Genomic DNA, 71,226 nt, shown 5'->3' on the forward strand with positions numbered 1-71,226 from the left:
GCCTCATAAGCCCATACATCCTTGACATATAAAGGATAAATGCTTAACCTGCTCCCTAGCACTCATCACTCGCTGAGTGGAGATTCCCATTAATCCAAAAATGGGAGCATCTCTGGCTTGTGCATGTCCAGGAATGGGAGTACCGCCCAAGAGTTTTCTCCTGGTGGCCATACTTCCCACACACAAACACAAGCACATTTGTTTATTCAATATTTAGGGTTTATGAATAGTTTCTAGACCTGTGCCTTCAAAAGGGCTTGCATTATGTGCCAGGCATGGAGAGGGGCCTGAATCATAGCCAAGGTCCATCAGTAAGGACACTCTGGCAGCACCAAGGATACAGTGGCCCTTGGGTTGTTATTCTACCTGGGGGTAAATTCTAGTGAGGAGCTGGGGGCACTTTCCACTTATCCCATTGCAGAGTTTGGCTGAAAATGTTATCCTTTTAGGTCACTGGCTTTCTCAAGCCACTTTGACTGTGGAGGTAAGAACAAGGAGAGGAGGAAATAGAGTAAGTTGTAGGGAATTGGAAATAGTCTCTGAGGGTTTCCTCCAGTGGAGAGGCCTGCCTTCAGCGAAGCTTCTGCAAATCCACCTCTTTCCAGCTTGGTGCTGGGAGGTAGGGCAAACAGAGATCAGAATCCAGGGAGACAACTGAGATTATTGAGTTGCATCAGAGATTATCTGGAGAGAAGGAAAAGAAGAGGCGGTAAGAAGTGGGAAGGGAATGACTAAGGGGGGTTTTTACAGCTCTGATTTTTTCTTAGACAAGCTCACTGGGGCTTAGATGGTGGGATGAGTGTGGCCTAAGAGCCTGTTATCCAAAAGATGGTTCACAAGCCTCAACATCAGCCTCACCTGGATCTTAGGCCACGACCAAAACCTATTGAATCAGAAATCACCTTGTAATCCCTAAACTGTTAGTTTGCCCACTGAAGTTTCAAAAGCCTAGGATCCTAGGATGGGAATGACTACTTGCAATGACCCACCAAAGTCTGTGCTGGATGAGCTTTCCTTCCTTTTCCTCCCCTGTTCTCGATGCTAGTGCTGGGAAGTGACCCCTAAGAACTGCTTCAGCAGGCTCCCTTGCCCTCTGATTTCTGGTTGGGTTCAGCCAGTGTTCAAGAAACAGTGCCTTTACCTGAAGTTTTTGAAGGGGAAAGTGAAAGTTGCTTAGTCATGTCCAACTCTTTGAGACCCCATGGACTATATAGTCCATGGAATTCTCCAGGCCAGAATACTGGATTGGATAGCTGTTCCCTTCTCCAGGGGATCTTCCCAACCCAGGGATAGAACCCAGGTCTCCTGCATTGCAGGTGGATTCTTTACCAGCTGAGCCACCAGGGAAGCCCAAGAATACTGGAGCGGGTATCTTATTTTTTCTCCAGGGGATCTTCCCGACCCAGGAATCAAACTGGGGTGTCCTGCATTGCAGGTGAATTCATCACCAGTTGAGCTACCAGGAAAGCCCTTTTAAAGGGGAAGGAGGACACACATTTACATCATGCAGTGAGTCCCCAGAGAAGACTGAAGATAGGGAGAGTGGGAGATGGGGGTCCTTGTTCCCCCAGGTCCCTGCCAACTGGGCCTCAGGTTGGCAGTGACTGAGTTCCTCAACTGAAGGCCACAGCTCCTGTGGGGCACCCTCTCTACAGCTATCTTCAGATTCTGGGGAATGGGTTCCCCACTTGGTTTCCTTCACCACCCTGTACCTTTCTCTGAACCTTGCCTATATCTTCAGAGATACGCCTTCATTAAACTCTTGGTAAACAGGGTCTGTCCGAATGTGCCATACCTTTCCCAGGGGGATCCTGATCAATACAGGGCCCTGGAAAACAGACTCAGGAGGAGTTCTTGTTCATGATTAGGGAAAGGGACTAGATGAGCACCTCCAATTTGAGGATCTTTGAGACTGAAGGAGCCATTTTCAATCCTACATACTATTTGTTGTATGATTCTTAAAATAATTTTTAAAGTTTTTTTGAATTTGTTACAATATTGCTTCTGTTTTCCACTTTGGTTTTTTGGCTGTGAGGCATGTGGCATCTGAGATCCCCAACCAGGGACTGAACCCGCACCCCCTGCATTGGAAGGCAAAATCCTAACCACTGGACAAGGGAAGTGGAAGTCCCTGTTGTGTGATTCTTGTTTCTGGAATAGAAAGATATATCACAGGAGCACTTGGCACTTTCTCCAACATGCCTTGGCTTCTGTGCGACAGTCTGTTTTTGTGTTCTCATGTGAGCCATAGAAGGGTAGACTGGAGCTGCTTTGTGAACACTGATTTTTTAGTTTTCAAGAATTTTACGAAACAGTTATTTAAAAAAACTAAAATACAGCTGAATTAAATAAACTATATTTTTAAACATAAATAGTAAAAAACTCATCCCTTCATAATTATTTTGCTAAATTTTACTATAACCTAATGTTTTGGAGTTATTTGTGTCTGACGCAGCTATATGGTAGAAATACTGCGTGATGATGTGCTACTACACATCTCTTCCCAGTTCTGTGCTCAGTGATGTCATAATGATAGTTTGAAAGAAGGCATGGTGGGAGTATTTACACCGAGGAAATTGGCAGGTGCTACAGATCAGGACAAGACTTTTTGTTTCTGGAAAGCTGTTTATTAAACATTTTCTAGCCCATCACGGGGGTTCATCCCTATCTTTGAAGGAGGCTAGAGAGATGAATGGGAAGAAGGGAATCCTTTGATATGGTCATGGTATTTGGTCTTGGGTATTTTTAGGAGGGGTCCATACGCTGTGTTTCTGCAGAGAGAGAGCGAAGTGGAACAGACTTGGCAATTGACAAGAAAGGATAAACAGAGAGGGAAATGTCCTCTTGGGCTTCTGGGGGCAGGATGGATTAAGCAGGCTTTTTAGCATGTGAGATGTGGTATTAATAATAGCTTACTTTCACAATGGGATTGTTTGTTTAAAAGCTCTCAGAGTACTTTACATCTATTACCTCTTTCATCTTTCAAGTATTTGAGTGAGCAAGGGAGAAGCAATAAAGACATTTCTTCTTAAAGATGGAACTTAACCAGGGAGGTTAAGCAACATTTTTAACCTCAGAAAAGTGAGGCCCTGGGGCAACAAGGTCCAAAACCCAGAACTGGACACTGATCAAAATCCCTGCATTTTCTAAGCAGAGTTTCTTTCCTATGAGAAATTCTGTCAATGAAATGATTTACAGTATAATTATATTTTCTATTATACATTATATTCCATTATACATATAGAGCAATTTCCAGAAGTTTATCCCACCACTTTTTCTAGGAACCTCAGAACCCTTTTTCTATGAACCCTGTGGCAAGAATTACAATTATAATCACTTTACATTGAGAGAAACTGAGGCCTGGCAAGTTGCCCAGGGTCTCGACTTGTAAGTAGCTGAGTCAGGATTTGAACCTGGCATTGTACACTGCACAACACCATGCTTGGTATGAGTTTTCCTTTCTCAGAGCAGACATGTTCTAGTCTGCCTTCTAGTCAGTTCTGTCAGTCGTGTCTGACTCTTTGTGACCCCACGGACTGCAGTACGCCAGGCTTCCCTGTCTATCACCAACTCCCGGCACTTGCTCAAACTTGTGTCCATCGAGTAGGTGATGCCATCCAACCATCTCATCCTCTGTCGTTCCCTTCTCCTCCTGCCTTTAATCTTTCCCAGCATCAGGGTCTTTTCCAATGAGTCAGTTCTTCATATTAGGTGGCCAAAGTACTGGAGCTTCAGCTTCAGCATCAGTCCTTCCAATGAATATTCAGGACTGATTTCCTTTAGGAACTCTCTGCCCTCGAGAGGAAACTTCTAATTCTGCTCTGCCATTCAGTTAAACTGTCTAGACTGAGAGCCTGTAGTGGGTAGACTCCTGAGCTAGATACCAGGTCCTGGATGAGAAGTTAGGAGATCTCGGTTGGAGCTCTGATTCCTTCCCTGACTTGCTGTATAGCTTTGGGCAAGAAGAAGAGTCAAGAGGCAGGAAGGTACCATGTTGTGGATGATGCTATGTTCCAGGCAACTTTACATCATTCTTTCATGTAGTCTTCACTACCACTCTGTGAGAATCATTATTTTAATTTTAAAGATGTGGAATCTGAGTCTTAGAGAGCTTAAGAAACTTGTTCAAGGTCATCTAGGTGGTAAGTGATAGGGCATTTGAACCTGTGTCTCCAACTCTAAGCACCACCTTCACTTCCCATACCACCTTGCCCCTCTAGGTCCTGTTTTCTGAGACAAATCCAGGCCCCTGACCTCTCTGGATCCCAGCTCACACTTCATCAGCTGCTAGGTTGTGTCCCTAATCTGGCAGGAGGCACAGAGCTGGGAAACTTTCTTGCCATCATCAATCTTCTCCCCAGTTCAAAGGTCAAAAGTTAGGGATTTTGATTACCCCAGCCCTCCACCTCCGGCATGACACCACATTTTACTTGGGGTCAGCAGCCACACCTCTCCACTTCTGCAACATTCTTCAGAATGTGGGCTCCCCACCCACAACTCATACCTACCCTGGGGCCAGAGTGCTCATTAAGGGGCAGGCGGGGCAGAGGCGAATCTCACAGAGATCCATCAGGGTGCTGAGCTGACAGGTGCAGGCACTAGCCTCCAGCCAGAGGAGAACCTGCCTCATCCAAGAGGACTTTGTCTGGAAAAGGAAGGAAGGATGGAAAAAGAGAGAGACAGAAAGAGAGACAGATATATCAGATCACTCTAATTATACGGTTCTAAATCACCGAGAACCTTGGCTCAAACACCCAAGTGGTGGAGGATAGATTTTTCACCTTGACTCCTGATAATTTTCATTGATTTATGTGGCCTGAAAGCCTTTATTTGCTACTTAGAGGCAGCCTGCTTCTGCTTGGGAGGCCTGGGACTCCCCTTGATGCTCTCACCGTGGAGAGGTAGGAGGTAGAGCTGGCTTTCCGGGCAAGGGCTGAGTTTCCTGCTTGGTTTCAGTTGCTGCCTGAGAGCCATGGGGCTTAATGGGAGCCGCTGGCCCGCTACAGCCGCCTCCCTACTCCCGTCCCCTGAGCCTGCCTGCTTCTGGTCACAGCTCCTTGAGTTTAACACTCCTGGCAGCTTAGCATTCTGGTTTTTATGTGCTAGGCCATAATATTTGGTGAGCTGTGAGATGAGGTGGGAGCATTTGCAACTGGCACTTCCCTTCCGGCCCTGACCTGTGATGTGGGCCAACGGTGTGACAAAGCGAGGCCAGCCCTCCCCACCACTGTGACTCCCACCGGTGGCTATTTGGCCCCAGGTCCTTCCTTCGTTTTCTCCTCTTCCCCATGATCCCATGGCGGCTAGACTCCCATAGCTCCTGGCTCTTGAAAGACGGTATTCTGTCCACGCATTCTAAATCATGAGCTCAGTTTAAACGTTTCAAAGAGCAATTATGAGTCTGCCCAGGACCACATTCTAAACGGGGAGGGGTGCGTGTCAGGAGGAAGGCTTTCTAAATGTCACAGGCTATGTAAAAATCTTGACTGATGATGAGAAACCGATGAGGAAGCCAGTGAGTCAGCCAGCAAAGGTCAAGTTTTCCTGGGGATTCGAAGCGTAAGAGAGCAGTGGGCAGACTTTGAAAATTCCACTTCCTCTATCAGAGGCCCTGGATGAGTCATTTGGGCACCTCTGGTCCGTTTCTCTCGGTTCTTTCAGATTCCTGTGGGTCCCTCAGGCATCTTCCATCTACAGTTCTCTTATTTTCTGCTCTGTGTTCCCCGACCATGGCCTTCTACTTGCAGCTACTTTTCAGGAATAGAGTAGGTTTTGTTGTGACAGCATGGTACAAGAAAATGTACTTGTTATTGTTAGGGAATATATAGAGCTGATTATTCTTAGGGGGGTATATAGATCAGGAGTTCTTTAATAAAGTTATTACCAGAAGATGACGCCCACCTAGATGCAGACCCAGCCTTCAGAAACAACAGGAACAGTGGAACCTCCTAAAGTGTCTTCTTTGGCACTTTGACCCAGACATAATAGGATGGGTCAGGAAATTTCTGGATTCCTGGGGGAGAAGCAATGCAAATATATAATTAGTATGAGCTATTTAACACATAATAAAGATGTCTCATGATAGAAGTTTAACAAGATTAACAAGATCAAAGTTTATTTTTCTCTCTCAGAACACTCTAAGTTCCAGGTTGGCAAGAAGCTCTCCTTCATGCTGTCATTCAAGGACCCAGGTTCCTTCATTCTTGCTTTTCCACCATCCCCACCATCTTGCTTTTCCACTGTGGTCTTTGTCTGCTTGATCCAGATGGCTTTGAGGGTACATGCGTGTCCTGGGTCCCAGGAAGAACAAAAAGTATAAAAGAGGCATACACATTTGTTAAGGTTCCAGCCAGTAAGTGGTCCACATCTTCCCCATTCCCTTACCGAGAACTTAGTCACTTATGTACGTTTATGTGTGTGTGTATATATATATTGGAGAAGGCAATGGCACCCCACTCCAGTACTCTTGCCTGGAAAATCCCATGGATGGAGGAGCCTGGTAGGCTGCAGTCCATGGGGTCGCGAAGAGTCAGACACGACTGAGCGACTTCACTTCTTCACACTCATCTATGTATACATATATATATATACAGACATGACTGAGCGACTTCACTTTCACTTTTCACTTTTATGCACTGGAGAAGGAAAGGGCAACCCGCTCCAGTGTTCTTGCCTGGAGAATCCCAGGGACGGGGGAGCCTGGCGGGCTGCCATCTATGGGGTCGTACAGAGTTGGACACGACTGAAGCGACTTAGCAGCAGCAGCAGCAGTACATATATATATATACACTCATCTATAATGACAACCTGGTGGCTCAGACGGTAAAGCCTCTGCCTGCAATGCGGGAGACCCAGGTTCGATCCCTGGGTCGGGAAGATCCCCTGGAGAAGGCAATGGCACCCCACTCCAGCACTCTTGCCTGGAAAATCCCATGGATGGAGGAGCCTGGTGGGCTGCAGTCCATGGGGTCGCTGGGAGTTGGGCATGACTGAGCGACTTCACTTCTTCACACTGATCTATGTATTCATATATATATAGAGAGCCATGTGTCCAACCATTTAATTATTCTGAAACAAGGAAGAATGGATTTTTTAGAGTGTTACCACATCAACCTGTATATGACACAAACACCACCAAATAGAGAACCTTCATTTATTGTAAGGATGGAGGTTTCGTTAAAGCTGGAACCCAGAAAAGTGTGATTCATAGAAGACATAATGTCTCACGGGTTTGAAAAGAAACTATTTGATTTGTTTTTCCAGACATGAGACCTGGGGGCAGTCAGCAGTAAGCAAGAGTGACCAATACCTATAATATCGCTTATATTTGAACAATGCTTTATATTTGAATAATGATTTCTATCTTATGAGGACCTTTTCCATACATTACCTGATTGAATGTGAAAGCATTCCTGATTCAGAAAAGCAAGGTTCAGAAAGGTGAGGGGTCTTGCTTGAAGTCACTCAACTCATAAGCTGCAAAGGTGGGATCAGAACCCAGATCTTCCAAATTCAAGTCCTGGAACTTTTTACACAACAATATGCTGCCTTTTCAGGTTATAGTCCAGGAAGGTGACTAGTTGGATGTCCTGTGGGGAATCAGGGTTTTGCTTGTTTTTTACTGGACTACTTTTTCAGTCTCCATGTGATTTAGGTGCCATTATTAAGATATCAAAAGTCAGCTGAATAATAATAGTGTACTGGCTCTTACTTGTCAACCATAAATCTTATCTCTTGTCATGATGACCCAGGAAGGGAGACATAATTATCTTCCAGAGAAGGAAACTGAAGAGGTTAGGTAACTTTTCCCAGACACACAGCTAATCAGTGATTGAGCCAGGACGCGAACCCAAGTTGATCTATGTCCTTTCTCTCTGTTCTGGCTTGAAAGATGAAAGGTATTTGCTGCTTGGGCCTTAGGAAAGGACACACCAGCAAAGCTTGGTAACCACAAGCCTGAATTAGACCAAATTATTTAAGCTTATCCCCAACTCCTGACCTCCCATTGGATATCTTAGAAATTGAACCTATAGTCAGGTCTTCACTTGCCATGACCTCCAGATGCTCTTGTCCATTGGACTCACAGACGTTTTTGGTGTCAGAACTGGAAGGAAACAAAGTTCCCCTGATCCAACATGTCCTCTTTACAGATGGCGAAACTGAGACCCAGAAGGAAAAAAAATAGCTTGCCAGTGGTGTCAGGATTAATTATTTGGCAAAACCAACACATTCATTTGATTCTTGAGGCTCCAGGCCCCTGATGACCTCCTGGACTAAGCACTGGCCTTGGCTACCACCTGTCAGAGCTTTCTTCAAGTGAGGAAACAGGCGCAGAACTTACCGGGCTCTGTGTAGCCGCAGCTGGAGCTGTCCCTTCTCCCTCCTCCATCCCCACCCGGCTGGGCGGGCTTGCAGTTTTTCTGAGGCAGGGCCAGCCTGTCCTGAGCTGCAAGATGTATTAATCAATTTGATGAGGATGTTAAAGCTTTCTCTTTGCAACTAATTATGGCCTGATTTATAGGCCTGGCCTTGGTTTGATAGAGCTCTCCTCCTGACAGGGATGAATGTGGTACTGGCATAGACCCCTTCATCTCTTCCATTTCTCTCTCTTCCTCCCTCCCTCCTCCCTCCCACGTCTCCGGCCTCCTGCCTCTGCTCTTGGTTCCCACAGGAACAACCTAATGACATGTTGACAAGCTGGGGAAGCATAGCTCCCTCTCTGGTGCATCCACCTAGTGTATTCTCTGACATGGGCAGATGGAGACCCTGGCAGGCCCCAGCCACCACTCAGGTGCTGAGCTTGAAGAAGCCCTACACCCCTTCCTTCTGGAAACAGAAAATATTAAAACTATTTGGGGTTGACATAGCATCTTCCTTCCCAAACACTTGAAGAGCTTGTTATAGTGAACTTCATCCCCAGTTGAACTGGGTTGAATGGAGGGTTTCAGATAGGTTTATTCTGGCTATTTTACAGATGGGAAAACTAAGGCAGGGAGGTGACTTGCCTGTGATTGCATACACAGTAGAAGAGTGAAGATGAGAATGGATTAGTGTCCTGACTTCTAGCTCCAAGATCTTCCCCCCGGTGTACTGTTCCTAGGAACCCCTGCCTCCAGGTTGGCTTCCTGGTGTCCACAGCAGTTTGACAGAAGAGGAAGCCTTGTGCATACATTGGTTTCCTAATCTTAGGCATGAGGGGTTTTGTGACTTTGGTATGCAAATAAAATATGAGATAAGATCTAAATATCAGCACAGCATACATACACCTGTACACACTTACACATGGGCTGATTTCCAGTAATCTTTATGCCACACAAAAAATAAGGAACAACCCCAAATGCTCCCCTTCCTTAGATTTGAAGGCCACACTTGAAGGTGCTGCTCATCAGTCCCCTCTCCCCAGAAGAGAAATTATTAAAGGAGATAAAATTCAGACTTGGTTGACTAGCTAGCTATCTCTGAGGACACTGGTGAAGGAGGGTGGGTTTAAAATATGTTTTGTATAATATATAATAAGATTGGTGGGAAATCTTAATAGTGATGCTATTTAGTGGCAATATTCTTTTTTCCCAATATTATTTTAAATTAAGAAAAGTTTGGTTTTTTGGCCACACCACACAGCTTGTAAGATGTCAGCTCCTGGACCAGGGACTGAACCCGGGCCATAGCAGTGAAAGCCCAGAATCCTAACCACTAGGCAATCAGGGAACTCCCAAGAAAATTTTTAACCTGCTATTCTGCTTAATCTTTCAGTTCAGTTCAGTCGCTCAGTCGTGTCCGACTCTTTGAGACCCCATGAATCGCAGCATGCCAGGCCTCCCTATCCATCACCAACTCCTGGAGTTCACTCAGACTCACGTCCATTGAGTCAGTGATGCCATCCAGCCATCTCATCCTCTGTCGTCCCCTTCTCCTCCTGCCCCCAATCCCTCCCAGCATCAGAGTCTTTTCCAATGAGTCAACTCTTCGCATGAGGCTTGATCTTTAAATTATGTTAAAGGTTGATGAGATAGGCCATATTATCCTCACCTGAAAAGTAAGCACAGAGATGTTACAGATTTTGCCCAAGACCACTCAGCAAGGTAGCAGGAGAGCCTAGCCAGAGGGCTTGATTCATCACCTAGTTTCCACTCTTTTATCCTATTTGTGAGCTCCACCACTGTTATCTTCCATTTCCTCCCATTTAATGCAGATATCCAAGAATCCTCTACATTTCTCATTAGAGAAAAACATCAGGAGTGTGTTCAGGGTTTAAGAAGCAGAAACAGAGCCAGTGGTGGGTGTGTAATTAGGAGCATTAATCCAAATGACCAAGTTAATCCAATGGACCAATGACAAACATTTCTAAAAGCTCCAACCTGGAGACTTCCCTTGTGGACCAGTGGTTTAGAATCCACCTTGCAATTCAGGGAATGCAGGTTCCATCCCTGGTTGGGGAACTAAGACCCCACATGCTGTGGAGGAACTACGCCCACGTGCTGCATCTCCTGAGCTCACGTGCTCCAGAGCTCGCATCACAACTAGAGTCCCTAGGATGCACCGAAAGACCCTGCAGGACTCAACCAAGTTCCTGAGGGTCACGACTAAGATCCAAAGCAGCCTAAAGGATAAATAAATAAAAGCTCCTGCTTGAATTGGGGGAGGGGATAAGTGGAGAGAAGGTAACCAAGAAGACAGGAGCAGGTGAAAGCCCTGGAAGATGGGGCTTGGTGTTGGGTTGAAGAGCTGAAGAGCTGAAGACCCCTTGGTGCAAAATGAGAGGAACGAGTTAAGAGCCTCAGGAAGAACTCAGGACAGTCCTGATTTGCCTACATCTTTCTCTCTAGAAGGTCAATGCTCCCTTCTGGGGCACAAACTTTCCCAGGATTACTGTTTCATGTGGAACCTGGAGCCTTACGTCCACAATCCCATGAGCATTATTACAGAGGCTTGTGACAAAGCAGAGTTTGCTCACATGGCATTAAATAAGAAAGCAGTGAACAGCAAAGGATGAGGGGAAACCCAGGCCAAAAAGATTGAGACTGAGGAGGAGCTAGCTGGGAGGAGCAGGGTTGGTGAGTCCTGGTGAGTTGTGCTGAGTCTGTACACCTAAAATGTAGGGCAAACCAGACATCTAGAGATCAAATGTAAAGGAAAGAGCCCTGGGCTCGGGCCAGAAGGCCTGTATTTGAATCTCATCTTTGATGCAGACTTTAGACAAGTCACTTCTCACAGTCTCTCCTTCTGGAAAGTAACAGGGTGGGACTAGAACTTAAAGTCACTTTTGACTTTGACATTCTAGAATTTCTGACTTCCCAGTCGAAACCACCCTGTGCCATGGAAACAACCTCAATGTCCATTAACAGATGAATGGATACAGAAGATGTGGCACATGTATACAACAGAATATTACTCAGCCACAAAAATAATGAAATAATGCCATTTGCAGCAACATGGATAGGCCTAGAGATTAGGACACTAAGTGAAGTAAGTCAGAAACAGAACACAAATACTATGATATCACTTATAAGTGGAATTTAAAATATTGCATGAACTTATCTATGAAACAGATACATAGACATAGGGAACAGACTTGTGGCTGCCAAGGGAGAAAGCTGGTAGAGGAGGGATGGCTTGGGATTAGCAGGTGCAAACTATTATGTATAGAACGAGTAGCCAACAAGGTCCTACTATATAGCATATGGAACTCTTCAATATCCTGTGATAAACCATAGTAAGAAAGAACATCGGAGAAGGCGATGGCACCCCACTCCAGTACTCTTGCCTGGAAAATCCCATGGATGGAGGAGCCTGGTAGGCTGCAGTCCATGGGGTCGCTAAGAGTCAGACACGACTGAGTGACTTCCCTTTCACTTTTCACTTTCATGCATTGGAGAAGGAAATGGCAACCCACTCCAGTGTTCTTGCCTGGAGAATCCCAGGGACGGGGGAGCCTGGTGGCTGCCGTCTGTGGGATCACACAGAGTTGGACACGACTGAAGTGACTTAGCAGCAGCAGCAGCAGCAGGAAAGAACATAATAAGTGTATGTATATGTATAACTGAATCACTTTGCTATACAGCAGAAATTAACACAACATTGTGAAATTAACTATGCATCAATAAAAACAAACAAACAAAAAACACCCTGTGCACATCTTTTTCTAATTCTGTCTTCCCTCTGCGCTCCCCACTGATCACTTATTGGATTTGCTTTTTGGTGGGTAGAAGTCCCTGGTTTCTCCCACTAGACACAAGCCTCTGAAAGACAAGAACCATCTGGATCTCCTAGCTCTCGGAGCCTCCAGTAGAGAGCTTTGCTTGCCAAAGCGGCTCCATGAGGTCCTCAGACACCAACGCCTCTCCTGTCACGTGCCTCTCTGTGTTCCTGAAGCTGCCCCTGCCCTGGGCCCAAGCCTCAGGGCTGCCTGGCCAGGAGCAGAGGATTCTGGGAGCCCTCCACGACTGCACATTAATCCCGCTGGCGCTGGAGGCCCCTCCACCCTGAGGAGCTGACGTTTCTTGATGAGGAGCCTGGCTGCCCCGAGTAGATGAAAAGTTGCCTTCACAGTGGAGTGAATTCCCTCAGACCCAAAGCAGCTGTTCCTCAATGTCTCCAAAAACAAAAATCCTTATGAATAAATATTAGGGGGGAAATGACGTTTCCCAAGAACAAAAGCAAAGTTGAGGAAGTTATTGAAAGAAGATGGGATCTTTCATCTCATGAAATATGTCACTTGTATGTCGCCCCAGACTCCCCTTGCCAAACCCCCTCCCATTCCACTGACCCGAAGCCACATCCTGCTTCCCTCACATGAAAACAGGCAGCACCTAGGAGATCATCTGTTCAGACTTTCCTTCAGAGGAAAAGAGAAACCACAAACAGCTGCCCCACCGGCCCTCCTGCCAAATTCCAGCTCAAACTGGGGATCTCGATGACCTCATCAGCATCTGAGCTGGAACTCATTTCTCCAGAGACCGAGGGGCTGCCAGCATCGCTCCAGAGTCCCTGGAAGGAGAGGAGGATACCTGGTGGGTTAGCACCTGGGCTACACACGCAGAGGTATGCTGAGATCTGCACCCGAGGGCTGAGTCATAGACCAGGCCCTGCCTTGCCAGTTGGCATCTGGACTGGGTCCCTCCCCCGCCTCCCCCCTACCCCTTCAAAAGTCCTTTGCTCCTGCAATCAAAAGAAGTCCAAATTAGAGCCTCATGCCCTCTCATCTGGGGCCCAGTGGAAATGCAAATACTCCTGGGAGAAATTGTACCTCTGTGAGAATGAACGTATCAGAGCCTGTCCAGACTAGTTTTGCTGAAACAGAAGGTCTGACAGAACATGGGGACCCTGGGGAAGCAGTGGAGTGAAGGGGCCAGGGCTTCAAAGCTCCTACAGGATCAACAAGGCAGGGGGAGCCTCAGACACCCCGTAGAACAAACCCCTCATGTGGCAGATGAGGAAACCAAGGCCCAGAGAAGGCAGCTGTCTCTCCAGGGTCACACAGCAAGTTAGTAGCAGGAGCTGCAACTCAAGGCTCCTAACTCTTAGCCCTGTGCCAGCTGCAGAAAAGGAAAGCCCAAGGCCTGAAAGAAAAACGTTGCCTGCTTCACAGGTTTGCCTGGGGCTTCACACCTCCACCTTCATAGAAGCTGGCTCCACTAGGAGTGACCTCTGTTCTTAGCTGGGAGCAGTTGCAAAGCAGCATGGGTGGATAGAAGGGAGTGGATGAGACTGGGGACAGAGTGAAGATCTTCCTGAACAGAGATTTTGAGAGAAGTCTGAATCTTCAACTGCATCAGACTCTGTAAATGATGTTAAACCTTGACTGAGAGTGGGGCTACTGGCTAGTACTGCTTTCTGGCCCCAACTACCCAGAGGAAAATAGTCATGCTATTGTATTTCGAGGCAAAGGATGACACACTAGTAAATTATTCCTTGTTTGGATTCCCCTAAGGACACACTGGGCTTCCCTGGTGGCTCAGACGGTAAAGAATCTGCCTGCAATGCTGGAGACTCAGGTTTGATCCCTGGATTGGGAAGATCCTCTGGAGAATGGAATGGCAACCCACTCCAGTATTCTTGCCTGGAGAATTCCATGGACAGAGGAGCCTGGTGGGCTACAGTCCATGGGGTCACAAAGAGTCAGACATGACTGAGCAACTAACACTTTCACTTTTTTCATAAGGACACATTCCTTTCTTCCTTATCATTGTTTCTATAAGAGAAGAAAAATGGGATCTTAGAATCAGATATGGGATAGGTGGCTCAAACTTAAAAAAAATGTTTTATTATGGAGAAATATACATAACAAAATTTACCATCTTAAAAAAATTTTTTTATTGATGTATAGTTGATTTACAATATAGTGTTAGTTTCAGGTGTACAGCAAACTGATTTAGTTATACATAGTGACTATAGTCGGAGAAGGCAATGGCACCCCACTCCAGTACTCTTGCCTGGAAAATCCCATGGACGGAGGAGCCTGGTAGGCTGCAGTCCATGGGGTCGCTAAGAGTCGGACGCGACTGAGCGACTTCACTTTCACTTTTCACTTGCATGCATTGGAGAAGGAAATGGCAACCCACTCCAGTGTTCTTGCCTGGAGAATCCCAGGGACGGGGGAGCCTGGTGGGCTGCCGTCTATGGGGTCGCACAGAGTCGGACACGACTGAAGCGACTTAGCAGCAGCAGCAGCAATGACTTCAGTGAAGTCGTTCAATCGTGTCCAGCTCTTTGCGACCCCGTGGACTGTAGCCTACCAGGCTCCTCTGTCCATGGGATTTTCCAGGCAATAGTCCTGGAGTGGATTGCCATTTCCTTCTCCAGGGAATCTTCCCAACCCAGGGATTGAACCTGGGTCTCCCGCATTGTAGACAGACGCTTTACCGTCTGAGCCACCAGGGACGTCCTTAGTTATACATACATATACCTATATATATATATATCTCTCTACAGTCTTTTTCTATACTTTTCCATTAAAGTTCATTACAAAATATTGGATATAGATCCCTGTGCTATAGAGTAAATCCTTGTTGTTAAAATTTGCCATCATGGGGATTTCCCTGGTGGTCCAGTAGTCAGGACTCCCTGCTTTCACCACTGTGGCCCAGGTTTAATCCCTGGTTGGGGAACAAAGATCCTGCAAGCCAATCGGTGCTGCCAAAGAAAAATTTACTATCTTATTCATTTTTAAGTGTTCAGTTCACTAGTGTTTACATTCACATCGGTAAGCAACCAACCTTCAGAACTCCTTTCATCTTGAAAAACTGAGTGCCCATTAAACAAATATTCCCCATGCCCTGCTCCCCTGTACCCTGGCAGCTACCATTCCACTGTCTGTCTCTATGACTTTGTTCTGGGTACCTCATTTAAAAGGAATCATTCATTATCTGTCTTTTTGTGACTGGCTTATTTCAGTTAGCGTAATGTCCCTAAGTTTCATACATGTTGTAGCGTAAGAAATGTAGGATTTCCTTCCTTTCTGAGACTGAATAATATTCCATTGTATGCATATGCCACATTTTTGTTCTTTCATCTGCTGGTGGACACTTGGGTTGCTTTTGCCTTTTGGTGATTATGGATAGAGCTGCTATGGTCATGGGTTGGACCATACTGAGACCCTGCTTTCAATTCTTTTGAGTATATACCCAGAAGTGGAATTGCTGAATCAAATGGTCATCCTATTTTTAATTTTTTGAGGAAACGCCATATAACTGACTTAAACTTTGGAGGCTTTGGTTTCTTCACCTATAAAATAGGCTCAAAGTTGTTATGGATATTGTAGAAATAATGTACAGAAAGCTCCTGGCTTGAGACTTGGTACATGGTAGGAATTTAAGAAATGATTTTTCCCCATGGACTCTTCAGGGGTTGTGTTTTATTTCTGCACCCCAAGCTTTTAGCACAATGCCAGAGTAGGTGTTTGATATATGACTGTTAGAATGAATAAATAATCAATAAATGGATCTTTATAATCCCTAGAGTACTTAGAATAATTTCTGTATACTATAAGTGTTCAATAAATGTTAGTTGAATGAATGTGTGTATTATTCCTTATAGATGCTTATTTTTCCTGTATCCCACTACATGAGAAAAGGAATTTGTTCATGTCTCTAAAGTTCCTGGCAGGACAATTCAGAATCAAGTATTTGGCCTTTGGCTACTTATGCCAGTGCTGACAAGGACTCCCACTTTCTAAGGTCCCTCCCTTTTCTTCCGCTACAGTAATGAATCCCATTGCACAAGGAGGGTAAAGAAGGAAGATCTCCATGTGAAAGTAACCAGAGCATTTCTAAGCTTCACTGGACATGCTAGAGTTTCTTGCTTCCTATTATATTCATAGAACACTTACCATGGGCTCCGAGGCATATTGCAAAGCCTTGTCTGTGTTGGATTCTTTTAGTCCATGCAACTCAGGGAATTTCAGACACCAGGCCCAAGTCCAACAGCAATTACCAAGTCTCACCTCTCAGAGCATCTCCATTCTGTGCCTGCCTGCTTGACCCAGGGACTTAACAGATCTTATAATGGAACTGAATTTTTTTCTTCCAAGAAGTTTGGCTTCTACTTCTCTAAGCACTGCCCAGAATACACCCAATGTTTTAACAACTCAGCTCCCTGGAACCTCTGTATACAGTCTTTTCTTTTTCTGAAACATCTTTCTTATTCACAGGTATATTGGCCAGAACTGCCTACAGTGGTGACTGGAATAAAGATCAAGAGGAAGGGAAATTCCCTCCTGAGTGTATGGATTGGGAACTCAGGGTGGACGTCCTTACCACCTTACACAAGACTTGTCACACGGGAAGAGCTCAGTTAAGTGGAATAGGTAAATAAATGTTGGGGTCATGCACCACATTCCTATGATTCTCTTTAGATTACCAGGTCCCCGGGCATGAGCTTAAGAAACATGTCTCTCCCCTCAGACAGGACGTCTCCTAACCCAGAGGCACTATCTATCTAATCTATGGAAGCCTTCTGGGTCCAAATTCCTGCCACCTCCATATTCTATTAAACAATATCACCAACCATGTCCTATGAGCTCCAAAATTTCACCAAGAACCTTGCTTATGATAATAACTTAGACCAGGGCTTCTCGACCTCAGCATTTTTGACATTCTGTTCAGATAACTCTTTGATGTGGGGGGCTGTGCAGTGAACTATAGGATGTTTAGCAACATGGCCCCCACTCTCTAGATGCCAGGAGCAACTCCCTCTCAGTTTCAGCAACTGAAAACATCTCCAAACAATACCAGTTGTCTCTTGTGGTTTTAGGGGGTGGGGGAAGGAGGCAAAACAACTGGCTTAGACTGAAGCAGAAGCAATTTCTCAACTTATTATTGCCTTATGGGAATGGAAAATATTTCTCTCATAGAGGAAAAGTTAAGAACTGATGACTAATGTAATTCCAACCCCCGGTGTTTCTCAGAATTGAAACTGGGAGCACTCCAGTTGAGATAATCCCTGACTGGGACAAAATTTCCATGTCAGGTCATTGGCATGCAGAATGAAATGACAGAGAAAGGAAATAGAAAAGTGTGAGGGCATGCCCCAGCAGAAGTTACTGGAAATGGCAATGACTCTCTATTCCTCAGATGGGACCTTTGTCAGTATTCTAAATCTAGAGTCACATACATAAAGACCCACTCTGGTTGGATTGTACCTGCCTGCAGAAACCGGTGCCCAGAGAGACTAAATAACATTCCTGATGTTGCACAGCACATCAAAGACAAAATCAGGACTTGAACTCCCTTTGAAGTTGGACATCTGAAAAACATGAGCACCCTCAGCTGCCCAGGGCCTTTTTTTTTTTAATTAATTAATTTTAATTGGAGGCAAATTACTTTACAATATTGTAGTGGTTTTTGCCATACATTGACATGCATCAGCCATGGGTGTACATGTGTCCCCCATCCTGAACCCCCTCCCCACCTCCCTCCCCATCCCATCCCTCAGGGTCATCCAAGTGCACTGGCCCTGAATGCCCTGTCTCATGCATCAAACCTAGACTGGCGATCTATTTCACATATGGTATTGTACATGTTTCAATGCTATTCTCTCAAATCATCCCACCCTCGCCTTCTCCCACAGAGTCCAAAAGTCTGTTCTTAACATCTATGTCTCTTTTACTGTCTCACATTTAGGGCATTGTTACCATCTTTCTAAATTCCATATATATGCATTAACATGTTGTATTGGTGTTTTTCTTTCTGACTTACTTCATTCTGTATGATAGGCTCCAGTTTCATCCACCTCATTAGAACTGATTCAAATGCATTCTTTTTAACAGCTGAGTAATATTTCATTGTGTATATGTACCACAGCTTTCTTATCCATTCATCTGCTGATGGACATCTAGGTTGCTTCCATGTCTTGGCTATTGTAAACAGTGCTGTGATGAACATTGGGGTACCTGTGTCTCTTTCAGTTCTGGTTTCCTTGGTGTGTATGCCCAGCAGTGGGATTGCTGGGTCATATGGGAGTTCCATTTGCAGTTTTTTAAGGAATCTCCACACTGTTCTCTGTAGTGGCTGTACTAGTTTGCATTCCCACCAACAGTGTAAGAGGGTTCCCTTTTCTCTGCACCCTCTCCAGCATTTACTGTTTGTAGACTTTTTGATAGCAGCCATTCTGATGGCTGTGAGATGGCACCTCATTGTGGTTTTGATTTGCATTTCTCTGATAATGAGTGATGTTGAGCATCTTTTCATGTGTTTGTTAGCCATCTGTATGTCTTCTTTGGAGAAATGTCTGTGTAGTTCTTTGGCAGGGCCTTTTCTTTTGTCTGTCCAAACTGACTGTAGAAGCACAGACTAGACCAGAAAGACAGAAGTATCTATGTGTGCCCTTGGCTTGGGGGTGGGGGTGTGGTTAGGGGGACAGGACTGTTCACAACAGCTGGCCATTTCCCGAAATGCTTTGGGGTGGCTGACTTCTAAGCGCACTATCTCACTTTCTTGTTGTTGCGTGGAGATAAGCTATCGGCTCCTGCACAGGATCAACTGAGGAAGTTGGGAGGGAGGGGAGGCCTTGGCAGCCGGCAGGAAAGGGCTGGCAGCAGAAAAAGCAAAGCATCCTGGGGACAAAACTGCTGACTGGACTGTTATGAAGGAAAGAAGGAGGGAAGAAAAGGCAACATGAGGGGAGAAAATAGGGAGGGGAAAGGCAGAGAGACTCACAAAAACTAGCAAGACTCAACAAAACAGATACCAGGAGAGTTTTTCTGCTCTTTCTGTTAAATATGTATTTTCTCACCAAGCTGTAGACATGCCACTTTAAAATGTGCTTTTCTTCTGTCTTGGCCTTCAAAGAGTTAATGCAAACCAAATATTCTTTTTTTGCATTTCTATTTTTTTAATTGAAATATAGTTGACTTACAATATTGTGTTAGTTTTGGACACAACAAAATGATTCATTAATACATACATAGATATTTTTATTCAGATTCTTTTCCCTTATAGGTAATTTCAGAATACTGAGTCGAGTTCTGGGCTATACAGTAGTTACCTTGTATACCCAGTAACATGTATATATTAATCCCAAACTCCTAATTTATCCCTCTCCTTCAAATCCTGAAGCTGGGAAAGCTTGAGGGCAGGAGGAGAAGGGACGACAGAGGACGAGATAGTTGCATGGCATCACTGACTCAGTGAACATGAGTTTGGGTGAGCTCCAGGAGATGGTGAGGGACAGAGAGGCCTGGCGTGCTGCAGTCCATGGGGTCACAAAGAGTTGAACACGACTGAGTGACTAAACAACAACAACTCAAACCATATATTCTTAAAACTTTTCCAGTAAAGAATCAAGTCTTCAAGAGTAATTTACTGTGTGATTGCAGAAAATTTATTCAACTGTTCTGAGGTTTATGCTCCCCTCTTATTTAAAAAAATGCAGAGGGCTTCCCTGGTGGCTCAGTGGTAAAGAATTCTGCCAGTGCAGTAGACAAAGTTTCGATCCCTGGTCCCAGAAGATCCCACATGCTGTGGAACAATGAGGTGCATACACCGAAACTACTGAGCTTGCGCTCCAGAGCCTGGAGCTAACTACTGAGTCCACATGTTGCAACTACTGCCCTAGAGCTTGTGCTCTTCGGCAACAAGAGAACCCACCACAATGAGAAGCCTGCTTACCGCCACTAGAGAGTAACCCCTGCTTTCCGTAACTAGAGAAAAGCCCACTCAGCAACAAAGATCCAACACAAAAATAAATAAATAAAATTATATTTTTAAAATGCAGAGACCATCCCACCAGCTATAAGGAGAGGCTTCACTGTCTAACTCACTAGAAGTGCTAAAGAGCTGTTCTTTCATCTAGAAATACCCAGGGAGAGATTTTCTTACCATGAGCTTTTACATCCTCATTCATTTGAATTGTCGCTCTGGGAGCCAGGCAGGGAACAGGTATTTTTATTTTACTTTAATGGATAAGCAATGGTATAACTAGTGAAAAATGGATCTCTCCTCTGTTACACTCCTCTGCGTACTATGAACAAGGCCCTGACTTTCTCCTTTGAGCTGGATTCCACGACTTGGCTGAGCAGACCAGATTTGAGGGAATGTGGGTTCCTGCGCTTTGGGAGGGGAGGGACCCACAGACTAGCAGAGAGGCTGCTGGTATCATCAAAAGTCTTGAATTCAAGAGCTTCTCTTCTGAACCCAGCTGCCAAAGCCCCTCACAGTTCTGTGGGTCCACAGTTTTGGCTGCTCTGGCTTGGCCTCACCTCTGGGACTGAAAAACAGCAGGGGACAGCATTCTATCCTCCTCTGACAGACCAAGTCAGGGTTGAGTTAGGAATCAAGAATCACAGTAAAAAATACCCAGGTTTGTACCCTTAGTGAGCAAACAGAGTTACTTCCTCTTCTTATTCTGTTGTATAAGGTCACTCCCAATTTCTCTTTCCTCAAGCTTTCCTCTCCATTCCCAACCAACTTGTAGGTGGCAGCTGTTTCTTTATTTATACCCTTTTCCAAAGCCCACATTCTCCAGGAGGTCTACTCAGATTACACCTGCTTTGAGGAATCCTTCCTTTACTTTGTTATTAGATACCCAAATTCATCTTCAAGAACAAGACCCTGCACACACAGAAAGACAAGAGTAAATTAGGAGTGAGTTATATGTCTAGTGTAATGTATATGCTAGCGTGTAAGTTAATGCCACGTGGAGGAAATCCAGAACTGTCCCTGATGATACACTGCCTTGGGCTCGGAAATTCCCTTTTTTAGGGAACTGGTTCCTGCAGAGTTGAAGGGATTATGATTCCATTAGACATGGGGCCGATTCCCCTTGGTTGTTAGAATGACTGGATTCTTTCGCTCTGTCAAACACAGCCCTGGCCCTAAGCCCCACCTCCGCAGAACCAAGTTGGAGAAGGTACCCCATTGGATGAGGGTTTCACCCAGAACCCGCCCCCCCTTCCTTGGATATCACTGTCCTGCTTGCTGTTGAAGCAATTCCTCTGTGTTCAGACATCCAGGACAGAAGAGTCTCCAAAGGGAGGAGGGCTCCCACATGCCCATGAGGAAGGGGAGTTCTGAGTTCAAGTCCAGGAACAGCCTTAGAGAGAGGAAGGACCATCGAGCAGGACAGCCTTTCCCTCCTCCCTGCGAGGATACAAAAGCACCAAGCACAGCTGTATCACTCTACCCTAAGTGATGTCCAAGACCATTCCCGGCCCCTCTGCCTCTCCTGAAATGGTCAGTCACAGAGAGAGCTCCCTTAACCTTGGAGCAGTCCCCTGGGCCAGGCTGGGTCAGGTGACAACTCAAGGAAGCTCCCAGGACAGGGAAAGAGTAGGCGCATTCAGGCCCCGGCTCCTCTCGAGCCCCTGCCGCGGCCGCACTGAGGCAGCAGGTGCAGTTTCCCAGCAGGATGGAGCGGGTGGCTCTGCTCTTGACAAATTGTTTTTCAGGGTGGTGCACTCTTGGGTGCATGAACTGAGGGTGCGAAAGAGAGAGACGGGAAAGAGGGAGGGAGATGAGGGGTGTCCGGAGAGCAGAGAAGCGAGGCGGGAGGGTGGCTGCGGTCCACATCCTCCGGCGGGCGCACAGGCAGCCGCTAGGGTGCAGCTGTGGGCTGAGCGGGCGCCGGGCCGCGGGCGGAGCACGCCGGAGACCCGCTGGCAGCGCTGGCGAGGAGGTTCGGGTGTTGTGTTTCCACTGTAACGATAATTAGGCGGATTCTGTGTTTATTTAGGCTGAGAGCTGTAAGATAAATGACAGCTTCGAAGATGCTTTTCAGCACTTCATAAATCACCCACCGGCCCGGGCAGTTTGCTTCTGCCACGTCCGGGTTCTTCCTTGCGTCCTCGCCGCCACCCCCGCCACCAACCCCCCACCCCGCCCGCACTCACCGGGAAGAGGGCACCCCCGGGACGACCCGGGTGCTCTCGCCACACAGGGCAGAAGAGCACAGGGGAAAGTGTGTCCGTCCTTCCCGAAGCTCGCCGGCCCCGAGCAGCGGCCGGGAAAGCTGTCAGGAGAGACGCTTCCTCCCAAAGGGGTCCCTGCGGGCCTGGGGGGCTCGCTTGACGGGCAGGCCTGCCCTCCTCCGGGAGAATACGGTCTCTAATGGGCTCTAATTCAAGCTCTCTTCCCCGTGCCTCGCCGACACAGCTGGAGATTTACAGGAGACACAGACAAGTATTTATAGTGTGGGGGACGTTGCTTCTTCCTCCAGTGACGGTCCGCGTCTCTCCCGGGGACTCCGCCGGGCAGAAGGTTCCTGTCCTTGCCCCCGGGAGAGCACATTCTTGCAGAAGGCTTGTGGCCAACAGGCTGTCTTTCTATGGGAGCTTAGGACTCCTTAGCTACTAAGAAGGGCAAAGACTTGGAAGGTGAGGCACCCCCTAGTCAGGTCTGAATCAGGTCAGTTCAGTCCTTGGAAGAGGGACTGGGTGTGGGGGGTCCGATGTTGAGCCTGTGGAGCTATGACCAGAAGCTGCAAACAGCACAGTGGAGGTGATACCTTCCCACGTGGAGGTTTCAAGTCAGACACTGCGGGATCTCAGGTCAGACATCAGTGTCGCTGGTATGTCCCCTTCTTCCAATTTGAAAACATGGATCTGGGGAAACTGGCCTTGGGTCAGACAGCCAGGTTAGCCTTCGGTAGGCAACAAGCCCCAATAATCTTCTTATGAGACCAGTGCTGCCAAACTCAGGTCATCCACAGCTTGGGGAAGTCCAACCAAGCCACCAAGAAGAGGGAGGGATTTCTGGCTCCAGACACCACACTAGTGAGAAGGGCAGCATAGGGCCACTGCCCTCCTCCACCTGCACATGCTCTGTCACTTCAATCATGTCCGACTCTGCAACCCCATGGACTGCAGCCCACCAGGCGCCTCTGTCCATGGGCTCCTCTAGGCAAGAAGACTGGAGTGAGTTGCCATGCCTTCCTCCAGAGGATCTTCCCGATGGATGGAACCAGCCTCTCTTATGTCTCCTTCATTGGCAGGTGGGTTCTTTACCACTAGCATCACCTGGGAAGCCCTCCACCTGCATAGCCTTCGCCTAATAAAGGGTTTGCTGTTACACTGGAGAACAAAGGCAGCTTCCCATGTGGAACACTCTGCCTACTGTTAGTCCAGGAACCACAGCCCCTGGGTTTGTAGAGCCCATCCTCACTGGGAGGGCGCTATCTGGACTGCCAGAATGCACCCAGAAAAGAAGAAACTGGGCCAGACACTAAGCTTCAGAGATTGGAAGATTAGCTACTGACATTTCTGTTTTGTAAGACATGAAAGAGGCTGCTCTTTCTCTGACAAGGAAACTAAGCAGAAAGGACAAATGTGGTGGGTCAGGTCCCCAACTGGGGCTCTGAATTGTCATGCTAGTGCTGGATAATCCCATGAGCTCTATCAGAGCTCTATTCAGCATTTATCAGGCACCATCTCTGTGTCAGACCCTCCAGTAGGTGCTGGAAATAAAAGATGAGAGATACATCCCCTTCTACTAGAAGGGGATCTCTAGAAGATACATGTCTTCTACTCTAAATTAAGAATGTGTGCATGCTCAATCGTACCCAACTCTTTGTGACCCCATGGACTGTAACCCACCAGGCTCCTCTGTCCATGGGTTTATTACAGCGGGAACACTGGAGTAGGTTGCTATTTCCTTCCCAGGGGATCTTCCCAACCCAGGGATCGAACCTGCATCTCTTGTGTCTCCTGCACTGGCAGGCAGATTCTTTACCACTGAGCTACCAGGGAAGCCCTCTGATGGAAGAGATGAACATAAAAACAAAGCATTACAAACAGCTATAGTGGAGATGTGTACAAAATAGGATGAGGACTGGTACTTCATTGATGAGACATATTTCCTTTTTCAGCAAGGGTGCTCAGTTCTCCATAGTGGAATATTGCTTAAATCTGAGTAAAGCTATGAAAATACTGTAGTTAAGAACATGGACTCTGCTGGGGGACACATCGATCTGAAATTCCAGCTCTGCCACTTACTAATTATATGATCTTGGGCAAGTTTAACTTCTTGTTCCTCTTGTATAAAATGAGAAGAATGATTACTGTGATTATTATTTTATTGGGGTTACCTCATAGGGTTATAGTGAAGTTTAAGTGAGAGGATGCCAAAGTGCCTGGAATATGATAAATGCTCAAGAACTGTTAGCAGTAGGGGTGGGGGAGGGGGTTGTGGGGGAGAGAAAGTCAGAGAAATGCTCCAGTCCCCCGAACAAGAGAGCAGTAAAGCTCTTGCCTAGTCACTGCCATATTCTCCGGTTTCACAGCATTGTATCATGATTTAAAAGGCTTTGGTTCTAATGCCACCTCTTCCCTTAGCTGGTGATGTGTTCTTGCTCAGTTTCTGAGTTTCAATTCCTCCCTTGTCAAAAGAAGGGGTGAACTTCCTTCTACAGTCTTTTCACCTTAGACATTTTCTAGTTCTATTTAAGAATACACACAAAAAGTGAACACCAATATGTATATCGATAATTTTACAAGTCGATTAACAAAATTCATTGTTGCAACAGTCTCTAAGCGATGCTCAATCACTGATAAATGTCTTTGTGGCACTCAAAATGATGATATTTTAAAAGCTGTCCTCAGTCCTGACAAATATCTCTGTGATGTTATCAATAGCACAGTAACTACACTGAAGCTGTAGCAAGGTCAAGATTGAAGAGATCAAATCTCTAATCCCAGAACCATTTCAGAAGTTGACTCCAGGCCCAGGTTACTCGGAAGAACTTAGATCTACTGTTTTTCTTTTGGAGACTTGGATCTCTCTGATGACTCATCTTCATCCTTTCAACTCCCCTTGTCCATCCAACTTAATCAACTCTACTGAATATTTCCATGTGCCAGACATCTTGGCTAGATGGTTAGTATAAAGACAAATGTGACTCCTTTCCTCAAAATGTTCACTGTCTTTTAAGGAGAGATACATGAAAACATACCAAATAAATGTAATAAAACACTATAAATGCTGTGATGGAAGTCTGAGGATGGGACACTGAGGGTGGCCAAGAAGAAGTGGTTGATTATCTCCCATGCCTTCATAGCATTCTACACATCCATACTTGTTGTATGAATGAATCAACCAGCAAAGAGCCTGGAGTAGAAGATCTTGGTGAAGAGAATATCAGGAAGGGAAAGAAAGCTATCTGCCTCCCAACAATGCTATGAAACAAACAAAGCAGTAAGTTAAAGGCAGGAGACATGGAGTTACACATCTCTGAGAATAACTCCTTGAAGCTAGAAATTGATGGTTTTTCCTGTGGTCGTGGATGGATGTGAGAGTTGCACTGTGAAGAAGGCTGAGCACCAAAGAATTGATGCTTTTGAACTGTGGTGTTGGAGAAGACTCTTGAGAGTCCCTTGGACTGCAAGGAGATCCAACCAGTCCATTCTGAAGGAGATCAGCCCTGGGATTTCTTTGGAAGTAATGATGCTGAAGCTGAAACTCCAGTACTTTGGCCACCTCATGCAAAGAGTTGACTCATTGGAAAAGACTCTGATGCTGGGAGGGATTGGGGGCAGGAGGAGAAGGGGACGACAGAGGATGAGATGGCTGGATGGCATCACTGACTCGATGGACGTGAGTCTGAGTGAACTCCGGGAGTTGGTGATGGACAGGGAGGCCTGGCGTGCTGCGATTCATGGGGTCGCAAAGAGTTGGACACGACTGAGTGACTGAACTGAACTGAACTGAAAGCTGGTATTGCCTTTCTCTCTGATCTAGCTTGTAGACAGTCCTAAGGCTGCACATTGCCTAGCCAAAACAAGTTGAGCAGGGTAGGGACAAAGGCGGGCCAGGAGGACTTTCTGCCCCCACACACCAGAAGGGCTGAATCTCCTCCTCCCCAGACTGTGATGTGGAAGCAAAATCGTCATAATGCCGGCTACTAAGGAAGTTGGACAAAGATGAATCAAGCCTCTCTAATCTTCATGTGATCAAAGGCCACATTGCATCTTGTTACATCTGGGGCTCACTTGCTCTATAGCTAAGGATCTGGCATGCTCAAAGGAAGATAAAGTTATAGGGTTATCTGTCTTATGGCCCACAGATTTCACCAAACACCAAGAAGGCTGTGTGAGAATATGTGGACAGGGCAGCACAACTAGCCATGCCCAGGTAGAAGAGCCCCCAAATACATGCCCTGTTCACAGGGGGAGGGCTGACACCTTCCTCGGAAAAGATAGTACATTCCTTTCACTGATGCTTTGGTGTGAAGTGCTAAAGTACAAGAAGTGGAACAGCTGTCAAATTTACTACTGAGGTCCATCTTCATAGCTCAGATCCTCAGAAAACATTTTACAATATAATAATTCAACCCTCCTTGGAGCTTTGCTTCATTTCTGCTCCCTTGGAGAAACAAGCAAAGAAAGCTAGGCATTTGTAACTCAACCCTGTGTTGGTTTAGATGCACTGAAATCCCCTGTGTGGTTAACTTTAGCTTTTTCCCATTGTCAACAATCTCAGAGAAAGCCTCAAACACTAGCCAATGTTTACAAGCAGATCTCAGTAACTGTCACCCAGTAATCTCTTTCTGCTGACCCCTGGCTTCAAACTTGGCTCTGCTAGTGCTCTTGACTTTTCCCACACTTTCCAAGCTTCCAGTCAAAGAAAATGCAGCACAGCCTGTTCTCCAGTGTGAGCATGTAAATTCTGCCCTCAACAACTCCAGGCCCTCCCAGCTCCTGGCTTGGACCCTATCCAGAGGACAGATAGGCACAGACAATGGAATATCTTTTTAAAATCTGCCCTTCGTGTTGAGAAGTTGGTGTCCCTAATTCCTGCCAGGAGGATCTGTAATTTGAATATTACTCTAAGACTAGAGAGAGGAGTCACCAAAACCTGGAATACTACTTTACCAGTGTACCTTGGTAATCAACAGTTGAGAGCTTGGACTAATGCTGGGTAATTCTATTTGACTCAACAAATATTTGTTGAGTGCATACTAAATGCCAGGCACTGTGACAGGTGCTGGCAATTATTGCTAACAGCCTGCCCTTCTGAAGCAGTTGGCTCAGGTTAGAGATGCTGTTACATAAAAGGGGAAAAGAGGGACTGAAGGAAGAACTGAGCTCAGCTCTCCCTCTTTCAGAGAGCATCTTACATGTGAGAAAAACAGGAGCACAAAAGGACCAGGTCGCAGGATATTTCATTTGCACTGAGTCAGCTGCTTATCTCTCCTTCTTCTGAATTCTGGCCTGGTAGACAGAGCTTGGGATGTGGAATCAAAAAATCTTGGGTCCAGGGACTTCCCTGGTGGTCCAGTGGCCACTTGCAATGCAGGGGGCCTGGGTTTGATCCCTGGGTCAGGGACCTAGAGTCCACATGCTGCAACTGAAGATCCCACATGCCACAACTTAGACCTGGCTCAGCCAAATAAATAAATTTAAAAAATAAAAAGACTTGGGTCCAAATTCCAAATCCTGCATTTAGCTATATGAGCATGGGCAAGTTTCTGGACCTCTGAGTCTCAATTTCCATTGATATGTAGTGAAAACAAAAGTAGTTGTCTTGCCTACCTCATAGATAGAGAATATCAGATGAGATCATGTAATATGGACCAGTGCTTCTCAAACTTTAATGGGCATGTGATTCACCTGGGGATCTTGTTAAATTACAGACTCAGAGTCAGTGGATCTGGGTAGGCCTGAGATTCTGCACTTTTATTAGACTCCCAGATGATGCTATTGAGGCTAATCCAAATCGCACTCTGGGTAAAACGCTATGGGCTGTTTACTGGTGGTGGTGGTTTAGTCACTAAGTCATGTCCGACTCTTGCAACCCCGTGGACTGTAACCTACCAGGCTCCTCCATCCATGGGATTCTCCAGGCAAGAATACTGGAGTGGGTTGCCATTTCCTTCTCCAGGGGATCTTCCCGGCCCAGGTACCAAACCCAGGTCTCCTGCATTGCAGGCAGATTCTTTATTGAGTGAGCTACAACTGGACTGTTTACTAATCAAATGGAAAGGATGGCTCTGATCAACATCTCCAGTAAGTAAACATCCAAAACTCATTCAGAAATCAATAGAGCCCTACTAAGTGAATAGAACTGAGGTAGATGGTCATTGTGTGGGTAACAAGAAATTTACGACATGTCTTTGCTTACTTAGGTGAAACTATTAGAGGATAATGAGAATCCATCCAAACTTAGCAGCTGGGTCAAAAAAAAAAAAGTGGGATTCTTCTATCTCCTTCAGTTAAAAATATTTACCTTGGATGTAAAACACTGAAATAAAAATCAGGAGGTCCTTCATCCTATTAAATCATATCCTACAGATTGCAACTATCTCCTGCCAAATTCTCATCGAATCTTTTGAAACTGTTGGAACAGATATTCTTGAGGTTAGAGACCTCATAGCCTCCCCAGTCGTGGGCTTGGACCTTATCCTAGTGTTCAGAGACCCTTTAGAAGTCATCTCAGTGTGCTTACAGTCACTGACATTGTCCCAGATGAGAAATATCTACCTCCTGTATCACCTCACACCAGTCAGAATGGCTAGCATCAAAAAGTCTGCAAATAATACATGCTGGAGTGGGGGTAGCCAAAAGGGAATCCTCCACTGTTGGTGGGAATATAAATTGCTGCAGCCTCTATGGAAAACAGTATGGAGATTCCTTAAAAAGCTAAAAATAGACTTATCATACAATTCAGCAATCCCACTCCTGGGTATATGTCTGGTATATGTCTAACTTGTGAAGATACCTGGACCCCAATGTTCACTGCAGCACTATTTACAAAATCCAAGACATAGAAACAACCTGAATATCCACTGACAGATGAATGGATAAAGAAGATGTGGAATATATATAAATATATTATATACAATGGGATATTAATCAGCTATTAAAAAAGAATGAAGTAATGCCATTTGCACCAATATGGATGGTCCTAGAGATTATCATAGTAAGTCAGACAGAGGACAAATGGTATCACTTGTATGTATAATCTAAAAAATAATACAAATGAACTTATTCACAAAACAGAAATGGACTCACAGACATAGAAAAAAACTTACGGTTCACCAAGGGAAAAAGCAGGGGAGGGAGTTTGGGATTAGCAGATACACACTACCATATATAAAACAGATAAACAACAAGGGCCTACTGTATAGCACAGGGAACTATATTCAGTATCTTTTAATAACCTATAATGGAAAAGAATCTGAATCACTTTGTTGTATACCTGAAACTAATACAATATTATAAAGCAACTATACTCAATAAACAAAAAGAGAAACATCTACGTCTCTTTCAAATGCCTTCAGAAAATGCCTCTCCATTTCCCTAATAAGAATGATCATTTGCTCACACTCTTAGGGAGTTTAATATTTGGTTAACATTTGTATAACTCCTGTGAGTGCATGTGGTGTACAGTTAGGCCATTCAAGATGGCTGTTTTCTTGCTGTTTGTGCATCCCCTGTTTGACCAGTCCCCTCTTCACTCATATGACTATCCAATCCTCTTAATTACAGGGCTTAATTAGCCCCTGGCAACTGATGAGCCCACCTGATGTTGATTCCCCTTATAAATGGTAGCCTCCTTCTACCCTAGGCGCCCACCATCTGCCACACATGATAGGGTGTCACTCCAGGATCCTTCGGGTAAGATTCCCCTACCCAGTTAAACCATTGATGTTTTTGTCGCTGTTCTTAGGTTCTTCCTTTGGTCTCAAGGCTGAGAAACTACAAGGGGTTATCCTAGTAGTGTGCAACAGAGAAGTGAGCTTAAGTCTGCTTGTCCCAGTTACCTACAAAGAGATGATCCATTTCTCAGAACCTGCATGGCCAGGCCTGCAAAGGCCAAAACAAAGCATAAAATTGGGCAATTATGGGAGCAAATATTATAATGAAATATTCCTGATGAGAAGCAAGACTTCCAGATTTTAGTCTTACCTTTGCTACCACCCAGCTTGTCTGGGATGGAGTTCTCAACATTTCTAAACAGAATTTCCCTGCTTGTAATGTACATACCTCCTCTATGGCTAGAAAGAATTTATGATTCAAAAGAGAAGTGAAAAAAAAGAGTAGTAAAAAAAACACACACAAGAAAGCAAAACACATTGTTTTTTGTTTGTTTGCTTAAACAACAGGAATTTATGTTCTTAAATTCTGGAGACTAGAAATCAAAGATCAAGGTGTTGGCAGGGTTACTTTCTTCTGTAGTCTCTTGTTGGCTTGTAAATGCTGTCATCTCCTTGTCTTGGCATGGTCTTCTCATGTTCTAATCGCCTCTTCATATGAGGACACTAGCCATATTGAATTGGGGCCCACTCTAATGGCCTCATTTTACCTTAACTACCTCTTTAAAGAACTTGTCTGCAAATATATTCTTGAGGTCCTGGAGAACACATTTTAAAAATAACAGTCCCCTGGTGGTTTTTACATGTATTTTCACAACAGTTGCTCATTTCCAGCTCCTCTTTGGGCCTGGAGAGTCGGATTCAGCTGGAGCTAACGGAAATCAAATACATGTCTAACGAGAGTTCCCAAAAGTCTCGACTCCAGAACTTCTCTGGAGAGCAACAGGCACTGGGGCCCTGCTCCTGCAAGCCTGCTGCTGAGGCAAAGCGGGGAGTGTTTCCTGGAGAAGGGAGGCCTGGGAGGGGTAAGTGGTGACAGTTTATCTGAAGCTGGCGCTGGGTTCATTAAGAGGCCTGGTGCAGTTTATCTGCTTCTTGTCCACAAGGCTCAGCTTCTCTGCACGCTGAGTCCAGGTCTTGTCACCATCCCAGTCCTGGTGGCGTCAGGTTGGAAGAGTGTGAAGCAGAGCATCCCCCCGCTACCCCACCCCAATCTCCCCTTGTCTCCAACTGTCTGTCCTCAAGGGGTCAGATAGGAGCTGCAACTGTAGGAATAAAGCTTGAAGCCTTCAGTCAATACTTTCTGCCCCCAGACAGTAAGGTCCTGGGAGATGATTTGACTGCTCGAATAAAGAAAAAAGCCCAGACCTCAGCAGAAGAAGGTAGAGGGACAACAGAGACATGGACTTACCTTTGTCAAAGCCACCTTGCCTTAAATGTAGCGGACACCTATTGTCCTTGACACATTCTAATAACAGAGAATGGGACACATTTCTGTGTTTCAGAAGAGGAGGTCCAGGAATTGTGAGGCCTCTTTCTTAATGCCCCACAGCAACTCAGTGGTGGAATAAACAATGGAACATATCCTGAGTCCTGGACCAGCCCTTCCTGGGACTGAAACCTTTACCTCAGGCTTTCAGTCCTCTTCTCCACTCAGTTGCCAATATTACAACCATCTTTGAGAGTAAAGATGCTCCAAACCCCACAACAGGGTTGTTTGATAGCCAAGGATGATCATACTGCACCATCTGCTCCCTCTTTCCTGGTTCTCTAAGATCATCAGGACAACAAGTGCATCTGTGGGGGCTGAAAGGCCCAGTCTGTGAACAGAAAGAAGATCCTTTGGCCAGACCCAGTTTCTCCAGTGCAGAGGAAGGTGCTGGCCTTTGGAGTCCAACAACTCCAAACACTGACCCAGCAGGAAGGGGACAGCCTCCTAGAGGGCCAGTGCATTATTCAGCTATTTGGAATAGAGTCAAAAACTGAGAGTATTAACCTCTGGTTCTATCCAAAGAGTACTACCACTATCTACTATTGGAATCCATGTCCAAAGGGTTATTGACTTTTACCAGGAGCATGGGAGGCAGTAAATGGATTTCTCCAAGTCAAAAGGAAGCAGTTGTTTTTAATGGGAAATCTTCAAAACCCCCAAAGCTGTCAGGAGCCCCATTGTCCTCCTCTCCAAATTCTGCTTCTTTGAGGGACCGATTCACACTTACTCTTTGGTATCTGCTTTCTCTAACCCACTAGCTGGGTTACTTTTTCACCCCTCGTGCAAGTACCAGGGTCGTCACTGTGTGTAACCAGGCAGCCACATTCCTAAACACGCCTGTGGCCATGTAACTCCATACTCTCACACTCAGCTGCCCACGGTGTCTCTCAACTACAGCATGATCATTGAGAGCTTGGGACCTTGGAACGAACTCTCCTATGTTTAAATCTCAGCTCTTTTTACTGGCTGTATACTTAATCTCTCTAAGCCTCTATTTCCTCATATGTTAAATGGATGTAATAAGAGTATTTACCTCTTGGGTTTTAAATGAGATCAAGTGCTTAGCGCAGGGATTGGACACATAATAAGCACCCCATAAATGTTAATTATTATCGTGAATGCCTCTCTGTCTTTAGGGGCTTCTAGGGAGGAGGCTTCTGCACTCTTCACACTAAATTCCATCCTTCCTTCCTGAGTGTTGTCTGTCCCAGTGGGTCTTTCTCTACTTTGTCTGTCCCCAGCCTTCACATAACAGCGTCATCCCTGCTGTTCTTTGCCCAGCAGATGTCCTTGCTCTCTTATTCTCCTGAAAGTAAAAAGGGGCAGATGGATTATTTAGCTACCTCTTTCCAAAATCTGTAAATAAAGAGCAAAATGCCCTGCCACCAGATAGCTGGAATCAGGACCCACTTGACCTTCTATTTAAACCCTCAGAAGCCCCTGCCCCATCTAGCCCTGCTGCCCTTTGGACTAGGGTGGGGGTCTCAAGAGAGTTATGTATGTGAAGCCTGTAAGTGGCTCTCCCCAGCTCCTCAGAAGGTTGCTTATCAGGGAGTGAAACACCAGCCCTAGCTTGCCATGACAGCAGGAGCTGCCTGAGAAGAGAGGCTGAGATAAATTAAGGATCCTTCATCCCCGTCAGCGTGGGCCAGACAGAAACCAGGTGCAAGGCCGTGAGCCTTCAACTTTTATAAACAATCTTCCATCGCCCACTGCAGCAGCTTGCGCCTGAGATGGGGATTAGAAGAACAGCTTCTGCAGGCCTGGGGCCTCTCAGCTGGACAGCCAGTTAAAGGGCACGTAAGATAACTGGCTGCTGGGAAAGATGCTTGAGGAAACCCAGCCATTCGTCAACAGGGGGTTCGCTTGACCTGGCAGGAGAGAATCTGATATCTAAACAGTTCCTTGCGTCCCTGAAGCGCTCTGAAAGTTCTCCGGCTAAATATTTGATACCACACCAGATGATAGCCCAAGGCTCTTCTCACCAGTGGGAGAAGGCTGCCGCTAGACAGGAGAGAAGCCTAATCAGTACTGGATTCACTGAAATCAGGCAGGACTTGAGGTGGGGGCATCCTGCTATGCTGATTTTGGGGTCCTTTAACCTTGTCCAGTCCAACCAGGGGTAAAGACCATGCCTACCAAGAGCTGCTTCTCTGGGAATCCATGAAAAGACATGGAACCTAAATATCTTTTGAAGGCAGTTGTCCCCACTTCCAGTCCTCCACCTGCCTCCTCACTTCTCTGATAGATGTTTTGTTTGCAGGAACTGAAAAAATAGCCATGACCCCTACGCTCAGATGGTCAACAACCAGCTTCATCCACCTGAGATTACAAAACAAAGTGAAGTGCTTGAATCCCCTCAGGGAGGTGGGGAGACTGGCCTGGCTGAGCATGAAAGAGCTTTTGTGTTTACAAGCCGTATTTATTCAGCAGTGGGGATGAGAAGGTCTACAATTCCATGCTCTTGTATAATGCTGAGTTTCTTGTATAATGCTGAGAAGGGAAGCACATTTCAGAGAGAACAGCCTCAAAGAGAAGGATGTTCCCCCTCTGGTTGGAAGGTAAGAAATAAGAGTCAAAAATAAGGCTCTCAGGTCAGTCAGGCTCGAGCTCACGTCTCTGCTCTGGTATTTACCCCAGCGGTTGTTGTGATCTTGGAAAGTTATGTGACCTCTCTAAGCTTCAGTTTCCTTGTCTGCACAGTGGGGATGGTAGTAACTAGCTGTAGGGTGGTTGTAAGGAGGACTAAACAGTGAGACTTGTGAAGAAAGCACTACCAGAGTGATACAACGTAACACTCAGTAAATGGCAGCTACTATCAGTAATGAGGTCTCTACCTTTGGAAGAAAACATCAAGATAGAAAAATGAAAATTATCTAAGAACAGTTTTTTGGAAATGGCAGAATTTCAACACAGAACACACATTCATTCTTTTTAACCCCCCCTTGGTGTTATAAAAAAAATTATATACATAAATAAAGGATATAATGGACCCCCATTTACCCAACAATACATAGCTTCACAACTATCAAGGCCAATCTTACATCATCCATACCCCTTACACAGGTATAGTCTGTTTTAAGTTAGTTATTTTGGCCATAAGTGTGGATTATTTTCTTATAGGAGAGGGAATATGGGATTTAGAGTCTAAAAACTTGTTCCATCCTTGATTAGCTGACTTTGGGCATGCCACTTAATTCATTTAATTCTCAGTTTCTTCATCTGTAAAATGAAGTTGTTAATAATTAGACCTGCCATACATACTTCAGAGAGCTCTTGCATAGAGGAAATTAGGTGTCTGTGAAAGGGCCTTGTAAGAGGAAGTCTATGTCAATAGTACTGGTTGTTGCAGCTCCACTTCTCACTGGGGGTGGCACCGACCATGTGCTCAGCAAACATGTATTAAGGTTGTGTTAAGTGCCAGGCCAGGTCAGGCCAAAGCCCTGCTCTGCAGTCTCAGGTTGCATCCCTGAGCCTAGCTGGTCGCATTGCAAATACGGTCACTAAGGCAACGGGATCACTCGGGTCCCAGCCCTACTCTCAGAGAAGTACATCCCTCAGTGTACACATCCTGTTGGACCGAGAGTCACTTCTTATACCATATGTCCTTGTTCAATGTCAAGGCCTGGAAAATGTCAAATTATGTCCAGTCTCCAGTGCTGTATTTCCATTAAGGATCAGAACGAGAATTACAGAGACAGTGGGTAAGATCTCAGAATTACATGTTGAAAAAAGAAGCTTTTTTTCATGTCAAGAACATAACCCAAATCACCCTTTCAAAAGCTATTTGGGGATAGGTCGTAGGTCCAGAATTTAAAGCTTCAGTGGGAAACCAGAGGGGGATCCCTGATCCAAAGGGTGACCCTGAAGCTGTTTTGGCTAGAGCTGGAGAGATGCTATTTCTCTCTCATTTTTCTGTCCTTAGAAGAGAATTTCATCTTTGCCCCAACCTCTGCATCCTGGTAGCCCATGAAAACAATATTTTCCTGCTCAGCAGGGCAAAACCTTTTATTTCCTGCTGTCCTTTTCCCATCTCCTAGCTCCACACTGAAGTCCTTGCTGTAGACAGATTTCTCCAGCAAGTTATTTTCTCACCACTGAGCCCCAGCTGTTTTGCATCCCTGAAGCATGTCAGGGGAGAGCCGAAATGAAAGGACTGAGGCCGTGTCAGCTACAATGGGACCCAGGTCACTAGTGATCAGATTTTTTTAATGAACCTGAGGGCCAGGGACTTGAAAGGAAGGTCAGGGTTCACAGAAGGGTGATGGCAATATGCGTCCAGATTATTAAATACTGAATGTGAAGACATCGATGTTGTTCCAATACTCATTCCCTCCAGGAGCTCAGTGCTGCACTGAGCAGTTAGGGCTTCATGACCTGATTGCATGAGCAATCAGCAGTCTCCTGGAAACCTCTGACTTCATGCTGCCAGAGGAGCATGAAGGGCATTTGACAACTGGATTATATCCAAAGACTTTGGTTCCTACTCTGACTCCCCAGGTTGCTGACTTCTCCTTTCTCCCAGAAAGAATTCAAGGTCAAGTTTTCAAAGTGCTTCCAGGAGAAGAATGTGGTGCACAGAGGGGAATTCTTGCTTAATAGTCCCCTCTGGCCTGTCCCTAATACAATTGTTTCTCTCATTCCCATCCGATTACACCTCTGAGTTTTGGAGATCTTGATTTCTTGGTTCCAACTGCAATGAGGGCTTTCTTAGCATTATGATCCTAAGCATCACTGAAAGGAACACATTTCTTGATGGGAATCAATCTATATTCATTTCAGTTCAGAATTGTTTTCTTTGTTTGCATCTGGGAGCAAGGTACAACTCAGCCTCCTACAAAGGGGTGATGTCCAACTTTACTGGTGGTTGTGGTTAAGCCAGCCATGCAAATGTTCCCAGGACATATGTTGACAAGAGATACGGGGAAAGACCCAAAGGGAATATTAAAGTCATTGAGAGATCTCAGGGTCATTTGGTCCAGGTTCCTATCCAAGAACTTTCCTTTCAGATGCCCATATGCTGATGCTTTAACACCCCAAGTTATAGGAAGTTGATTCGAAAGTCCAGTTCGGATTTGGACAACTTTTATTGTCAAAAAGTTCTTCCTATTACCTTCCTAATCTCACTCATAAGAGCTACACAGGATAAATGGAAGCCCTTGAAAGAACTCCATGTGATATTCTTTCAGATCTTTGAAAATGTCTATAATATCTGCTCTAAGTCTTTTCTATTCCAAGCTAAGCATTTTCAGTTACTTCAACAATGCCCTGAACAGGAAAAGAACAATGAACTGATAGTGAAAAGACCTGGGTTCAAGTCCTGGCCCCACCAATTTTCGCCTATGTAGCCTTAAGAAAGTCAATGAACCTCTCAGAAGTTCACCTTCTTCCTCTGTAAAATGAAGATTAAATATGTATACCTTACCTACTGTTCTGAGGATCAAATAAGATAAAATGCTAAGTCGCTTCAGTCATGTCCAACTCTGTGCGACCCCATAGACGGCAGGCCACCAGGCCCTGCCGTCCCTGGGATTCTCCACGCAAGAACACTGCAGTGGGTTGCCATTTCCTTCTCCAATGCATGAAAGTGAAAAGTGAAAGTGAAGTTGCTCAGTCGTGTCTGACTCTTAGCAACCCCATGGACTGCAGCCTACCAGGCTCCTCTGTCCATGGGATTTTCCAGGCAAGAGTACTGGAGTGGGTTGCCATTGCCTTCTCCAGAGATAAAATAATACCACAGAAATGCAAAAGATCATAAGAGACTACTGTGAACAATTATATGCCAACAAATTGGATAACCTTGAAGAAGTGGATAAATTCCTAGAAACATACAACCAACCAAGACTGAATATTGAAGAAAAAGAAAATCTAAACAGACCAGTAATGAGTCAGGAGATTGAATCAGTAATCAAGAATCCCAATAAAGAAGAGCTGAGGACCAGTTGGCTTCACTGGTAAATCTACCAAACATTTTAAGAACTAACATCAATCCTTCTCAAATATTTCTAAAAAATTAAAGAAGAGAGAACACTTCCAAATTCATTTTACAAGGCCAGCATTACCCTGATACCAAGGCCCGACAAGAACACTATAAGAAAAGAAAGTTATAGCCAATATCCTTCATGAACATAGATGCAAGAACCCGCAACAAATACTAGCGGATGAATTCAACAGCACATTAAAAGGGCCAAACACCATGATCAAGGAGGATTTATCCCTGCAAGCATGAGGCAACATATGCAAATTAATAAATGTGATGTACTGCATAAACATAATAAAGGATAAAAACCATATAATCACCTTAATAGATGCAGAAAAGGCATTTAACAAAATTCAAAATCCTCTCATGATTCAAAACTCTCCACAAATTAAGTATAGAAGAAAGTACCTCAACATAAGAAGGCCATCTATGACAAACCCACTAACATCACACTCAGTGATGAAAAGTTGACAACTTTTCCTCTAAGGTCAAAAACATGACAAAGATACTCAGTCTCATAACTGCTATTCAACATTACACTGGAAGACCTAGCTGGAGCAGTTAGGCAAGAAAAATAAATAAAAGTCATCCACATCAGAAAAGAAGTTAAGTTCTAATTGTAGTTGACAGGAACTTATATATAGAAATACCCTAAGACACCACTAAAACACTGTTAATACTAATGAAAGAATTCAGTATAGTTGCAGGGTATAAAATTAACAAAAAAAATCAGTTTCATTTCTATAACAATGAACTATCAAAAAGGAAATTAAGAAAACAGTCCAATTTATAATAGCACCAGAAAGAATAAAATACAAGGAGGAGAAATATTTGTACACTGAAAACTATCAGACACTGATGAGACAAATTGAAAAGGATGCCAATAAATGGAAAGATATCTCATATTCATGAATTAGAAGAATTAATATTGTTAAAATGTTCACACTACCCCAAATGATCTACCAATTCAATGCAGTCCATCAAAATTTCAATGGCATTTTCACAGAAATATAAAAAAGAAATCCTAAAACTCATATGGAACCACAAAAAACCCTGACTAGTCAAGGCAATCTTGAGAAAGAAGAACAAACCTGGAGACATAACACTTTCTGACTTCAATCTACACTGTAAGGCTATGGTAATCAAAACAGTATGATACAGGCATAAAAACAGACACACAGACCAGTGGAACAGAATACAGATCCTAGAAATAAATCCACACATGTATGGCCAACTAATCTTTGACAAGGGCATCAACAATATATAACTTATATAAGAAAAGGATAATCTCTTCAATAAATAGTGTTGGGGAAATTGGATATCCACATGCAACAGAATGCATTGGGCCCTATCTTACACATATGCAAAAAATAATTCAAAGTGGATTAGATTTCGATGTAAAACCTGAGGGATTTCCCTGGCAGTCCAGTGGTTAAGACTCCACACTGCCTCTGCAGGAGGTATGGATTTGATCCCGGCAGCAGCAGCAGAAAATGAAGATTGTGCATGACATGCAGTGCAGCCAAAAATAAAACTAAAGTAAAACCTGAAACCATATAATTCCTAGAAGAAAACATAGGGGGGAAACTCCTTGACATTGGTTTTGGCAATAATTTTTTGGGTATAACACCAAAAGCACAGGCAACAAAAGTGAAAATAAATAAACAGGACTATGTCAAAGGAAAAACAAGCAAAGTAACATACAGCAAAGTGAACCATCAACAAAATGAAAAGGCAACCTATGGATTGAGAGAAGATATTTGCAAACCTTCTATCTGATAAGAAGTTAATATCCAAAGTACACAAAGAACTCATAGCAAAAAAATAAAAATAACTGGATTAAAAGGACCTGAGATGACATTTTTTCAAAGAAGGCATACAAATGGCCAACAGGTATGTGAAAAGGTGCTAAAGATCACTAATCATCAGAGAAATGTAAATCAAAACCACAGTGAAATATCACCTCACATTGATTAAGATGGCTAACCTGGCTGCTATTAAAAAGATAAGAGATAAATAGTGTTGGTGAAGATGTGGACAAGGGAACCCTTGTACACTGCTGATGGGAATGTAAATTTGGACAACCATTATGGAAAAAAGTAATGAGGTTTCTCAAAAAAATAAAAACAGAACTACTGTATGATCCAGCAATCCCACTTCTGGGCATACATCCAAAGGAAATGGAATCAGTATGTTGAAGAGATGTCTTCATCCTCATGTTTGTTGCAGTATTATTTACAATAGCCAAGATATGGAAACAGCCTGGGAATTCCCTAGTGGTCCAGTGGTTAGGATTCCATGCTTTCGCTGCCAAGATATGGATGCACTGACAGATGAATGGAGAAAGAAAATGTGACACACGCAGGAATATTATTCAGCCGTTAAAAAAGAGATTGTGCCATTTGCAACAACATGGATGAATCTGAAGGACATTATGCTAAGTGAAATAAACCAGACACAGAAAGACAAATGCTGTGTGATCTCACATATATGTGGAATCTAAAAAAGTTGAACTCATAGAAGCAAACAGTAGAATGATAGTTGCTAAGCACTGAGATACAGAAGCTATGGGGAGATGTTGGTTGAAAGGTACAAACTTTTGGTCATAAGATGAATAAGTTCAGGGAAACTAGTATATATTATTGTGTTGTTGTTCAGTCACTAAGTCATATCCGACTCTTTGTGACCCCATGGACTGCCGCACACCAGGCTCCCCTGTCCTTCACTATCTCCTGAAGTTTGTTCACATTCATGTCCATTGAGTCAGTGATGCAATTTAACCACCTCATCTTCTGCTGCTCCCTTCTCCTTTTGCCTTCAATCTCTCCCAGCATCAGTGTCTTTTCCAATAAGTCAGCTCTTCACATCAGGTGGCCAAAGTATTGGTGCTTCAACTTCAGCATCAGTCCTTCCAATATATATTCAGGATTGATTTCCTATAGGATTGACTGGTTTGATCTCTTTGCAGTCCAAAGGACTCCCAAGAGTCTTCTCCAATACCACAACTTGAAAGCATCAATTCTTCTGCACTCAGCCTTCTTTATGGTCCAGCTCTCACATCCATTCATGACTACTGGAAAAACCATAGCTTTGACTATATGGAAAGGGGAATACCAGACCACCTTACCTGTCTCCTGAGAAACATGTATGGGGGTCAAGAAGCAATAGTTAGAATAGGACATAGAACAGCTGAGTGGTTCAAAATTGGGAAAGGAGTATGACAAGGCTGTATATTGTCATTTTGCTTATTTAACTTATATTCAGAGTGTGCATAAGTGAATGTGTGCTTAATTGCTTCAGTTGTGTTCAAGTCTGCGATTCTTTGTAATCTGCCAGGCTCCTCTGTTGGAGAAGGCAATGGCACCCCACTCCAGTACTCTTGCCTGGAAAATCCATGGACGGAAGAGCCTGATAGGCTGCAGTCCACGTGGTCGCTAAGAGTCGGACACGATTGAGCGACTTCACTTTCACTTTTCACTTTCATGCATTGGAGAAGGAAATGGCAATCCACTCCAGTGATCCTGCTTGGAGAATCCCAGGGATGGGGGAGCCTGGTGGGCTGCCATCTATGGGGTCCCATGGAGTTGGACACAACTGAAGCGACTTAGCAGCAGCAGCAGGCTCCTCTGTCCATGGGATTCTCCAGGCAAGACTACTGGAGTGGGTTGCCATGCCCACCTTCAGGGGAACTTTCCAACTCAGGGATTGAACTCACATCTCCTGCACCTTTTTCATTGCAGGCAGATCCTTTACCCACTGAGCCACCTGGGAAACCCCTATATGCAGAGTATATCCTGCAAAATGCCTGGCTGGATGAATCACAAGCTGGAATTAAGATTGTCAGAGGAAGTATCAACAACCTCAGATATGCAGATGATACCACCCTAATGGCAGAAAGTGAAGAAGAACCAAAGAGTCTCTTGATGAGGGTGAAAGAAGAGAGTAAAAAAGCTGGCTTGAAACTCAACATTAAAAAAAACCAAGATCATGGCATCCAGTCCCATCACTTCATGGCAAAGTGGAAGCAGTGACAGATTTTATTTCCTTGGGCTCCAAAATTACTGCAGATGGTGACTGCCCCCATGAAATTAAAAGACACTTACTCCTTGGAAGGAAAGCTATGATGAACCTTGACTGCATATTAAAAAGCAGAGATATAAATTTGCCAACAAAGGTCCATATTTCTTATATATTTGGTATTTGATGAATGAGTAGATACTAAGTGTTCTCACCACAAAACAAAAGCAAACAAAATTATGTGAGGTGATGGATGTATTAATTAACTTGATTGTGGTAATAATTTCACAATGTATATGTATATTAAATCATTACATTGTACTTTAAAAAAAATCACATTGTACAACCTAAATACATACAAGTTTTGTCAATCATACCTCAATAAAGCTGGGTGGAATGAAATAATACATGTCTACATTATTTGATGATTGTAAAATATTACACACATGCTTTTTAATCATCATCACTTTCCTCCATTCTTGGTGACTTCCTCTGACCTCTCTAGTTCAGAGTGTTCAGCTAAATATAACACTTGCTAGTTAATAGGAGTATATGAGCCACAGTTCTAGGCACTACGAAAACAAAGACAAACAAAGTGGTCTTTGCCTTCAAGGTAATCAGAGGGCTATAACACACTAGACTAAAAGCCATTATAGAGGCTCCTGCAGAGAATACTCTAGGAATACAGTTGTAAAATTTCCAACTCAGATGGAGTGGAAGAAGCAACAACGGGGCTGAGTATTAGAGGATGCATAAGCATTATCCAAACAGAAGAAGGTAGGAGGACATTCTAAGTAGAGATAAAACATGCAAAGACATGAAGTTTAGTCAGAACAAAAGTATTTTGAATTCAAAAAGTCACTGTTTCATCAAAGGACATAATCAATAGAGTGAAAGGCAATCCACAGAATGGAAGAAAATATTTACAAATCTTATATCTGAGAAGGGGTTAATATCCAGAATGTATAAAGAACTCTTACAATTCAACAACAAAAAATAAACAACTCTATTACAAATAGGCAGAGGACTTGAATAGACATGTCTCTAAAGAAGATATACAAATGGCCAATAAGCACATGAAAGGATGTCCAGCATCACTAATCATTAAGGAAAAGTAATTTAAACCACAGTGAGAAACCACATCACATCCATTAGAATAGCTACCATCAAAGAAAAAGAGAAAGAAAGAAAGAAAAGAAAAGAAGCATTGGTGAGGATGTAAAGAAATTAAAACCCTTGCGCATTGTTGGTAAGAAGTTCACAGCTGCTGGGGAAAGCAGTATAAAGGTTCCCCTCAAAATTATATGAATTATCATATAATCCAGCAATTCCACTTCTGGGTATATACTCTAAAGAATTCAAATAAAGGCTTCAAAAGATACTTATGCACTCATGTTCATAGCAGCACTATTCAAAATAGCATAAAGGTAGAAGCAACTCAAGTGTCCATCAACAGGTGAATGAATATGATATAAACACACAATGGAATGTAATTCAGCCTTAAAAAAGGATGGAAAATCTATATTTCCCACACTACAACATGGATGAATTTTGAGAACATTATGCTAAGTGAAATAAGCCAGTCATAAAAATGACAAACATTGTATGATTTCACTTACGTGAAGTATCCAGAATAGTCAAATTCATAGAGATAGACGATGCAACGGTAGTTATCATGGGCTGGGGAAAAAGGGAATGAGGAGTGATTATTTAATGGATACAGAGTTTCAGTTTTTCAAGATGAAAAAAGTTCTAGAATTGTTTGCACCAAAGTGAATGTGCTTAACACTTGTGCTCTGTACACTTAAAAATTATTAAAATTGTAAATTTTATGTGATGTGTATTATACCACAATTTTTTGCAAAAGATATTTTGGGAAAGTTAAAGGAGTTTGTAAGGACTGGGTATTATTGCTAACTTTTTTAGGTGTGACAATTGGTTACATAGGACAATATTTTTTATTCTTAGGAAATGCATACAAAAAATTTAAGGGAGAAGTGCAACCTATTTTGAAATTCATGGATGGAAAGATAGATGTATAAATAAAAAGTTATATAAAACCAACCTGACAAAATGATAACCACTGGATTCAGGTAGATGTACAGTGTTCATTGTACTATTCTTTCAATATTTTCTCAATATTTGAAAATTTGTATTATAAACTTTTAGGGAAAAAAAACTTCTTAATTGCTTTATGAAGGTGGAAATAATGACCAAGTCATCACACATGCAGAAAATAGTTAGATGTTTCAGTAGGAGTTAACTCTGGTTATGACTGCCCCCAAAAAGTCAACAAAACAAAAAATAATCACAAGCTGTATTAATAGAAATGCAGTACTCATAGTGTGACTCTGGGCAGGTATTTACCCTCTACAAGTCTCAGTTTCATCATGTACAAAATAGGAAAAGAATTAAATGAGACACTGTGTGTTAAGAGCTTGAAACATAAGTGAATATTCAACAAGCCTCCATAAGTAGCTGGTAGGATTGCAAGAATAAGGAAAATGCTACAGTCCTAATGGACTTCTGTGCTGGTGGCACTATGCAGAACAGTCTATACTCTGCGTCCGGCGTGGTCAAAGCATATTCCTCTGGTTTCTTGGGTGATATTGTCATGTCATATAATGAGCTGCTGAAGGATAACAGGGTTTCACCAGGAGTGGGAAAGACTGAGGTAGGGAAGGCATTATGACTGTCTTCTGATAGCTAAAGGATTAAGCCCTAGGAGCAAAGGGAGAAAGTTCATTAAAACAAATCTCATGTTAAATAAGGTTTGAAGAGAAAACTGACTGTGTCAGGAAGTTGTTAGCTCCCTGACTCTGGTGATGGGTGAGTTGCAATCAGAGGCTGGACAACCACTTGATGAAAACGTTGTCATAAAAATGAGATTGGGCCAAATAATCTTCATGGTCCGTTCCAATTCAGGGAGTCTAAGATGCTCTTAAAATATAGCACCTGGAACTGAATGATGCCTTAGAGGTGAGTTAGTGAGACAAACACCCTCCTTACTAAAGTTATTGTTGCTTAAATCTTGAAGATCTCTATGTTATGTGAAGAAGGGAGAAAACTCAAAATTAAATATATTTGTTACATCTGTCTGTTGTTAATATTATGTCACCTATGCCAAATGTTCGATCTACTCATCTTTACTCTTGTCTTCATTCACTTACCTTTTCAGTATTTCATATTTATTTACAAGATATGTCTTCCCCCCCAGGTATCAAGGATACAAAAATGAACAGACGTAAGAACAAGAAACTTGCAATGTAAGGGCCCAGTGGTGGAATTAAGAGACATGCGCAGAGCGGATAAGGATGGAGATTCACTCTGGCTAAGGATGGTGGGAGTCTTCCTTGAAATATTTGAGCTGCATCTTGGAAGACGAATGAGGTTTTCCAGATGCAGAATGAGTAGAAAATCATTCAGGCAAATGGAAGAGCTTATTAGAAGTCAAAATAGAAAAGCGTCCCATGTTTTGGAGGGAAATGTAACCAGGTAAGACCAGGTCTCAAGGATATATGAAAGGCCAAGAACATTAGGAACATGTATACCAATTCTAAAAGGAAAGAGACTTAAACACCCAGCTTTCTCTGTCTTCTCTTCTTCTCATTTTTCGAGATCCCCTCATAAAACCCAGTATGTTTTCATTCTTTAAACTGGTGACCTCATATTTTCACAATGTAAGTCTTAAGAATTTTCTTGCCTCCCAGCTATCCTTCTATTTTAAGAGAATTTGAAGCTGTAGAAATCTGGAATTAGTCTCTTCCTGGTAGTACATTTCAGATTATTAATTCCTCAGAATACACCCCACCTCCTCCTCACTCCTTTTGTTTGGCTTGTCGTGGATCTCCCATCAGAACCCTCTCTGCAAGCCTGTCATGTGTGGAGCACTCTTGGATTCCTTTAATGTTGCCTCCAATTAATTGAAATTCCTTTTCCCTCCATTTCTTTAGCTAACAAGCAGTGCTGATGATGGGAAAGATGAAAGTGAGAGCTGAAGAGGCTCATGAAGCCTTAACTTGACCTATAAAAGAACTCTAGCATGATCCCTGTGAAACCTGTATGCAGGTCAAGAAGCAACAGTTAGAACCGGACATGGAAAAATGGACTGTTTCAAAATCAGGAAAGGACTATGTCAAGACTGTATATTGGCACCCTGCTTATTTAACTTACATGAAGAGTACATCAAGCAAAATGCCGGGCTGGATGAAGCACAAGGTGGAATCAAAATTGCCGGGCAAAATATCAATAACCTCAGATACGCAGATGACACCACCATTAGGACAGAAAGCTAATAGGAACTAAAGAGCATCTTGATGAAGGTGAAAGAGGAGAGTGAAAAAGCTGGCTTAAAACTCAACATTGAGAAAACTAAGATCATGGCATCCAGTCCCATCACTTCAAGGCAAATATATGGGGAAACAGTGGAAACAGTGACAGACTTTATTTTGGGGGGCTCCAAAATCACTGCAGATGGTGACTGCAGCCATGAAATTAAAAGATGCTTCCTCCTTGGAAGAAAAGCTATGACCAATCTAGACAGCATGTTAAAAAACAGAGATATTACTTTGTTATTGATGTTTTTGAACTGTGGTGTTGGAGAAGACTCTTGAGAGTCCCTTGGACTTCAAGGAGATCCAACCAGTCCATCCTAAAGGAGATGAGTCCTGAGTGTTCATTGGAGGGACTGATGTTGAAGCTGAAATGCCAATACTTTGGCCACATGATGCAAAGAACTGACTCATTTGAAAAGACTCTGATGCTGGGAAAGATTGATGGCAGGAGGATGAGATGGTTGGATGGCATCACTGACTCGATGGACATGCGTTTGGGTAAACTCCAGGAGTTGGTGGTGGACAGGGAGGCCTGGCGAGCTACAGTCCACGGGATCGCAAAAAGTCGGACATGACTGAGTGACTGAGCAACAATCATGATCCTAATATGGGTTCAGTCAGTTCAGTCGCTCAGTCCAACTCTTGTGACTCCATGGACTGCAACATGTCAGGCTTCCCTGTCCTTCACCATCTCCCAGAGCTTGCTCAAACTCATGTCCATCAAGTCGGTGATGCCATCCAGCCATCTCATCCTCTGTCGTCCCCTTCTCCTCCTGCCCTCAATCTTTCCCAGCATCAGGGTCTTTTCAAATGAGTCAGTTCTTCACATCAGGTGGCCAAAGTATTGGCGTTTCAGCTTCAACATCAGTCCCTCCAATGAACACTCAGGACTGATCTCCTTTAGGATGGACTGGTTGGATCTCCTTGAAGTCCAAGGGACGCTCAAGAGTCTTCTCCAACACCACAGTTCAAAAGCATCAATTCTTTGGCACTCAGCTTTCTTTATAGTCCAACTCTCACATCCATACATGACTACTGGAAAAACCATAGCTTTGACTAGATGGACCTTTGTTGGCAAAGTAATGTCTCTGCTTTTTAATATGCTGTCTAGATTGGTCACAACTTTTCTTCCAAGGAGGAAGCAGCTTTTAATTTCATGGCTGCAATCACCATCTGCAGTGATTTTGGAGCCCCAAAAAATAAAGTCTGTCACTCTTTCCACTGTTTCCCCATCTATTTGCCATGAAATGATGGGACAAGATTCCGTGATCTTAGTTTTCTGAATATTGAGTTTTAAGCCAACTTTTCATGTTCTTCTTTCACTGTCATCAAGAGGGTCTTTAGTTCTTCTTTGCTTTCTGCCAAAAGGGTGGTGTCATCTGCATATCTGAGGTTATTGATATCTCTCCCAGCAATCTTGATTCCAGCTTGTGCTTCATCCAGCCGAGTGTTTCTCACGATGTATTCTGCATATAAGTTAAATAAGCAGGGTTAATAAGCATATGTTAAATATATAGCCTTGATGTACTCCTTTCCCTATTTGGAACCAGTCTTTTGTTCCATGTCCAGTTCTAACTGTTGCTTCCTGACATGCACACAGATTTCTCAAGAGGCACGTCAGGTGGTCTGGTATTCCCATCTCTTTCAGAATTTTCCACGGTTTGTGGTGATCCACACAGTCAAAGGCTTTGGCGTAGTCAATAAAGCAGAAGTAGATGTTTTTCTGGAATGCTCTTGCTTTTTTGATGATCCAGCAGATGTTGGCAATTTGATCTCTGGTTCCTCTGCCTTTTGTAATTCCAGCTTGAACATCTCCAAGTTCATGGTTCACATACTGTTGAAGCCTAACTTGGAGAATTTTGAGTATTACTTTACTAGCGTGTGAAATGAGTGCAATTGTTTGATAGTTTGAGCATTCTTTGGCATTGCCTTTCTTTGGGATTGGAATGAAAACTGACCTTTTCCAGTCCTGTGGCCACTGCTGAGTTGTCCAAATTTGCTGGCATATTGGGTACAGCACTTTCACAGCATCATCTTTTAGGATTTGAAATAGCTCAACTGGAATTCAATCACCTACTCTAGCTTTGTTCATAGTGATGCTTCCTAAGGCCCACTTGACTTCTTATTCCAGGATGTCTGGCTCTAGGTGAGTGATCACACCATCGTGATTATCTGGGTCGTGATGATCTTTTATGTATAGTTCTTCTGTGTATTCCTGCCACACATTCTTCTTAATATCTTCTGCTTCTGTTAGGTCCCTACCATTTCTGTTCTTTATTGAGCCCATCTTTGCATGAAATGTTCCCTTGGTATCTCTAATTTTCTTGAAGAGATCTCTAGTCCTTCCCATTCTATTGTTTTCCTCTATTTCTTTGCACTGATCACTGAGGAAGGCTTTCTTATCTCTCCTTGCTATTTTTTGGAACTCTGCCTTTCAATGGGTTATTCAGTTTTAATCCTGTTTTCGTCTCTAGTAGTTTTAATAAAGAACTGTTGAGAGAAAGAAAGAACTGTAATTCCCCCATCACTACTATTTAATGATTTCGGCAAAAATTGATACTCCCGTTGGTCAAGGGGTTGAGTGTGACTATCTGCAAAGAAGGTAAAATATGGCATGCCTGCTCGCTGTCTCAGCCCACACCGCCGCCGCCGCTGCTTAGGGCCCGGCTTCGCTCCTCCTGCTTCTCCGCCTTCTTGCCTGTGCGCTGCCGGGCCGGCCGCCATGGCGAACATGGCCAACACGAAACTGTACATCCAGGGCGTCCCGTGTGGCGCCAGCGAGAACGAACTGAAGAAGGCATATAGAAAGTTAGACAAAGAATACTATCCTTATAAGTCCAAATGCTGGTGACAGATTCAAAGAAATAAGTTTTTCATATGAAGTACTATCAAATCCTGAGAAGCGGGAACTATATGACAGATATGGAGAACAAGGTCTTCGGGAGGGTAGTGGTGGAAGTGGTGGCATGGATGATATTTTCTCTCACATTTTTGGTAGAGGCTTATTTGGCTTCATGGTCAATCAGAGCATAAGTCAAAATGGCAGAAGAAGAGGAGAAGACATGATGCATCCGCTCAAAGTATTTTTAAAAGACCCGTGTAATGGCAAGACAACCAAACGGGCAACTTAGCAAGAATGCACTCTGTGGTGCACGCAGTGGCCAAGGTGAGAAGTCTGGAGCTATTCAGAAGGGTAGTGCTGGTCGGGGTCGAGGTGTACAAATCATGATCAAACAGCTGGCTCCAGGAATGGTACAGCAGAGGCAGTCTGTGTGTTCTGACTGTAACGGAGAAAGAGAGGTAATTAATGAAAAGGACCACTGTAAAAAATGTGAAGGGAAGAAGGTGATTAAAGAAGTCAAGATTCTTGAAGACCACATTGACAAAGGCATGAAACATGGACAGAGAATTACATTTACTGGGGAAGCAGACCAGGTCCCAGGAGTGGACCCAGGAGATGTTGTTCTTTTGCTACAAGAAAAAGAACATGAGGTGTTCCAGAGAGATGGGAATGATTTGCATATGACATAAAAGATAGGACTTGTTGAAGCTCTGTGTAGATTTCAGTTCACATTTAAGCACCTTGATGGACATCAGATTGTGGTAAAATACCCCCCTGGCAAAGTAATCAAACCAGATGTGGTCTTATAGTTCAAGGTGAAGGAATGCCACAATATCATAATCCCTTTGAAAAAGATGATCTTTACATAAAGTTTGATGTGCAGTTTCCTGAAAACAACTGTATCGACCTAGACAAGCTTTCTGAATTAGATCTTCTGCCATCTAGACCAGAAGTTCCAAATATTATTGGAGACACCGAGGAGGTAGAGCTTCAAGAATTTGATAGCACTCAGGGCTCAGGAGGTGGTCAGAGGTGTGACGCCTATAATGATATAGCTCTGATGAAGAAAGCAGTAGCCATCATGGATCAGGAGTGCAATGTGCCCATCAGTAAACTCTGCAAATTGCACAGGTGGATTTTCTTTCCACATTGGTCTGGTTTGTTTTCTGCAGTCCAGCTGGAGCATCTGGTCAACCCAGATGAGCTGATGGACATCTGTTGGTCTATGTGTAACTTTTTAAATTGGTATAATACCTACAGAGTATATAATTTAAACTAACCACAAAGCTTTACATCTTCATCTCGACTGTTCTATAGCAGAATAAAAAACTTGAAAGGAAACAAGACTTCCTTTCACACATGGATTATAAATTTCAGTCCTGATATCTGTGCTTGATTGTTATCAGTTTTGTGTAGATTTTGTGTTTCATATTTTAAATTCAAATCCCACATTGTAACGTTTCTATACAGTTTGTCCTGAAGCTTTGTGTTTGGCTGCACCTGCATGCTGCTGCTAAGTAGCTTCAGTCGTGTCCGACTCTGTGCGACCCCAGAGACGGCAGCCCACCAGGCTCCGCCGTCCCTGGGATTCTCCAGGAAGGAACACTGGAGTGGGTTGCCATTTCCTTCTCCAGGCTGCTACAAATAAAATAAAGAATATCATAGCCTGTATCTATCATTTAGATGCATGGAAAAATGGGCTTTGCACACAATGGGTTTGGAGCTTACTGGGAACAATGGAAAAAATATCATTAGCTGAGTTGTGGTTGTAAAGTTTTAGGCAGGGGTGTGTTTCTTTTTCTTTCTTTTTTGTACCATCTTGTGAAAGGTTTCTGGAATTGAATAATAAAAAGCAGTTGGTTTTATTAAAGAAAAAAGAAAAACAATATGGCATGCTTGGAGTCCCTTAGCTTGTGAAATTACCAAGACCCATTATTTCAGCATGGTTGTCTCCAGGCCAGCTTCAACACAAGAAAAAAGGACTGGTAAGATGCCTTCCCCTGAACAGTTTAATTTGTTTGACACATCTTATTGGTAAAAGCTCAGGTGAAGGGATACTGAAGATGGACGAGGGCTGGGATCTCTAAATATGTTGAAAATGTTATCTGTTCTTTCTCAAATATGTCTCTCCCCTTCAGGTATTTGCTCTGTGATAGCCTTTTCCCTTGGCAGCCATTGAGTCTCTGTGCCTCGTATTTCAAAACTGATAAGGAAAGGCAGAGACCCTCCTGTGTTGCGGGGCACCTGGGGAAGAGAGGCCATATGTGACTTGGGCTGCATAGCCTCACAGCCAGTGCTCACCCACCTCCCCTTGTTGTGCAGGCCTCGCTTGGCTAGACAGCAGAAGGTAACAGAGGCGGAGAAAATAAATGGGCTTTCTCTGAAGGACTCACACATGCACTCTCTCTAGTGATCTCCTTATCTGCACACTTGGCAAATTCTTTACAACATCTGATCAAGGAAGGGCTTTTTTTGATGTTTCTGCATGTTCTAGATTTACTGCCCTGCTGCTGGGATATGGTGAGATGCCCTTATCAGGAGCCTCTTCAGAGCCTTTTCCAGATGGCTTGCAAATTCTGTGTATTTTTAAATAAACATCAAACTAGTCCTGGAATGTGGCTTCTCTGGGGCTAAAGCAACATTTGCATAAAGCAGGAGAGTAGATGCCAGACCCTAATCCAACTGTGTCCCTTCTCTCTCCTCTTCCTGTCTCACCCTAGACTTCCCATCATGTTAATTCTGCTGTCAGAACCACTCTGTTAGTCCCCAGGATCAGGACTGAGCTACAGGAGGGGAAGCTCCTCATGGCCTCTAGGCTTCTGCCTTTCTGGCTGCCTTGAGCCTGACTCAGTTGGCCAGTGCCAGGAGGCTCACAGGTGGAAGGAGTTGGAGATTTTTGATCTGCTTATTACTCAAAGGCTTCAAAGCTCTGATCTATATGTCTACCATGATCAGGATCTCCAATTGAGTGGGGGAGGGACAGGAGAGGTGTAGGGGGAGGCTGATTCACGTGAAAGCAGATACCTGGGCAAAAAAGCTGAAAACCTCCACTTCTTATCCATCCCTGTATCACAACTCCTAGTACCTAGGAAGTCATAACATTCATATACCCATCGTAATGGGTTCTCAATGAGAACCTTTTCCCAAATTCATGTTAATAGCCCCCTTCCCCTCAGGCTTGCTGTAATATGCCAAACCTGAACCCTTCAACATCAAGGTCAATTACGCTCAAAGTGCCTACATATTTTCAAACTTGGAGAAGACACCCCCCCTAAGTGGAAGATTCCTGAAGCAAAACCTCCCATAATGGACAAGCCCTGGACCATAGGGGTTTTCATAGAATCCAGGAGTCAACCAATATGTGACTTGGACTCTATTTGCAGGAATTCTTGATCTTTAAGGGTTACACCCACACGTATATATGCACACACACACTCCCTAGTTAAACCTGGTCATCTTGAATATTGGGGTAGTCTGCTTGATTTGTCTTCTTCTACAGGAAAAAAGCAGTGACTTCAGACTCTGTTAACAACAACTGGTGGTCTGAGAGCTAAGGCAGGGTTAAGAGTAGGATGAGGTGGAAGACAGGCTGACATCCTAAATGCATTGCATCCAGATATGTGGACTTACATATAAATTCTAGAGGGTCAGAGGCAGAAAAAGGAAATGATATGTTGCTTTTCAGATATGTGATCTTGGGTACATTACTTATTTTCTCTGAGCCTTGGGCTCTTCATATGTGAGAACAATGATCATACTAACCTCCCAGAGATGTGATGAGATGTAAAGGCTAATAGCCAAGTGTTATATAAATGTCAATAACAACAACGATAACAAAAATAATAACAGCTGCCGCCAAGAAGGGAAGTAGGGAAAAAGCATTGCCAAAGAAGTAGCGTTACCTGGACAGCAGAACGGGAGAAGCTGTCTTAGCCCAGGTAAATATGCACTTCCTTCTCTTGAGATAAGAGGGCTGCTCCTTCTCACCTTCCACATTGTTTCTCTACTCTAATGCTCCTTTCTCTTCTCACAAATTACACAGACTCAGCTCAGCAAATGTTTGTTCCCCACAATGGCTACCAATCTGGCCACTTCCTCACCAACCTTGGGGATTTGTCTGGATCATAGTATCAGTGACTAATGCAGCCCTAGAGGTCAAGTAGATGGACACAGTTTGAAAGAGAGAAAGGATTCCTCCCATTTCTCACCAGCCTACTTCATTGTCTTTCCCTGCTCAAGCTACCTATCTGTACCAACAGAAATATAGTGCCCAGATCGAGGGATATAAATTTCCACTCTACTTAGACCTGGTCTAATCACACTTTATATTTTCTGCTCAATTCTAGATACTTTGTTTTGTAGAAAATATTAACTAAGGAAGAAAGAGCAGGATGAGGAAAGATCTGGAAAGCAGGTCTTAGGAGAAACAAATTAAGGAACTGGAAATGTATATTACTCGAGGGGTATACATGACAGCTCCCTTCAAATATTTGGAGACAAAGCCTGTGGAAAAGCAATTAAGAGCTGTGGGTTGCCTCCAGAAGGCAGCAAAGGAGTAACATGCAAGTCCTAAGGAGACAAACTCCTATTCCATATAAAGGAGTATTTTCTAGTATATAAAGCAGTTCAAAATCAGGGGAATCTCCCTTATAAATTGTGATCTCCCCATTGCAAGTGGTGCCAACTCCAGAATATGGTAGTAAAGATTGAATGAGGGTATAAAGGATAAAGTCTTTACATTCCTTCCATATCCAAGCTTTTTGTTGTGCTTTTGCCCACTTTTATTTGTCCCACTTTCATTCTCTAAGTCTTTCTCAGATGGACATCAGTGAGGTTGAAATAAGCAAGGAATTCCCAGCAGTTTTCAGCTTCAGCAGTGATACATCTTGGGAAACTTACTCACCTAAGGAGAAACAAAAGACTCTTGGATTATGTTCAGGAAGTATGTGGGGAGAGAGAGAAGGGAACAGATTCCATCTCTCTCTATGAGCTAAGAAGCAGCTAGATGGTCATCAAAATATCCAAAGGCAATGTTGATTTGAAAGCTGGGTTAGTAGTTAATGGTATCTCATTATTGGGAAGGTGTTTCTCTCTACATCTGCCAGTTCAGTTCAGTGGCTCAGTCATGTCTGACTCTGCAACCCCATGGACTGCAGCACTCCAGGCCTCCCGGTACATCACCAACTCCCGGAGCTTATTCAAACTCATGTCCATAGAGTCGGTGATGCCATCTAACCATCTCATTCTCTGTTGTCCCCTTCTTCTCTTGCCTTCAATTTTTCCCAGCATCAGGGTCTTTTCAAATGAGTCAGTTCTTCACATCAGGTGGCCAAAGTATTGGAGTTTCAGCTTCAGCATCAGTCCTGCCAATGAATATTCAGGACTGATTTCCTTTAGGATGGACTGGTTGGATCTCCTTGCAGTCCCAGGGACTCTCAAGAGTCTTCTCCAACACCACAGTTCAAAGGCATCAATTCTTCTGTGCTCAGCTTTCTTTAAAATCCAACTCTCCCATCCATACATGACTACTGGAAAAACCATAGCTTTGACTAGATGGACCTTTGTTGGCAAAGTAGTGTCTTTGCTTTTTAATATGCTGTCTAGGTTGGTAAGCATCTTTTAATTTCATGGCAGTCACCATCTGCAGTGATTTTGGAGCCCAAAAAAATAGTCTGTCACTGTTTCCACATCTATTTGCCATGAAGTGATGGGACAAGGTGCCATGATCTTAGTTTTCTGAATGTTGAGTTTTAAGCCAACTTTTTCACTCTCCTCTTTCACTTTCAACAAGAGGCTCTTTAGTTCTTCTTCGCTTTCTGCCATAAGGGTGGTGTCATCTGCATATCTGAGCTTATTGATATTTCTCCCAGCAATCTTGATTCCAGCTTGTGCATCATCCAGCCCAGCATTTCTCATGATGTACTCTGCATATAAGTTAAATAAGCAGGGTGACAGTACACAGCCTTGACGTACTCCTTTCCCTATTTGGAACCAGTCTTTTGCTCCATGTCCAGTTCTAACTATTGCTTCCTGACATGCATACAGATTTCTCAAGAGGCACGTCAGGTGGTCTGGTATTCCCATCTCTTTCAGAATTTTCCACAGTTTGTGGTGATCCACACAGTCAAAGGTTTTGGCATAGTCAATAAAGCAGAAGTAGATGTTTTTCTGGAATGCTCTTGCTTTTTCAATGATCCAACAGATGTTGGCAATTTGATCTCTGGTTCCTCTGCCTTTTCTAATTCCAGCTTGAACATCTGGAAGTTCACGGTTCATGTACTATTGAAGCCTGACTTGGAGATTTTTGAGCATTACTTTACTAGCGTGTGAGATGAGTGCAATTGTGCGGTAGTTTGAGCATTCTTTGACATTGCCTTTCTTTGGGATTGGAATGAAAACTGACCTTTTTCAGTCCTGTGGCCACTGCTGAGTTGTCCAAATTTGCTGGCATATTGAGTGCAGCACTTTCACAGCATCATCTTTCAACATTTGAAATAGCTCAACTGGAATTCCATCACCTCCACTAGCTTTGTTAGTAGTGATGCTTCCTAAGGCCCACTTGACTTCGTATTCCAGGATGTCTGGGTGAGTGATCATTCCATCATGATTATCTGGGTCGTGATGATCTTTTTTTTTTGTATAGTTCTTCTGTGTATTCTTGCCACCTTTTCTTAGTATTTTCTTCTTCTGTTAGGTTCCTACCATTTCTGTCCTTTATTGAGCCCATCTTTGCATGAAATGTTCCCTTGATATCTCTAGTTTTCTTGAAGAGACCTCTAGTCTTTCCCATTCTATTGTTTTCCTCTATTTCTTTGCACTGATCACTGAGGAAGGCTTTCTTATCTCTCCTTGCTATTCTTTGGAACTCTCCATTCAAATGGGTATATCTTTCCTTTTCTCCTTTGCTTTTTACTTCTTTTCACAGTTATTTGTAAGGCCTCCTCAGACAGCCATTTTGCTTTTTTTCATTTCTTTTTCTTGGGGATGGTCTTGCTCCCTGTCTCCTGTACAATGTCATGAACCTCCATCCATAGTTCTTCAGGGACTCTGTCTATCAGATCTAATCCCTTGAATCCATTTCTCACTTCCACTGTATAATTGTACGTGATTTGATTTCGATCATAACTGAATGGTCTAGTGGTTTTCCCTACTTTCTTCAATTTAAGTCTGAATTTGGCAACATCTGCCAGAGGTCTCGGAGAAGGCAATGGCACCCCACTCCAGTACTCTTGCCTGGAAAATCCCATGGACGGAGGAGCCTGAAAGGCTGCAGTCCATGGGGTCGCTGAGAGTCAGACACAACTGAGCGACTTCACTTTCATGTTTCACTTCATGCACTGGAGAAGGAAATGGCAACCCACTCCAGTGTTCTTGCCTGAAGAATACCAGGGACTGGGGAGCCTGGTGGGCTGCCGTCTATGGGGTCGCACAGAGTCGGACACTACTGAAGTGACTTAGCAGCAGCCAGAGGTCTGAACAAAAACACCTCTCCCTTTTGCCTTTACAATCCTTTAAACCTTAAAAACCCTTCATTAAGTTTGCAGAAGTGTGTGTGTGTGTGTGTGTGTGTGTGTGTGTGTGTGTGTGTGTGTTGGGAGGAAAGGAAAGTCTACATAGAAAGATTACTATTCACACATATTAGGGACCCATGAGCTTTTCTCTCTCCTTTCCCAATCAAGAGCTTCGGACCTCAAGAGAAAATGGACCCTATGATTCAGGAAACAGCTCTCATTTCCAGGCTGAAATGGAAAGAGGCAGAAAGGGTGCTGAGTGAGACCCACTCTGATTCAAAAAAACTATCTATGTCTGGAGCCCTGCCTCAGTTGAAAGGAGAGGATGGAAGAGGACTCCTGACCCCAGAGAAGAATCTGAGTTATGTCTCAGCAACTGAACAAACATTTACACTTGTCACCAAAAATAAGACTGAAAACTAAACTTGAGAATTCTGGGGAGAGAGAAAAGAGAGAGAATCCTGTCTTTTCTTGTTTTCCAAGGGAGAAATCTGAGATTGGGACCAGCTCAGCCCCTGGCCAATGCAGAAGATGTAAAAGCAATAAGTATTTTGTACTGATTAAGTTAAATTCAAACTAGGATCCTGTTTTTCAGAGAACTATGTATAAGAGGGCTGGAGGAAAAGAAAGAGTAAAGCAAAACATTTTTCCAGTTTCCACAACCCTTTGACTTAGAGACAGTATTCAAAGAGAGGAATTTTAAAAAAAAAACAAAGTTTTTTCTCTAGTAAAACAGAGGGAGTTTTTCATAAAGGGAGGATTCTGGAAGACACTCTGATTATTTTTGGTAGATTTATTTAACACACTTTTGAATTTTTTTTTTAAATAGGATGTTGAAGAACCCAAAGCAAGGACTAATATTGAGCACTAACTGGATGCTTTTCTTTCTTTTGTTTTGTGTCTGTCTCTCTGTTCTTCATCATTACATTCTAGGGATAAGCACAAGCTCTTTTTCTTTTTTCTACTCAAGGTAGGAAAACTCAGGTAAAGTCTACTGAACTCTGGTCCAAACACCCAAATAAAAACCAGGGGGAAAAAAAAATCAGCCCTCCAGATCTCTGGTACTCTGTGAAGGAGAAGTCCTGTTTGGGATTGTTTGCTTGTTTCACTTTCTCTTAATTTTGCTTTCCCACTGAGTGCATAGCCACATGCCACCCAACATGGAGAAATGACTCATAACTTGCCTCCTTCCTTTTCATTTCTATCCTGGGGATTCTGTAGAGATGGATTAGAGAAAAGTGAGTAAAAGGCCCTCTTTCTTTTCACCTCTATGCAGACAACTTTTCCTCAAAACTTCATTTTATACCACTTAACAGTCAAAACATAAATTCCAAAGAGAGAAGAGAAAGAGAACCTTCCCACGCAGGTAACAATACTTGTCTCCCCAGATTGCTTTCTCTGACTGTTGCAGCCACGTGTGCAGAACTGTGTACAAGGTCTGTTTGGTTGTAGTTCGGAGGCACAAGTAACTATGCTTGTTTATAGATAGGTCTGTGAACGTGTGAGAGAAGTTGGCATGTCTCTTTGGGAATGTGTCAAGGTGTGGATTTCAACGGGGTTTGAAATGCGTGGCAAGGCAAGCATGCAAACCCTTTCAAAGGTGTCTTTGCAATCCCCATCCAATGCACCCAAATCACTGAATTTGAATTGCTGAATACAGACCCCCTGCAGGATTAGGAACTTGCCTCACCCCACCCATCCTTCAGAGAAGGCGTGGCCTTCCTGCCTTCCTCTAACTCAGGGTAGTGTCCCTCCTGCCAGGCCCCAAAGGTGGGGATTGAAAACTGAGTTCTGAAAAATGTCTGAGTGAAGTAGAGAGACAGTGGAGTAACTGGAAGTGGTGGAGGGTGGGAAGCTCGGGGCTCTAGAAGATCGTGGGACAGCTCTTTCTGCCAACTGCCAGCCTGTTTCTTCACACATGCCTCGGAGGCTTTTCTTCTGCACAGCTTGATGTCCAGCTTCTGCCTCTTCAGGCTCCCCAGCCCCCAAAACATTAGCTTCCAGCAAAGGCTGTGTCTGAAATGGAGAATCAGAGAACTCTGGTTAAAATTGTCAGAACCATGCCTAGGACCCTTGAACCTTTGAGTTTTTTCAGGTCACTGCTGAGGAATTCCCTCCCCCAACTCCGTTCTTCTTAGGGGGCCCTTGATCTAGAAATCTAACCCCAGAGAAGAACTCCAGGGACTGGAGGTGATTTTTTCTTTTCCATGACATTTTCCGCTTCCTTTTTCTTGCTTTAAGTTAGGTGACCAGGATCCGCATGTGTAGGGCTACAGTGGGAGTAAGCAAGAAGATGTCATTAATGCCCAACAATTTCCAACAATGGTAACTAACCATACCAGAATGGATGATCTTCCCAAGAGTTCTGAGAAACTTCCAGTAGATAACCATTATCACCCTTGACTTCCGTTAAGCATTAAAAGTAATGCTCCCCTCAATGTTCTCTTTCAGACCCAAACAAACCTAAGCACTCCCGTGTGTGATTTCACTTTATTGGGCCTAGAAGGGGAGGACATCCCAAACATTTTCAGAAAAGGAAACCTTGGTCCATTGGTGTATAAAGGACACCGCACTCTGTGGAGTTGAGTTGAGTGATGCAGAAGAGAAAGGAAGGCTTGTCCACAGCGGAACCACCTGCCTAGATCTCCCTACAGAAGGACAGTTTCTTTATTTTCTATCAACATTTCTACCAATCTAAACATCCAGCTGGGCCTTCAAACCCTTGACATTTCTAAAATTGAGTCTTTTCTTGAGTTTACACTTGCTACAGTAAAGGAAGCCCAAACAAAACAAACAAACAAAAACTCTATGGGTGAGCCCTGGGAGCACACTTGTTCTGGAGCTGCAAAGGGAACTCTGTCATTAGCCTGAGATAAATACCTTTAATGAATGAACGGAAGTCAAAGAAGAAAATGCCTCCTAGGTCCCCATCCATCTGTCGCCCTACTTTCATTATTTTCGTATGAATCCATTGATCATGGTAACGCTCTTGGACTAATTAAACGTCTGAAATGACATCATTTCAGAACACCATTTTGGTGAGTGATCGACTTCTAGACAAGAGGAATTTGCTTCAATATTCACTTGTCCAGCAAATATTTACTGAGCATCTACTATGTTCCCGGCATTGTTGAAGGCACTAGAAATGCAGCAATGAGCAAAACCGAAATCTCAGCTTTCATGCATCTTACACTCTAAACAGGAAGTTAGAGGCTATTTTCATATGTGGATGCTGATAACATGCATGTCACTTCTTTATTGTCTTGGGGCTTTTAGTATCTCTGGAAAGAGAGTCCAAGCTATTACAAGTTTACCAAATTTTTCTACCATTAGATGTAGTTCAATGACACTAATAACATGGCCCTTTGCAGTCCTGGATCATGTCCCCAACCTGACAGTCCCATTTTAGCCAATCTCCATACACCCCTTCCCCAAAAAGACAATCATTTGCTGAGTCGCCTCTCCTCTGGGAGGCCCAGGCACTGGTCCAGCAAGAGTGGAGAGACCAGGGCATGACCCCACGACCGGGACCCTTCCCCCGCCCTCTGGCCTCCCCTGGACAGGCAGCTCCTCTGGGGCTGGGGGGTGGGGGGCTGCAAGCCATTCAGGGCTGAACTCTCCATGAACCAGGAAGGGAAGGGGGTGGGGGCTGCCGAGCAGAGCCAGCAGGAGCTGGCTGGGGAGGCCAGGCTTCTGGGCAAACCTCTCTGGCTGAGTAAATACTGAGCTGCCTCATCTCCAAGGTGGGGGTTGAAACAGAGCTGTCAGGCCAGAGTAAACTGAAGGGAGCTTTGGGGCCTCTGAGGAACAGAAAGCACATGTTTTGTGGGGCTCCCTCCCTCCTAAGTTCTCCCTCCAGGTAGAAAGGGCTATAGGGCTCAGAATTGTCTAGACCCAGGCCACTGATCTTGAGAGCTGGAGGAAACTGACTGGAGTGGGTGGGGGAGAAAGTCATCTTAATTAGCTCTAACTAAGCCTGTAGGCTATATACATACAACATGATGCTCTCCCCACCCCTCCCTACCACCCCCTATCCCAGACCAAGTTTAACATTCTTTCCCACTTACGTCTTCTATTATCAGAAGGAAGGATGAGTAAAGCTGAAGTGAGATAATGCAACTTATATTAAAGACTGGGAAAGCAGGCACAGAGAGGTTAAGTGACTGATTCAAGGACGCCCTTGGTCGAGGAAGCTCTGGTCTCCTGACTTCCTACAATGTTTTTTCTTCTCTGTAGCACCTGATTTACTTATTTCCCAATGAAGAGAATGACAGTGGCCAAGAGGTCCTACTTTGAATGGAAGTCAACAGCTGCTTGAGCCATTCTGTTCTCCCAGGAATGGACATTAAATATTTTGCATCTCCAACTCCTGTTCTATGAAACTGCAAAAGATGAAGCATCTGGAATATTGTGGTTGAGTCATATAAAAGAGGGCATGCAAGGAAGTTCATAGAGCTAGGACCAAACCATCACAAAATAAAATCTGGCACAATTGCAGGGGCTGCCAAAGTCATGGACAACAGTGAGAATGTGCTCCCAGAATTATACAATGAGACTGTCTGGCCCAAAGTATGTCTCATTCTGTTGCTGCACTTGCTATGAACTAGTATTCTGTGGGGCTACCCTGAACATTTTCATTCATAACTGTTTTACTTCCCAGCAGCAAATTCCATGGTTATGGTACCACATGAGTCTGCAGGTACGGTGCTGGAGGATGAAGGTTAGAGAATGTCTGCTTCTAGAATACCAAGGCCAAGCACACCTCAATAAAAAATGTCTTATATGAATACCTAAAATAGAAAACCTCTACTGTACACTGCCAGGCAGTGTTATCTAAGCATGTCTCTTGTATCTCACTTATTCAACTTCCCTCATTTTACATCTGAAGAAACAGAAGCACAGAGAAACTGATTAACTGGCATAAATTCACTCACCCAGCCGATAAGAGAACCACACTAAAACTAAGGGGAACCACACTGAAAACTAAGCTTCACAGAGCCCTTGCCCTCCACTACTCTAAATTAGGAACTCAACGTGTCTGCCTTCAGGACTTCCGACTCACTTTCCCAGTAGAGAAGGGAGAGACAGTGCTGGAGGCCCAGGACAACTCTCCTCTTCTGCCGGTGAGTGGGCTGAGAGCTGGAGGAAAGGGTCTCGACCAGACCCACCTGAGTGTTCTCAGCGCTCAGAAGGGAATCCCCTCTACCTGTCCTTAGCTCGAGAACCTGTCCCTAGTCTCATCCACCATTCAGGGATCAGACAAGACATGAGTGTGAGAAGTGAAAATGTGTGTGTACCCCAAAGGGTCAAGATGTACCCTGGAATTGATTAGGGATATGTTCCCTTTAATAATTATAGGTGTTATCATGGCTCACATTTATTTATTAGGGACTGCTCCTTAGTATTTTATACATATAAACCTATTTATTAATATCAACCCTATGAAATAGATGCCCATCTTGGAGAAAATTAAACTGGGCAACCTGCCCAAAGCCACAAGGCTGTGAGAAGCAGGGCCCACCATGTAGCCTCACTCCACCCTACCCTCTGAAGGATTTGAACCCACGTATCTTGGCCTTCCTCTCAGGTTCATCTGGATCTCTGTGCTCTTATCATCAGGAGATGCCCCTAGCCTCCCCACCTCCTCCACGCCCCATCCCACCAACTCCCCTCCAGCAGCCCAGTGGTATTGGTGCAAGGAATATTCATAACAAAGACATCCACGTTAAAAGTAAGGCCTTTTTAAATCTCTTTTTCTTGTCTCTCTCATCCAGATCAAAGGGCCTCACATTGGAAGAACAAACGCTGAAGAAAAAAAGCAAATGAAAGAGGAAAAGTTCACACTTAGGGCTGAGAAACAGATGGTGCAGAGGGTTGGGTGGAGCGGAGGCTACATGGTGGGGGAGGGGCCGGGAGCTACTCCTCAGAAACCTTGACAAACTTTCAACCTGAGAAGAACTTTCCCCCCATGAAGAATCAAGGGGGGGGGGGGTTATCTTTATTTCAAGAGTTTTCTTTTCAAAACAGGAGACTTTTTGGAGATCTTGTAAATGGAGGTGTTGGAATGGAGGCCTTTAAATTTTGCAGAAAATGTGTTTTCAGATTTCCTGGTAAATAGAATTCCCTTTGCCCCCTCAATGGCTGTGAAAAAAACCACCTATCTGAAAGGCATGGTGGAGACTATGAAGGAAGCAGCGTGTCATCTATTCTGGAAAGTTTAACAATGTGTTTTTGCTTGTTTGATTGTTTTTGTACCAACCACTCCTTTGTCATTTTAGATAGGAAAATATAGTGACCTTTTGTTTCTGCAATAAATATCTTCCGTGTGGATCAGTCTGAGGCCTCAGATAAGTAGGATTTGGGGAGAGTACAAAGCAGGAAAGGAGTTAGGATCAAAGAGGATGGGGGGCGCTCGGATGTATTGTGGATTCTTTTGAGCAAGCCTGTTAACAGAGAATTTTGCCCCTCAACCCTCCATGGGGTGGGGGGATCAAATGGTTCCTTCTGCTGGCCAAAAACCCAATAGATCAACCTCCCCTAGGCCCTGTGAGCCCCAGTCTGAGGTCCAGGGTCATCATCCTTTGGGTCCTGCTCTAACAAAAGGTCCTTCCTCCTCCTTGATTTTCTGCCCAGTGGCCCAAAGTTTACAGGATCCAGAAATACCCCAACCAGAAGGCTCTATCAGCTGACATCGAATGGCTGCAAGCAAAGGGAGTTTTGTTTCCATAGACACTGCTCTGTGCCCTCTGTCAAGGTGACCCCTTTGGGGAAACTGACCTTGGTGGCAATTTCAATTAAATGCAGAAAAGCAAATATATATATATATATATATATATTTTTTTTTTTTTTTTTAACACAGAGGGCAAAGCATCAGCTTCTGGGAAATATGAGCTTCCTCTTCCAAACCACTTGTCTTCTTCTCCAGCTGGACTGTGCAATTATTGATAACTTGGCCTCTCCTATAACAGCACCAATTTCATTAGGAAGCAAATGCTCGGCGTTTCTTGCACACACTGCTAGTCTTTTTCGCTCCTTGTCTTCCTTCGAAAGGTCGAGAGATCAATAGATGGAGTGGACAAGATGCCCCCTTGTTCCTGCTGCCCGCTCCCAGCTGTCCTGGTCCAAGGCACTGGGGCTCCCGGGCTCCCCGGAATCAATAAACCGGGCGGGAAGCCGCAGATCCGCGTTCTCTGGACTGCACTTCAGGGCGGGAAAGCTGACGGTTTGCTACCGTCTCGGCGCTGCCCGACCCTGGCCCCCTTCCTTGCCCCCGTCTCCGGCGACCAAAGGGGACCTGTGGTCAGTGGGACCCGCAGGGAGACAATTGCTACCCGCGTGGGCGCGGTGTCGGCTTGTTTGGAAAGCCTCGGGGCGCTTCGAGGTAAAAAGGTCATCGCGGGACTGCGGTTTACCTCCTCCACCCACCCCAGGCCCTCAGGGCTCCAACCTGCCGCTGTCTCCCCCGCACCGCACCGACCCCTCGGCCCTTTCTCCGCGCCTCCCGCGCCGTCCAGCGCTGGAGACCCGGGTGGTCTCTGTCAGCCGGATGGACCGCACTTCGGAGGCAGCGGGTACGGCCGGAGTCTCCCAGCCGCGCCGGCTCCCGGGCGCCGATGTCCCGGTTGGGTGGAAAGGCGCCGGCCTGGGGGCGGGAGTGGAAGGGTTAACCTGTGTGCCAGTCTGGTTTGTCGGGCGACGCACCCTCTGACTTTCTCTAAGCTAGAATCGGCGGGAACGGGACAGTACATAGTCTTCCCAGCAAATATTTACTGAGGCCCACTCTATGCCAAGCCTCGCTCTGGATATGGGAGAGGGAAGAGGGGGAAGGGGAAGAGGGGCCCTTCCCTTCCCCTTTCCCCAACTTCCTCCTCTTTGCACACCCTTTTCTGTTCTCTCCAAACAGATCCACTATTCTTTTCCTGCCTTTCTCCTCCCTGGAAGGTCTCCAAACTGTTTCCTCCCCGCCGCCTTTTCCCTCCAGGTCTTCCCACGTTCCTCCAATGACCGGAGGGCTGACGGCTGTCAGATTAGGAAACCTAGGGCCCGGTTCTGCTTAGGCCCCACCCAGTAAGTCCTTCTCTTTACCCAACTGAGATCATAAAGCTCAGATGCTTCCAACTCAACCAACTTGCATCTACTCTTTCCTCATTTCTCCACCCCAGCGCTCTTGGAGAGAGCCTCCTTTACCCCTAGACAGAGGAGCAGAAGAGGCGGGAGGAGGGGAAAACAGAATTTATTGAAATGAGGTAGCTGGAGGTACAGAGAGAACCCGGTTGCTTGGGGCTCAGGTTTCCAGAAAGAGTGGTGTCTCCACTGTCCCAAGGTTCAGAGAAATGCTTGATGCTGGTCGGAGCTCTCCCTGCACCTGGGCCTCCCTGGGCTGCACCAGGGGTGGGGGTGGAGATGAGGAAGAAGGTCCTGGCTTTTCCAGGAGGCAATAAATAGGGGAGGAACTAGTTGGGGCGAGCCTGCGCCTTCCTGGTAGAGGCTTGCTGGGGTCCAGCCTCAAACAACATTCCAGAAGTCTCTGAAGTACCAAGTTCCAAAACATTTTGGTAGCTTCGAGATGAAGTCGCGGGTGGGGGGTGGAGGGGGGGACAGGTCTCAGAAAACAACCTCTGGAGGCCGCTAGTGCAATACAAATGTGCCAGGAGGGGGTTAATAGGGTTCGATGGGGGTGGTGGGGGGAGCTTTTTGGTCTGTCACAAGGCAGCTGGTGCTATTGTAAGGTCTGTGGCAACTAGAGAGATTAAGCCTTGGTCATACGCCAGCACCCAAATACCTCCCACACAGGAAACCTTCTCTCTGTCCCGGGCCTAGAAGGGGGAGTTAGGATAAGAGTGCAGGAGAGGAGAGTCCTCGAAGCTCAAAGGCACTGGACTGAACAAATGGAAGTTGGAAGGGAAAAGAGAACCCGGGAGGTTGGGACTTGCTCCCACCCTACCCGAGGGCTGATCCCCAGATTAGAGGCAGAGGGAAGCCCTTCCCTCACATTAGACAGGTTGGGTCTCCCGTGCCTCTGGTCCGGTAGGGTCCCCAGCCATCAGCACCCTGCCCAGACTGGAGGAAAGCAGTCCCCCATTCCTCCCAAAGGCAGCTCTGAACTGGCGCCCCAGGCTAAATAGTCGAGCTGAGGCTGAGATTAGGGAGAACAGAGGAGAGAGCTGGACAGGACTCCTTGGTGCTCTGGTGCCGAGGAGTCCCGGGTGGGAGGTTTAGTTCAGGAGGTGACAGAGCTGGGCGAAGCTTCCGGGGAGGTGCACGTGGACTGGTCGGAGGCGTCTCCAGTCGCCTCCTTGGGACAGCCTGGAGGGGCTGGGGGCACCCGGCCTCCCTCCCGCTCCCGCTTCTTCTGCTTCATGCGCCGGTTCTGGAACCATATCTTGACCTGTGTCTCATTGAGCTCCAGGGTGGCAGCGATCTCCACCCTCCGGGCCCGGCTCAGGTACTTGTTGAAATGAAACTCCTTCTCCAGTTCGGTCAGCTGCCGAGTGGTGAAGTTGGTGCGGAGGCCACCTGGCGCGCCCAGGCCCAGCTCGGACACCTTCGCTAGGGGCGGGGCAAGAGAAGGGCCACGTCAGTTCTCTCCTCTTTCTCCTTCCCCTCCCCACCGCCCCCCTGCCCCGGCAGCTCTGCACCCCCAGTCACCATTCTATCCAGCTTCAGCTCTCAAAGTTTCCATGGATCACCAGGCACCCCTCCAGGCAACCTGGAGCAGCCCCCCACACTTCCACCCCCCAGCTCCCCCTCCTCTGAACACCAGGTCCTAGGCCTGCACTGAGCACACAGATCGAAGTAGAGGTGTGTCTGGAGACTTACTCTTAAGGATAACTGGGCACTCACTGGGTGGAGAGACCCCACCTGACCTGAGACTGAGCACAGTGCTCTTACCTGCCTCTACCCGGTGGTGCAGACAGGAACCCCGCCCAGGACACCTCAGTGCAAAAGCAGCAGAGCCGCTCTGAGCCCCCAGAGAGGGGGTGGCCATGTCTGAGCCCTACCTGTCTTGGGTGGGTTCCTCTTAACCTTCATCCAGTCGAAGGTCTGGGCTGTAGGGGTGCTCGTTTCTGACGCGCAGGCCGATTCCTTGTCCTCGGAGAGGAGATCAGCACAGGCCGGTGCAAAGCTCCCTGTCTGCTCGTTCCCATAATGGGGCTGCGGTGGAGGGTAGGGCCCTGGGCCCACTCCAGCGGTTCCATAGCCATCCGAGGACAAGGCCCCTAGCTGGGCCCCGTAACTTGTAGGATGAAAATAGCCTCCATCTCCTTCCAGCTGGCCCAGAGGGTAGTACTGAGAAGACCCGTAGCTGGCACTGCAGGCAGCCGGGGAGTACCCCGAGGCCGCAGAGCTGGGGAAGGGCACCCCTAATGCCGAGGGTGGCTGTTGGGCCAGATAGCCTGAGTTGTGCTGCAGTGCAGAGCTGGGCAGCCCCCCACCATAGCGGGTCTCGCCTGCATAGCTGTCAACAGCAGAAGCCGAGCTCGGGGGGAAGGAGGTAGGGGCGCTGTGGGCGCTGTAGGCGCTGGGTCCCCGGTTACAGAGTGGGTACTCTAAGAAGGAGTTCATCCTATTATAGTCCATGCGTGGAGGCCGCAGGAGGGTCGGCCCGTTTGGGGGAGACACCCTCTTGCCCTACAACCTTTCGGCAGTATGTCACAGCACCGAAGCTTGCATCCATGGCCTAACCCAGCTCGCCTGGGCCAGCGCTCCCCCAGGAAGGGGGTAGGGAGTGGGGGTGGAAGGGTGCATGTGATCTCTCTCAGGCCAATGGGCGCAGCGGGCCACAGTTTGGCAGCCCCAGCGCCCATCCATCACCCCCCAAGCATTAGCATGACAAAGACACTTCAATCACCCGCAGCCCATCCATCTGAGGGCGACATGGAAGCGTCAAAAACATCTTTCTTCAAAGACTTTTGGAAAGAAGGGACCAGAGGGAGAGGGGGCAAAAGTTAGAGGAATATTCAAGACTTTCCTCCCCTCTCAGTCCCCAAGGCCTTCAATAGGCTCCTAGGTTATTAGATTTGGACAAATTCAACCCAGCTGCCCTTCATTCTTCCCACCACCGCCCCCCTCACCTCACAAAGGAGCAACCCCCTCCCCAAGTCTGTAGACCAGGAGATGGGGAATCCAGCCTCCTTTGCCCAGAACTCCCACTCTGAGTTTCTTTCTCCTAATTTGGGGTGATGGGCTAGAACAGCCAAGTGAGGTATGTTGTCTTGGGCCAAATGGATGACTGTGAAGGAAGAGGGTGCAAAAACACCTAATGGTGTGAGGCAGGGCCTAGAATCTAGAGAAAGAATTCATTAAGTGAGGGGTGGGAAACTGGCATTTCAAGGAGCAAGACAAGATGACAGAACTGCGGAGAAGAGGATGAGAAATGCCCCATTCCCCTCTCCACCTCTCCACATAACCACTCTCTCCTCATTCACACATCCATTTCTCTCCCTCAGCTTCTTTTTATATTCTCTCTGTCTCAATCCATCTCTCTGTTCCTCCATCTCTCTCCATATTTATATTCCTTCCCTACCTATCCATCAACGCATCTCTCCGGATGTATTTATCCTCTCTCTAGCCATCCATAGCTGTAGCTGGCTCGCTCACTCAGACTCAAATAACTCCCTGTGTCTCTCCAGAGAGCCACAATGAGCACAGAGCTAGGTGATGTTTACTTACAGGTGAAGACGAGGGAATTTTTATTCTTTTCCTGAAATGCTTTAAACTAGTGTAGTGCATTCTTCTGGTTCCTTCCTGCCCCACACCCTCTCCCCCAAAATCCCAAGCCTCAAATCCGTAAATTCAATAGCAGTTATATCTTAAAGATTACTCAAGTTTCCAGTGAATTTTCTAGAATAGATCAAAGGACTTTGCTTAGAGAATGGGAGCTTCTGAGTGGCGAGTGGCGGGTCTTGAGGCTCAGGAGGGGAGTCTCACCCCTTTCTGCTGGGTGTGTCTGTTGGGTTATGGTTGGGGGAGGGGAGGGGAACAGGAAGTGCCTCCTTCACTCCGTTCAGACTGAGATGGAACTAGAGGGAAGCTCTTAGGTAGAGCCCATTGATTCCCCTCCTCCAGACTCTGGGGACAAGAGCTTGGCGCAATCTAACACCCACGCTCATTTGTAATCTGTCAGGGTGTCTGCCTGGCTGAGCCCTGGGGCCGGGGCTAGGGCAAGTCCAGGAGGGCAAGAGTTCAGAGGAGGATCTCTGTAAACAACTGAGCTAAGGGGAGGAAGGGAAAGCAGGTGGGACAGGCCCAGAGAGGACCCTCAAAACTTCTCAGGTTTCCCCACCCCAGAAAGGGCAGGGCGAGTCCTCATCTCTCTGCAGGAGGCCCAAAGTTGTCTCTCTCCATCTCTGTGTCACTGCTCCCTTTTTCTGTTTGGCAGTTCCCTTGCTTTGCCTGCTCTCTTCTACTTTCTGTCTCTATCACCAGACTCACACTGCCTTTCTCTTTTCTTAATAACTGTGAGCCTTACTTAACCCCCAACTATGAAAAAGCTTAAAGCATTTCACAGGACCCCTGCTTCCCTCCCTCTGCTTCAGAGGAGCAGGACAAGTTGTGGGGAGGGACCAGCTGGCAACTCTTTTAAGAGAGATGCAGTGGGGGAGGGTGAGAGACTGTTCAGTGCCAAGTGATGAGGATGGACAAAGGAAAGAAGGGTTGAGGTGGGAGGTGGAAGTTGGAGGGGGCAGGCAGTGGCTGCAGAAGGATTGACGAGAAAAGTATTGAGGTGAGAGCAAGCATATTTCTGTTGCCCTTTTTGGGTTGGTAGATGCTCCCAACTGTTTCCTCTCACTTTAAGATGTCCTCCACAGAGGCCTTTGGAAAAGAGGGAAGTAGGGAACCAGGGTTTCCCTTCAAACCTCACATCTGAGCTAGGCCTTTATCTGACCTGGCTGCCCTTCTTCTGGGAGACTTGAGACTCCACTTTCCACATTTCCCTCCCAGGGAGAACCTCCTCACCTCATCCCTCGCTCTTCTAATCAAGGAAACAATTTGAGGTCTAAAAGAGGAAGTAAATTCCAAATCAGATTGATAAAAGAGTAGAAATCATTCTGGGAGTTGGGGAAATGCAGTCGCCCTAGTTAATAGCTGAAGTCACCAATAGTCTATTATAAATACAGAAGGAAAGGGGTGGAGCAAAAGTGCCTCAAATTGTACTATCAAGTGCAGTAATTGTTTAAGCCTCAGCTTCCCAATTCATCCCTGAACCTTGCTACCTTCTCCTGTGTAGCAGAAAGAGGAGAACTTTCCAGATTTCCTGCTGGCTTCCCTGGTGGCTCAGCAGTAAAGAATCCTCTTGCAGTGCAGAAGACATGGGTTCAATCCCTGAGTCTGGAAGATCCCATGGAGGAGGAAATGGCAGCATTCTTGTCTGGGAAATCCTATGGACTGAGCCTGGTGGGCTACAATCTACGGGGTTGCAAAGTCAGACATGACTGAGCAACTAAACAACAACTCCCAACCCCAGCAGAAAGGACTGAGAGAAAAGGCAACGTGGGTTCTTAGGTTCCCAGTCTCTTCCTCCTTAAAAGAAACCTCACTGGCCTCTGGCTTGAGGAGAAAATCTATGGAGCCTGGATTCCTTGTTAAACCCACAGCTGAGGGCAACCAAAACAAAGTAATCCCCATCTGAAGTAGCCTGTGGCCTATAGGATTATCTGGTTGGCCAGATTAAATTCACCAGAGATGGTCTGTGTAGACTCAACACCAAAGTTAAAAATGGTTGATTTCCTCTTTTTATAACCTATTTAGACATATAGGTGAGCAAGGAGAACACAGGAATATTTAGAACTGATATGATCTTTGAGAGATGCTGGTCTCTATGCCACAAAGACAAGACCATTCAAACCAGAATAGGGATGTGTTAGTAGTTTATACCTGATTCTGGACCTTTCAGTGGAGGAAGCTGCTTTAGGTGAAGGTTGGCAGAAGCAATCGGAACAGATCTTTCATTAAGTCCTTAAGTGCCTCTCTGCCTGCTCTCCCAGCCCAGATCTTAAAGGCCAAAGCCCAAGATCAAAGATTGGAACTTAAGAATTAAAAGGATATTTGGGGTTATAATTTTTTTCTCTATAAGAAATGATTTCTTGTTGCTGATTTTGGGGAGGATGCAATCTGAATTTAGGGGTGTGTTTTATTGCAAGCTCATTAAAATGTCACATGTCTGGTTGAGAACCATAGACTGTGGATGGTGCATATTGTAATGGGAAGACTATTAGTTTTGGGCCTAGAAAACTTGGATTCAAATCCTTCCTTAACCATTTCTTAGCATTATAATCCTGGACAAGTTCCCTGGTTTCTCTGAATCTCAGCCTCAGAGAAGAAGCATGGGTTTAATACTACTTACCTCCCTACATTGTTAGTAGGATTAAAGCAAACAAGAAAACATAAACCATAGAGAACTCTGTAAGTGTATGATATTAACATATACATGCACATTCTGAAATACTATGAGCAGTCTTCTGTTTTTAATATAACTGACATATTAAAATATGGAAATATGTGATGGGAAAATAGCAGATGTGCTATATTTTTATATACCATATCACATATATTATGTAATATGTACTTTATCATATGCACATTTCATTGAAAATTCAGAAGGCTGCCTCTGTTTAGGCAAAGAATTTTCTTCTAAACTGAAGAGGTGCTTTTTTTAAAGTAAAGCCTAGTATTATATAATCTATAACAAACCCTAACCTCACCTAATATAACTCTAATATTTTATAATATATTAAAACTGCAGCAGAAAGATTTGAGATTGGGCATTAACAAGAACTCCCTGACTTTCCCAATTTGGGAGAAAACTGTCCTTGTCAGGGTTGAGGGTTGAACCTGACTTCTGTGATGTCAGAACAGGATGTAAACCTCTATCTGGAAGGAAAAGTAAGTCAGAGAGTTGGGATCTTGCTAAAAGGAAAGATTAGAGTGATATGAAGAGTTGCACTTATTATTAACTTATTATTAAGTTGCTACTTAATTGGGCTTATCCAGGTATAGTGGTTGTGGCCAAAATATCCACATTGGAA

The 71,226-nt window shown here is 44.8% G+C and overlaps 2 protein-coding genes, 1 long non-coding RNA gene and 1 pseudogene across 5 annotated transcripts; 1 reads left to right on the plus strand and 3 right to left on the minus strand.

Moving 5' to 3' along the window:
- Positions 1–6,023: 6,023 nt before the first annotated feature.
- Positions 6,024–10,010, minus strand: LOC129651277 (uncharacterized). Of its 3 annotated transcripts, none has more exons than XR_008714082.1 (4): positions 9,730–10,010; positions 8,342–8,446; positions 7,391–7,589; positions 6,926–7,068 (listed from the first exon to the last, which is right to left on the minus strand). It is a non-coding gene; the product is annotated as an uncharacterized LOC129651277 (long non-coding RNA). The 3 variants fall into 3 exon arrangements; XR_008714083.1 differs by lacking the exon at positions 9,730–10,010 and adding an exon at positions 8,679–9,257; XR_008714081.1 differs by lacking the exons at positions 6,926–7,068; positions 7,391–7,589 and adding an exon at positions 6,024–6,290 and having other exon boundaries at positions 9,859–10,010.
- Positions 10,011–19,357: 9,347 nt separating this feature from the next.
- On the minus strand, positions 19,358–22,721 carry LOC129650824 (uncharacterized). Its single transcript, XM_055579626.1, has 3 exons — positions 22,639–22,721; positions 22,325–22,586; positions 19,358–22,130 (listed from the first exon to the last, which is right to left on the minus strand). The coding sequence occupies exons 1-3, from the start codon at positions 22,719–22,721 to the stop codon at positions 21,615–21,617; spliced, it is 861 nt and encodes a 286-aa protein (XP_055435601.1). The 3' UTR covers positions 19,358–21,614.
- A 25,845-nt stretch (positions 22,722–48,566) lies between these two features.
- LOC129651278 (dnaJ homolog subfamily A member 2-like) lies at positions 48,567–49,799 on the plus strand (annotated as a pseudogene).
- Positions 49,800–64,868: 15,069 nt separating this feature from the next.
- On the minus strand, positions 64,869–66,778 carry HOXB1 (homeobox B1). Its single transcript, XM_055579989.1, has 2 exons — positions 66,199–66,778; positions 64,869–65,746 (listed from the first exon to the last, which is right to left on the minus strand). The coding sequence occupies exons 1-2, from the start codon at positions 66,776–66,778 to the stop codon at positions 65,418–65,420; spliced, it is 909 nt and encodes a 302-aa protein (XP_055435964.1). The 3' UTR covers positions 64,869–65,417.
- Positions 66,779–71,226: the final 4,448 nt, after the last annotated feature.

The sequence above is a fragment of the Bubalus kerabau genome, chromosome 4, assembly GCF_029407905.1.
Source record: "Bubalus kerabau isolate K-KA32 ecotype Philippines breed swamp buffalo chromosome 4, PCC_UOA_SB_1v2, whole genome shotgun sequence".
NCBI classification, from domain to species: Eukaryota; Metazoa; Chordata; class Mammalia; order Artiodactyla; family Bovidae; genus Bubalus; species Bubalus kerabau.

Coding starts and splice junctions, on each gene's coding strand:
- HOXB1 (XM_055579989.1), bottom strand. CDS start 66,778: ATGGACTATAATAGGATGAACTCCTTCTTAGAGTACCCACTCTGTAAC. Junction 65,747..66,198: donor GAGGAACCCACCCAAGACAG/GTAGGGCTCAGA, acceptor CCCCGCCCCTAG/CGAAGGTGTCCGAGCTGGGC.
- LOC129650824 (XM_055579626.1), bottom strand. CDS start 22,721: ATGTGCTCTCCCGGGGGCAAGGACAGGAACCTTCTGCCCGGCGGAGTC. Junction 22,587..22,638: donor GACCGTCACTGGAGGAAGAA/GCAACGTCCCCC, acceptor GTAAATCTCCAG/CTGTGTCGGCGAGGCACGGG. Junction 22,131..22,324: donor CCGGGGGTGCCCTCTTCCCG/GTGAGTGCGGGC, acceptor TTATCGTTACAG/TGGAAACACAACACCCGAAC.